General features: G+C 42.0%; 2 protein-coding genes and 1 long non-coding RNA gene across 8 annotated transcripts in view; 2 read left to right on the top strand and 1 right to left on the bottom strand.

The window, feature by feature from the left end:
• Positions 1 to 21,382, bottom strand: part of LOC113575235 (uncharacterized) — a 30,359-nt gene extending 8,977 nt beyond the window's left edge. Inside the window, exons 1-3 of the mRNA XM_027006637.2 lie at positions 21,196 to 21,382; positions 2,924 to 3,008; positions 584 to 664 (exon numbers count right to left, since the gene is read on the bottom strand). Coding sequence (XP_026862438.2) covers positions 584 to 664; positions 2,924 to 2,968 — 126 coding nt within the window. The 5' untranslated portion in view covers positions 2,969 to 3,008; positions 21,196 to 21,382. The remainder of the gene's footprint in view (positions 1 to 583; positions 665 to 2,923; positions 3,009 to 21,195) is intronic.
• Positions 21,383 to 25,278: 3,896 nt separating this feature from the next.
• plppr2a (phospholipid phosphatase related 2a) lies at positions 25,279 to 55,456 on the top strand. 6 transcript variants are annotated; one of them, XM_027006532.3, is made up of 8 exons: positions 25,281 to 25,616; positions 27,894 to 28,001; positions 38,426 to 38,614; positions 49,882 to 50,002; positions 50,682 to 50,932; positions 51,333 to 51,509; positions 51,690 to 51,817; positions 52,834 to 55,456. In XM_027006532.3, exons 2-8 carry the CDS (start codon positions 27,933 to 27,935, stop codon positions 52,940 to 52,942), a joined length of 1,044 nt encoding a protein of 347 aa, XP_026862333.2. In that variant the 5' UTR covers positions 25,281 to 25,616; positions 27,894 to 27,932; the 3' UTR covers positions 52,943 to 55,456. The 6 variants fall into 6 exon arrangements, with proteins under 6 accessions (XP_035383697.1, XP_026862333.2, XP_026862335.2 ...); XM_027006534.3 differs by having other exon boundaries at positions 51,690 to 51,833; XM_035527804.2 differs by lacking the exon at positions 38,426 to 38,614 and having other exon boundaries at positions 25,279 to 25,616.
• Positions 55,457 to 64,179: 8,723 nt separating this feature from the next.
• The window catches only part of LOC145657004 (uncharacterized), an 8,806-nt gene continuing 896 nt past the window's right edge, over positions 64,180 to 72,089 (top strand). Inside the window, exons 1-2 of the long non-coding RNA XR_014122763.1 lie at positions 64,180 to 64,438; positions 71,091 to 72,089. The exon at positions 71,091 to 72,089 is cut by the window's right edge and continues 896 nt beyond it. This is a non-coding gene — a long non-coding RNA (uncharacterized LOC145657004). The remainder of the gene's footprint in view (positions 64,439 to 71,090) is intronic.

Below are 72,089 nucleotides of genomic sequence, written 5' to 3'. Positions count from 1 at the left end.
CTGTACCATTTTGTACTAAAGAAAATTACAAAGAAATCTCCCTTTTTCTGAGCACTTTTAAAGGTATTTTAATTTTAAAAGGTATCAGTACTAAGATATTAGCCTTGGTATTTGATCAGAAAGAAAATGCATGGTTTTCCCCTCCCTTCAAAAGGCATTTAATGCAATAATTACATTTTACATGTAATAATTATAATAATTTCCACTTAATAAAATGAATAATACTATTTCTATTTCTACAATTTTGATACTATAACGTCCTTTTTTTGTAGCAGGACAGATTAATGCTGATCAGCAGCTAGACAGGGCAAAATGAGTGAAAACTCAGCTTGTCAAATGCATAGGTTTTTTGTAGTTTGATCTTTGATTTGTGGAATAAGTTGGTTAGTTGGTAGAGTTTCTCTATGTCTTTTCCCTTTCCTTTTTAAGAAAGAATTACTTTGGACAGCAGTCAGCCCTCTTTGTGTGTGTGTGTGTGTGTGTGTGTGTGTGTGTGTGTGTGTGTGTGTGTGAGTGTGTGTGTGTGTGTGTGTGTGTACGTGCGTGTGCATGCATCTGAACACAAAAAGAGATGGGAACACACCTGGTGCTGCACCACTTTCAGCCACTCTTCTTCTGTTTCTCTCCTCACTCTCTCGTCTTCTGCTTGGACTTGCCTTTTCTCCTGAGAGAGAGAGAGTGGGAGAGAGAGAGAGAGAGAGAGAGAGAGAGAGAGACAGAGAGAGATACAAATACACACTTACAAGGGAAGACTTCTTCTTCTTCTTCTTCTTCTTCTTCTTTCTTGTAAACTAAGTTTCACATCAACATCTGGGTGTTATACAGCTACAATGTAAGGACAAATACAGCAAAATAACAGTAATCACTCATTTTTTGTTCAGCACTGTGCATGGCATAAATTCACAAATGAACAGTAAGACCTGGACCCATATATGACAAACATATATGACATATAGTACTGTGCAAAGGCTACCATTAGAGTTGCTGCTTTCACAATGGTAATGACCATATATAGTTTTTTCCAGGTCTCTTTATTAAGATACAGAAAATACAATAAATATGTAAAAAATAATGGTCAGTCCGTAGGGGTCAAGTTTTCTTTAACCTCTGGGATGGTAAGCTAATCATGTGGGTATGAAACTGCTCCCAAAGGCTGATGCAAGAATAGATGACATGTTCTGTAGCATGGCTTAAATACATAATTGCAGATGAATAAACTGGAGTAAAAACTAAGTGCCCTTTGGCTGGGGCTACTACTATGGTGCTTCAAATCTGCCTTTATGTGACTGCCTAGAGAAGTCATCTATAGAATTGTATTTTAGGCTTCATAATAGCCCCTAACATAGCACCCACAAACTTCCACTTTGTATTGTTCCATAAAGACTTTGTAATGTCAACAGAATCCAGAGTACATGGACCTTTCTAGGACTTTCTAGGACTCAGAATAGCTTAATGGATTCCCTCCTATGCACCTCCCATGACTCCTACTGAATTAGCTGAACACAAGTGTCTGAATTGGGGCTGAATTGAATTTAACAGCTCTAACCCAATCCAGGGTCTCTTAGGGAACAGTGCCAATAGCGCTGCAGTTAGAAAAAAAGGCTGTAGACTTCAGAGATGATGTCTAACTGGGCTGTTTAACTTCACAAGTACCTGGAGCCTTCTTAACAAGTGTCCTGGTTATATCAGACAGTTTATATTAAGGAAATCCAACAGTCATCCTAAAACATACATATTATACGAAATGGATCTGTACATTCTGTAGATTGTGTACATATATACACAACCATATACATTGTACATTGTGTATATAATCATAATATACATATATTGTACATACATTGTTAATATATTTTGTACATACATAGAATATATATATTTATCTTGCATATATATATTTCACATATAGAGAATATCTATATTTCTCTATGCACCCCTGTTTTCTTTTCCTCAGTTTGGACAGAGCACTCTCCACCATTTCACTGCGAGTTATACTGTGTATGACTATGTATGTGACGAATAAACCAAACTTGAACTTGAACTTGAACATAGCTATTTTCTTAGTAAGAGCATACCTCCTTTGTACCAAATCTCACTGGCCACTTAACCAGGTACACTTGTGTTATAGGTATCTTTATAAGTGTATGGTTACAGACTGTAACCTCTACCCTGTTCATCATGCCGGTGTTGAGGAAAACCATGGCAGCAAAAAAACAAACAAACAAACAAACAAACAAAAACCCATTATATTTAAATGTATTAAATGTATCTTTATGGAAAACTAATATTTGATAAAGCCAAGCTTACTAACAGTTGACACGGACGCTCTCCTCCCACGAGTGACGTGGTTTGACGTGGTCTTGTTTGTGTATCTTGTTTGTAACCACGCCTGCACACACCTGCGCCGGGTTAACTCTTATTATGTATGTATTTAAACCCAGGCTGGTGTGTGCAGTATTTTCGGTCATTGTCCATGTTTGTCTTTGTTCAAGTTTGTGTTGTTTAAGTGTTATTCACAACATTAATGTTAAATGTGTTTATGATCATTTTCACCATGTTCGTGTTTATCGGTTATATTATATGTGAGTGCCATTGTCTCTCGTCTTTTCTATTAAATTTTTGTCTATGTCGACGGAGTCTGTGTGTCCTGCTCCTCGCCCTGCGGCACTCGGGCCATTACAACAGTGTTTCATTAACTGTCCTTACATAAAGCATTTCGCTGCGAAACGTTATTTTGACGACTGAATTCACTCTTTTTTTTTTCTTTTTTTTTAAATAGAATTTTTAAGGCAAGCAAAATATGGAAAAAGTCACTGTAAACCTGGCCATTGCCACTGCTTGGTAGAAACCTTTTAACTGTATGCCTGGAAGATATTTCTAATAAAGTGGTGTTAAAGTTACTGTCTAATACAGTTTTACTTACTGCAATGATCTGCAGCCTCTGCTGGTACATCTCTGCCTCATCCATTTCCACTGCACGGTGACAAATATGCAGGCTTCAGGAACATCTGGAAGATAAACATATTAGAAATATTCAGACTGCATTAGTGTCACATCTCACTGTAAAAGGGTGTCTATCCTGAGGCTGGTGTTGTGAAACTATTTTTATGTGTTTCAGTTTTGTGCATGTGTTGGTCATTGTCAAACTTAATCCAGTGCCCTTTGGATTGGCAAGAATGTCCTGAACATGCCTATACATCTTCAGATCTTGGGCTTCTACTGTGGCTGGATACATTGTACCACCATTCATGAATCCAAAATAAATACTATAAATTTAATCTTTTGGGACCATACATTTGTTTGGTGAGACAAGGGGTCATACATGTCATATATGTGTTATATGTTTGTAACTATCTCTACCTGTTAAAGAATGGTCTATGCCTAACCCTGATCTTCAGAAAATCTCAATATAAATGCCTTTGCCATTTCAATGTTATTAAAAATTAAACCATGTAGTGTTTCTTACCCTGGTCCATTTTGCTGGGTCTATCAAGGTGTTTTTCTTTTTTCAACAGTATTTTTGTGCCTTGAAAATGTACAAACACACTGAAAAACTGCAAAGATTGATGCTTTCCAATATAATAATAAGTGCTATTATATGATAGACCCTGATAAAAAGACATTACTGATTTTTGCAAGTGATCCAGCCCTATACACACATATAAACACATGCATACCACACTCATGAAAGCACAAACACTGAAAGAGAAGATAAGAGTGTCTGCTTTGTACTCAAGGTTTATTGACACAGCTGTTGCCATGGCAATTCTCTTTTCTACAGCCACATTGAAATCATAGCAGCTCGTGTGCACGCTATTTCAGAGCTCTCTGAAAATGTGTTAAAATAGTGTGGCAAATGTGTCTCAGACAAAGGAAACACAGCAGGAGGTATTTTCATGGGAGACCTTTATAGGACATAAAAGCATAGAATCAGAGAGAAAAATAGAGAGAGACAAAAAACCCAGGGTGCACCATAGAAAGAGCTGAAATAGTCTACCACACTGATATGCATAATTTAGTGTTTTCTCAGCATGATTATTGTGAGTGCTGCAGTTTTTCTTTTACAGATTCCAATTTTTTACTGTGAGGACTGAATGAAAAGTTATGATCAACATGAAGTACAAACATCTCATCTACATAATGAGTGATGTAACTTCTGGTCCATTCATATTCATAAAAAACATCAAAACTCCTAAGTCAAATATAAAGAATCAGCAACAGAATTGTTCATATTTATGTATTTAATTCAAATTTTTAGTAATGCAGTACTTGCCACTAAAGTTCATTATGTAACCTTTCGAAGCATTACTCACCAGCGAGCTTTACTAAAAAGTTTCTGATTTTGAGTGTGAATTTTGTCAAGCCACAGAACATGAAACATGCTGATGATGGAGGGCATTCTATATGGTTCATTAGCAAGACTGACACTCTGATGAAGTGCTAAAGTGCTGGCCAGGTGCTCGTAGGTGGCACAGGGATATGTTGAATGCACCAGATGAGCACCAGGAAGACACCAGGGACACACCAGGGATACTCCCCATCACTGTGATGGATCCCCTGCTGGCAGCCTGAACCCCAGTGCAAACCTCCTCCCTTCCATTCGTCTCCTCAAAGCCACAACAATCTGTGCCCTCTGCTCCCCCCTTCCTGTGCTGTGTGCTGTGCTGTGGCAAAAGCGAGCTCATGGAACTGGCAGATCCATACACAGAGACCTTCTGAACAGCCCCCAGGCATTCACACATTCTCCAACACAACATCAAACCATCATCATTCCATGGTGACCCTATTGGTGTCCTAAGGCCTGTCACCAGGCTATCAAGGAGAAAATAAAGAAAAAAAGGATAAAACCATCATACCTCAACTGGTGTAACCCCACTGTGCTCATGATGAAACCCGATGGTAGGTGGCTTCAGAAAATTCAGTCAGTTTTCCAATGTTGACTCCTACAAACTCCACTGCATCTCCCTACCAGCTAAGAAGGGCTTAGTTCATTAGCACATTAGACCTGCCCAAAGGCTACTGGCAAGTGTCACCTACCCAAAATTCCGATGCAAGACCATCTTCTCCAGGCCTGGTACTACCGGGTCCTGCTATTTGGTTGGTACAGGGATCCAGCCACCAGAAGGTGGCTGATGAACACTGATCAGTGTTCATCACAGTGTCCATGTCATATCAGAAGTAGGACTCTGCTTATCTGGATGATGTGATTGTTAATTCTGAGACGCTAAACACTTATTCCATCCTGAAAAGATTTTGGGATGCTGTCCATAGCTAGGTGCACAGGGGGATCTGTGCACCCAGCTAAACTCTCATTTCCCTCCCCTCTATTATTTTTCTTCTTTTCGCCATACATGAATTAACTTTGTCTCTGTGTGAGTGTGTTCAGCCCAGACGAATAGTTCTGTTACAGGATTTACTTACAGTAAGCAAAAATTATAGTTTTCAAAAGTAGTTGTTAATTTACCCTGATGACTGTTTACAGCTGTATCTCTTATGGGCCTAAACACCAGATAGTACTGCACATGAAGATGCATACAGTGAGAGATACTACTTAAGTGAGAGTAAAGGAGACAGAGCTGAGTAACTGGATCAGATGAATACATACAGTGGGTTTTCACATTGCCCCAGGCAGATGGCACAACTACCATTGTCAGTGATCCTGATATAATGTATGTTGGCTGTATGGGTTACTATACATCAGCTCTGTCCTTTAAGCTGTAGAGCACCAGGTACATGGAGATCAGATACATGGCAGGAGAATGAGAAGGTCTGAGCAGCTGACACAATACAGCAAGATTATGTTCTTTTTTTGTTGCTGGCTGTCCACTAATTCTGGACTTTCTTAATCATTCTGCCTCCAATGGTAATAATGTCACATCACTCCCACTGTAGGAATTCCTGACTAGCTCATCCAATGACTGATCCTGGCTCTATATTTGTGTTTTACCATAATGACTCAGTTTCATAATGAAAATCACAGGAGAACAATGTATAGCCTATTGTGAATGAATAATAATGCAGAACTGCAAAGCATGAATAAAAAAAAAAGTGTATGGCTTTTTTTTTTTTTTTTTTTTTTTGAGGCACCTATCAATTTCAGCAATGTCATAGATTAATAATTGACCTTCAGTCTGTTTTAGTCACACATGCTCACCAACTCTGTTCTCAATCTATTCTGACTACAGTGGAAAAAAAACATAAGCCAATGCCAAGCTTTAAAGTTCCTACCTGTAATTTTATTTACTGTGATATATGAAGCAGTTTAGCTAACATTACCTGGGTTCTTTAACATATCTGGTGGATATACACTCGTAATAGCTTAATATTGCAATGTTGCTCCCAGAAAGTTGAGTTTCTGCTGAAGGCAGGTCGCATTGCATTTTCTCCAATTGGGTACTGTGAGAGCCAAACAAGAGGCATAACAGTCAGCATAATGGGTTACTTGGGCAGAGCAAAAGTCTCCATGCATTCTCTTAACAGGATTGAATAACACTTCAGTAAAAGTTTTGACAACTGATTGAATGTGGGAAGGTAGGCTTAGTCAAATTTCAAATGCTTTATTAAGCAATACAGATTTTAAATATAAAACCCCCCACCAAAATCATGACAAACCAGCCTAAATTTTGGCCACCCACCAAAACACATTTGCCCCTGCCACATTTGCATGTCTTGATTGTCTTATCTGCTATTTTAGCAGAGAAAACAAAGGAAGTTGCTTCTGTACTGCATGCGCGCAACAGGAATCAACGGCTTTTAGCCGTTAGTTCTGAGTGGCAAATCATACTTTGATGTCAAAATGTGTACGTGCTACATAAATGTGTACAGGTTGACATGAACCCAAGTCATGACCAAGACAAGTCTGAAACCAGACTGAGACCATAGCTGCAAGGTGGACTCAAAGCCAGGTGATGACCCCAACAGCCTACTGGGTGAGCAACCACACTAACGGTGGGTCAGCGTGCAGAACAGTTAGATCGTGGAACAGGTAAACAAGAAAAGTAAATAACCAAAGGGGAGTTGAACCCGAGCCGCTTTGTTGCAAGAAAGACAAAGACCCGCTAGACCACAGCAGCTCTAGAACTACCTGTGTGTACATCACCCTTCAGAGGACTGGAGGATGACAAAACTAGAGGGAAAAAAAACCTAAACACCACGCCGAGCGTGGGAAAAGGGAGAACCAAGGACGCCACGGGAAGAATGGCAGCACCAATGCCCTGGGGAAAACCAAACTAAAACTTCCCCAACAAAACCAGAAAACAGAGAGGAACTGTAATGGCTAAGTGGAGCTTTGGGAGAGAGACAGATTTGAGGGGGAAAATTGGAGAGAGGAGGGGACGTGTAAAAACACAGACAGCCTCGCAGTACAGAAGTGAGGTATAGCACAAGGACTCACAGACCTCAACACCCTAAGTTACCAGCTAGGACCTTGGCTCAGAACTTTGGCAAAAACCCAGCACTGAGTGACTGGGTCATTGGGCTTATATAGGCCTAGCCCAGCTGTTGGGCGTTAAGCCTGATTAGTGGTGTGCCTGACTTGAGGCGTCCTTCTGGTGGCCAAAGGGGGCCTCAGCCTGGTATTGACCCTTGAATCTGAATTTGTTTTTTTACTGGTGGGGATAATTTTGTTTTTTTGGAAGCTAGGTAGTTAAATGCAAGATGTGTATGGTGTCTACCAAACACACTTATGGGCAAAATTAAGCTTTGCATTGCCAAGTGTCACGTCTGTTCGGCTCCCCAGCAAGAGGGACACACCCACTCCTGCTAGAGATCACAGCACCGACCCACACCGCTCCCAATCACCTGCTAATTGATTACCTCACCTGTTCCCTATCAGTTTCACCCATTTAAACCCACAGGTCCCAGAAGACAGCGATGCACATTAGCTGGCCACAGACATCTTGACACTTCATCCTGCTGCCTTCTAGGAGAGAGATTGTTTTGTTTCATCAGTGCTTATCTATATTATTCTCCTATGGATAATAAATAGCACTTTTGTGTAACTCTGCCTTTCGCTTCCTCTGTGCTGTCACCGTTACAGAATGTGCAGCCGACTGGGAGCGATGTGAGTAGCCCTGACTGGGTGCACCTGCTTGCTGGACAGAAGACGGCTCTGGAACAGCAAAAGCAGGAAATCGGAGGGACCCGCTTTCTCGTTCAGAGTCTCAGACTATGTGTGGAAAGTCTCACTACGAGACCCGATAATCGAGCCCCTCCTCCTGCAGCTCCGATGGCCTCTGAAGGGGTAAGGTGTTTAATTGCCACCCCAGAGACCTATGGAGCAGACCTGGAAAGTTGCGAGGGGTTCATCATACAATGCAAAGTTTTTTTTGGTTATCAACCCCGTCTGCTGGATCATGCCAAAGTCTCCTTTGTAATCTCTATGTTTACCAGGAAGGCTCGTACCTGGGGAACTGCTCTAGTCACCAACAACTCTGCGCTGATGAACGATTGCCTTGCTTTCATACAGGAAATGAAAGCTGTATTCTACTATCCACGTCAGGGGCGACTCTGCGGACAAGCTTTGCTGCACGTAAGATAAGGACGACGGTCGGCGGCTGAGTAAGCTATGGAGTTATGAACGCTCGCGGCAGGACCGAAATGGAACGAACCGGCGCTAGTAGACGTGTTCCTAAGCAGTTTGTGGGCAGAGCTGCAGGCAGAATTAGCCTGCCAACAGGAGGTGGCCACCCTAAATGGGGCAGTAGATTTGCCCATCACATATGACCGTCTTCTGCAGGAGAGACGAAGTCACCTAGACCGAAGGATGCCACATCAGGAGTGAACCCTGCTGAAGGGACTGGTGGAAGCTATTGGGCATGGCCGGAGTACGTCGCAAACCCAGAGAAAGGAGAAGTGGCAATTTGGTGAGTTGTTCACTGGCCCTATCTATGTTTAAAATGCCTGTTAAGGTGTCGCACCAGGGTTGTCTCCTTTCTGCCGCAGCCCTGATCGACTCTGGAGCTGCGGGCAACTTAATGGACCGGGGTTTTTCAAAAAAGTTAGGGATAAGAGCGATTTCCCCTACTCGCTCCCCTAAGCGTGCAAGTAGTTGATGGAGGAACTGTGGGTTCGGGCTACATACTCATGTCACTCCCCGTGTACTCTTAGAAACAAACGGGGAACATTCTGAGCACATCTCCTTTTATCTCCTTTCCTCTCTTGTTCACCCCCTAACATTAGGTTTGCCCTGGCTGAGACTGCACAACCCCCACCTGCAGTGGGCCGAGAATTGTATCCTCGAGTGGGCGGCCTCCTGTGAAGGAAACTGCCTCCCTACCAGCACTGTGCCTCTCCAATCAACTACGATAGAGAGCCCCGAAGCTGGGAGAGACGTTGCCGTTCCTCGGGAGTACAGCGACTTGGCACAGGTGTTTAGTCCCACGAGGGCCACTCAGCTTCCTCCTCACCATAAGTGGGATGGTGCCATCACTCTTAAGGAGGGCGCTGTGCCTCCTAGGTGTAGGATCTATCCTCTCTCACAGGAGGAGGAGCAGACAATGGGGCAATACATTTAGGAGGCTTTGCAGCAAGGATACATTCATCCCTCCACCTCCCCAGCCTCTGCAAGCATGTTTTTTGTACAGAAAAAGGATGGAGGGCTGAGACACTGTGTGGACTACAGAGGGCTTAATGAACTAATTAGTACAATATCCTTACCCTCTACCATCTTACCCTTGTGCCAGCCGTGCTTGAACAATTGAGCGAAGACAGGTTGTTTACTAAGTTGGACCTGTGCAGTGCATATAATCTAATAAGGATTAGGGAGGGCAATGAGTGGAAAACAGCCTTCAGTATGTCCACAGGGCATTATGAATATTTAGTCCTGCTGTATGGACTAGCCATGGCCCCCTTGATATTCCCAGCATATATAAATGAAGTCCTAAGGGAGTTTCTGGGTAGATCCATCGTCGCTTGTATAGACAACATCCTGATCTATTCCCCCTCCTGGGACCAACATCTGCGCGACGTTAGGGCTGTCCTCCGTGTTCTCTTGCAAAATAACCTCTACTGCAAACTAGAGAAGTGTGTGTTCCACTGCAGAGAACTGAGCTTTTTAGGTTACATCATTCGCGAGGGTAATGTGCACATGCAACCATGCAAAGTGGCGGCAGTAATGGGATGGGCAAGACCGCAGATGTGCAGGGAGCTACAACATTTTCTAGGGTTTGCTCATTTCTACCGCAGGTTTATTAGGTCATTCAGCACTCTGGCCAGGACCCTTACAGACCTACTTCGAGGACAGGCCAAGAAGGTAAAATGGACTCGAGGTGGAGAGATCTTTTGTGGAGTTAAAGACCGCCTTCTCAACTGCTCCGGTTTTTCAGTAACCGGAGCCTGAGAGGCCTTTCGTAGTAGAGGTGGATGTGTCGGACATAGGAGTTGGCGCGGTATTGTCCCAACACGGGAAAGGCTGGAAAACTACAACCTATAGCCTACTTTTCGAAGAAACTGAGTCCCACTGAGAGGAACTATGGGGTGGGAGATTGGGAACTGCTGCCAATGAAACTCGCGTTTAAAGAGTGGAGACATTGGCTAGAGGGAGCGCGACACCCCTTTTAAGGTCATCACGGAGCATACGAACCTGGAGTACCTGCAGAACTCCAAGAGATTGAATTCCAGGCAAGCCCGGTGGTCACACTTTTTTTTTTTTTTTTTTTTTTTTCTTTCTCTCCAGGTTTAAATTCCGTGTCACTTATAGACCAGGGGAGAAGAATGTAAGGGTGGACACGCTCTCCAGGCAACATCATGCAGAGGCACAGCCCACCACCTTCGAGCCAGTTCTCTCCCCCTCCTGCTTCTTGGCAACGCTAGAATGGGACATAGACCATAAGATAGAAGCAGCCAATCCACATTCGCACTGCCCGCCTCACCGTCTTTGTGTCACCCAAACACCGCAGAGTCCTTATCGCGTGGGCACACACCTCGTTGGGAACGGGCCATCCAAGGGTCTACATACATGGCACAATCACTGAGTGCTCGCTATTGGTGGCCTGCTATGAATAAAGAAATAGTAAGGTGTGTAACGTCGTGCGCAGATTGTGCCTGCAGCAAAATCACACGCACCCCACCAACAGGTAGGATGCTTCCCTTACCCACTCCTCTGTGTCCCTGGTCTCATTTAGCTATCGATTTTGTTACAGATCTGCCTGCCTCTGAGAAACACCGTAATACTGGTGATCATAGATCGGTTCTCTAAGATGGCAAGGTTTGTATCGCTAAAGGGTCTACCTACTGCCCTGGTGACGACTGACCATCGATCTTCTGCCATGTATTCCAGCACTTTGGCTTTGCCGGAGGATACTGTCTCTGAACGGGGTCCTCAGTACACGTCGAGACTCTGGAAGGAATTGCTCGGGAAACTGAACATCACTGTTAGCCTGACTTCTGGATACCACCGCCAGGTTAAGACAGATGGAAAGTGTGCATTTATATTGCCGACAGCACCCAGAGAACTGGAGTGCATTCCTTCCCTGGGCAGAGTATGCCCAGAACTTGCTGCACCATGCAGGGACCAGAGTAACACCTTTTGAATGTGTTCTAGGGTATCAGCCACAGATCTATCCCTGGAATGCACCTGCATTCGACCATCCGGCAGTGGAGGTGTGGTGTCGCCGTAGTGAGCAGGTCTGGGAGGAAACACATCAACGACTACGAAAGGCAGTTGTGAACTACAAAAGAAAGGCAGATTGGAAACGCGGGGAGACCCCTCATTTTGAACTGGGACAGAAGGTATGGGTTTCGATGAGGGATGGCCAAGCAGGTGACACGGGGAAGCTGACGGCCAAATATGAAGGCCCGTACACTGTAACGGGGCAAATTAATGACGTTGCCTACAAGAGAGATTTGCCTGGAAGCAGCCTGGCATCTCGGGCGTTCCATGTATCAGCCCTAAAACCGGTGATGGGGGGGGGGGGGTCCCCTCGCGGGGGAGGGTAACCCCTCGAAAGCTCCGCCTCTGCCCCTGGAGATTGAGGGGGGTCAGCATACACGGTGTGTGCCTTACTCGATTCCAGGCGGAGGGGTGCCTGACTGCAATACCTAGTGGACTGGGAGGTGTACAGCCCAGAAGAACGGTGTTGGATACCAGCCTACCAGATATTGAACCCTGACCTCAGTCTCCTTCCACAGGGAGCATCTGTTGAAGCCCGCTCCACGTCGTCCGGACCGACCGCGCTCCAGGAGGCTGGCGGGGTCTTCAGTGGGGGGGGGGGGGGGGTTGTTATGTCACATCTGTTTGGCTCTGTTGGGAGGGACACATCCACTCCTGCTAGGGATCACAGCACATACCCACACCACTCCCAATCACCTGCTTATTGATTATCCTCACCTGTTCCCTATTATCAGTTTTACCCATTTAAACACATCAGTGCTTATCTATATTATTCTCCTATGGATAATAAAGAGCACTTCCGTGTAACCCTGACTCTTGCTTCCTCTGTGCCGTCACCGTTACACCAAAAACCTACAACATTAACTGAAAATTAGCTTGTTACAATTTAATAGCTTGTTATAACAAAAATAATCATTAAACCATGACACTTAAAGATTTATGGGTTTAATTAGGGCAAAGTAACCAAACCTCATAACTACTGTTATCATTCTTGCTTGTTAAGTGAGAATCCTTGACGCAATATTATGAACTGGATATGCGCTCATGGGAGAGTGCACAGCATAAATGCACCTGGTAATGAAACATTGATCATATCTGATGTCTAAAGTATGGTCTCATTCTTATGGGGGAGGTTTAGTGTGCAATTAATGTGCCAAATATTTAGTGGATAAAAAGGAAGCAACTACTTAGGAAAACATCCTCTGTCCTAAATGGTAATTACTACAACGATCACAGTAGCAACATGTTTTATAACTCATGCAATTTTTTTGTCCATGGATTAGATATTCTAAGGCCTCAACTGGTTTTAGGAAGAAATTTTGAGACCAAGTCACTGCTGAATAAAAACCATAAAGTGTGACAAGACGGAGACAATTTGTATGTGGTCATGAAATCAGTCTCTATTCATGCAAATCTAAATACTGAACATGGAGCAAGGCAGTCATTTAACTAGAAAATGAGGGGACAGAGGCAGCAGAGAGAAAGAACACTGGATCCATCATCTGTATCTGTTAAAGGGCCATTAAGAGAAACTTCAGCAAGCTACACAGCACTTCACTGAGAGCAATGTTTACTGTCTGAGCTTCAGTACTGCACTGTACACCCTGTTTATTAAAGTCATACTGGACTTGGACACTGTAGGCCGAGGTGTGAAAGCTGCTGTAATTTTACAATTCCCACACCTCCCAGTACTCTTTTTTTTTTTTTTTTTTTTTTTTTTTTTTTTTAAAGGGCTGTAGCATATCAAAGGGCTATCCTTTCAATAAATTAAATTCCTAAACTTCCAGTGAGCAAGTCCACCCCCTCCCCTGCATCCCACATCCTCTACAAAGATGGCTATCACGATACAATTACGGATCAGTTGAAGTGTTCTTAAAAGATCACTTACACCAATTTTTATTCATCATTGTATTTTTTTCTGTGCTTGAAATTGTCTCACAGGAAGGTGTCTGTGTTCCACTTAAACTACAAAATATTCCTTTAGTCATTAGCAGAAATGATGGCTAAGGTGGCCTCCTGAGTGCTTTTCACAGCTTTTAGTGTTTTCTTTGTCACTTCCTTTTTCTTCTCTGCCTCCAGTTTTCCCTACTTCACAATACACACACACACACACACACATATGCACACAGGCTCAGATTAGAGATTACTCCATCATGTTGAGGTGATAGCTCACTGGGTGTGAGTGAGACAGGCAGATAAGATTAGGTGGCCCTCACAGCCCCCATGAATGACATGACAAGTAATTTTTCACCCAGAGACTTCCAATAGTGACATTTCTACCCTCTCTTTGATTTAGCACATGCATCACTGTACACTTTCACAGGGCTCTGTCTGTGTCTCTCTGTGTGTAAAACACAGCGAAAAGAGTGCACTTTATTCACAGCTTTAGTGCTTATTGGCAGCAATCTCCAAGGCACTCCTTTTTCACACTCAACACTCTTACCTACCTGAGCTACAAGTCGTCATCAGCTGAGCTAAGAATGCCTCTGCTTAAATTCAAATCCACTTCATCCATCTCCATTAGCTGCTCACCAATCCCACAGATGCTACTATTTCTAACAGTGTGTGGGTTTGCAAGCCATTATTCAACCATGAGGTTGGACCTTTATGTCTATGAATGCGCTTGTCTTGGAGCAGTAGATGTTCAACCTGTTTTCTTTAATACATAATTCAGCTGCAAAGAGATGTCTTGGGCCCTCCTCTTTGACCCCAGGCTGTGCTGTTTTTAAAGTTACTCCAGCCCTTTTTCATTTCCTGAGCATGCACTTACTCTGAAGCCAGGAGTGTAAAAGCTTATTTTAGAGCACTTTCCTCTCTGACGATGCAGCATGTTTGAGTGTGCTTGGTAAGAGTTTATGGATATAGACACACATTGGAATGGGATATCTAGATATTTACATTATTGGAAAGACATCTTTTGAACTCAGCTTGAACCTAAAACTGTTCCTGCAGCACTTCATGATGTTTATATAATTTTTACTCTTTTTATCAATAATATTGGCATACCACTAATAATATTGACATACCACTAAAACAAAAGGCAGTTTCATATATATTGTCACCTGCACCAAGAAAAAATCTTTATACATATTTTACTTGGCAGATAAAGGCTATTATATATTTAGAGGAGTAACATTTTGAACTCTAATATTTCCCTGAGGCCAGTTGTAATTATTTATTTATACGCAAGTTTGCAGAGTTTTAACAACTGCATAATTCTACAGCCTGCAAACAACCATGATGTAAAAGAAAAACCACACTTTAAAAAAGCACATCTATATTATCTATAGCACTATCCTTTACATTATGGTCTCATGGACTGCATTATGACAAATTGAAGAGGCCATTACTGACAATATCAGCTACTACAAGAAACACAATGGAAATAAGGAAGGTAGGGTAAAGGTGTTTAAAGCCGTTTCTCTCAGCTGTGCACCTAGCACTACACTCAAGTCTAATGTAGATAATGTAGATGCATTCTGCATCTTTAATGTAATTAGCAAAGGTGATCATCAAGGCATCAATGAGACTGAGGGTATACTCTTTGAGTGTGTGTGTGTGTGTGTGTGTGTGATTTTCTATGACAAATTACAACAGAGCTTTCCCAGGAAGCAAGTGTAATCACAGCTCATTGAACCTTTCACTCCACCACTATTCCAAATTATCCTCCTACTCCATCTCTCCCTCTCTTTTATTTCTTTCACATTCATTATGTGAGCCGTTCATTTTTACGGCTTCTCTCGCTATCATTCACAAGCATGACTGGGTTTCCTGGAGAGAGACAGCCCCAGAATCTTGGACTTGCTGTAGTGCAGTTGTGTTCTCCGTCAGGCAGCCACTTCCTCTTTGCTGCTTTCAGTCTCTCATTCAAACTCAACTGCATTCAGGGCATTTTCTAGAAATTTGTCTTTGGCTTCAACAGGTTTCACAGACTATACATATACAAATATACAAATACAACATACATAAACACACCTATGAACATATACCAGCTTCGAATACACCAGTTGTCAGAATGACTACAGCTAACATTAGCTATGCTTCATCCGATGAATATGTAACTTAGGATTTTTTTATTCATTAAAAGAGAGGGAACAGGTACTCGCTTTTCTGGAGCCATGAGGCACTCTGAGTGCTCTCTCAGCCTGGAGGGTCATGTCAGGCCCTTATCAGGTGTAATGTTGATCGGTAAGGAGGCGGACGCATGTCCTGAGAGGAGCGAGATTTAATATGGGCAAATCCAAAATCAGGGTCATTAAGGCAGTCCAGGGTCACAGAGCCGACACGGAGAGTACTAGGAAACATTACAAAGCAAAAACACACGAAGACTAACTAGGGAAGCAGGCTAGGAACTAAGGCTAGGGAACACTCAGGACTAGGAAACACGAAGACTAAGATAAACACAAAGACACAGAGCACAAAGAAACAACCCTCAAACATTAATTAAAACCATGAAACAATAAAACAGTGACAGGTGTATGCAATCAATGTGAGGACAAAACGAAACTATGGAACGGAACAAAACACAAGACATGGAAAACATGGAACATGGAAGAGAGTGATCGTGACATCAGGCCTGGTATCTCTGTATCTCAGCTAGTATGAGTGCCCAAGTGGTTGGAAGAATATTTCAACTTTAAAAAAAAGACATTTTGAAATCCTCTTATGTTTAAATGAGAGACATCTGATATGCCTCTCTTAACAGGATCTGAAACACCAAACGCTGTGTTTTCACACCTATTAAGCATTTAGACAGCTTTGGCAGTATTTCCTGTACACTAATTCATTACAATGTTGTTTCAACACTGTTTGAGAACCTTATTTTTAAAATATGTTTAAAGATTTGTTTCTCCATCTTTTGATGGTATTTTATGTATCTGACCTAATGTTTAGAAGACACATCACTACCAATGCTAGACAGAGTACGCCACTGTATGTCACACTGCACTAAGCACATTATTAATACTAGAAAGTTCACGTGACCAGCTGTACATCAAAGCTACGAAAGTATCAGCTTTGCAAAGATCAGCTTCACCCCCCCCCCCCCCCCCTTTGGCGTCACGGTTTACCGTGTGGTTCTGTTTGTTTTTATTTTCATTTTGTTTCTAAAGCGATAACTGCATGTAGTTTTGTTTTGGTTGTTTTCTCTAATCTTGTCTTCTCACTCTTTATTAAGTTTACCTTCTGTTCTCCTGTCTTGGTTGTCGATTCTTTGTGTCGGTAAAGGTTTGCTGTGTAAGTTTGCTCAGTGGATTTTCTCTCTCATTAAGCTCAGTTGTGTTTGAGTTCTCTCTTTTTGTTTTGTGTTAGAAATATCTTTTAATAAACTCAGCTCCTGACTGCCTTGCCTTAATCCCATAACACAGCCTGACATCCTGGAGCTTTGTACTGCATCATCAGACTAAAATTATAGTTTTAATTCCAGATCTTCAGGGTGGCTTGGTGGTTAGTGTGTTTGTCTCAGTGCTAGGTTCTTGGGTTCATGTCCCTATCTGGGGGGAGTTTCTATGTTCTCCCTGTGTCTATGTGGGTTTCCTGTGGGGTCATTGGTTTCCTCCCACAGTACCTAAACATGGCAGTTAGGTTAATTGGATACTCTAAATTGTCCTGGTGTGAGTGTTTGTGTATCTGCATGCACAGTGATGGATGGTGCTCTGTCTTGGGTGCTATCCTCTCTCTCCCCTTTCCTGATGCAGTTCCCTGAGGGGTTGTGGTTTCTGGTTGAGAGTATGCTGTAAGTTATATCCTCATCAAGGTGTGTGTGTGTTAACTGGATGTAAATACTGAGTGTAAAGTGTCCTTGGGTATGAGAAAATGCACAAAGAGGTTTGTGGTCTCCACTTCCTTGAATGGCCTTTCAGGAAGTACAAAGCACTATGGTTGTTCATTGTTAATGTTGTTACCCCTGGCCTTCACAAAGCCCTATAGTTGTTCATTAGTTTCAAAGACTTCTAAAATTCAGTTTGTAGGCATTTATCCTAAGTAAGGAACTGGGATAGTGCATGTGTTTTAATGCACAGTTTTAAATTGTGGAACAAACTAAAATTTGGTTCATCGTGACTCATCCTCATGTCTCTTTTTAAATGTGCATATATTGCTAAAAGAAATTCCTCTATGTAATTCCTCTATAAAATTAACATAATTGCACTTTGTGCTATAATATGTAGCTAGAAAGGGGTATTGGTGAACAAACACAATGCTCGTTTGATAAAACATTCTGCTGCTGCATGAAAATGATCAGTCTCCAGAACCACAAGTAACGCAAGTGCACATTAGACAGATAACATGACAGCTCGATGAATGTAGCTTAAGGAAACTGATTTTTAAAAAATGCTATGATAATAAACAGTAAGTAGATAAAGGTAGATAAAAACAAAAATTTGTGAAGAATACACATTATTTGCATAATGAAACAAATTGTTTCTCTTCTTTTAAATATCAGAAATAATTTTCTTCTCATTTATCCTACAATGATTTTTAGTAGTTTTGGTTGAATGTGTTCTGTACATTTTAACAAAAAAATTGGCACTCTTGCCACAAACATTAGTGTTTTACTGTCAAATAGATCTTGTGGAGTTGGGGTCTGTGGGGGTAAAGTTCATATGTGTTAAAATACAGCAGATAGGGGTTATAGTCTTTAATGGGTTGTTAATTATTGACCCTTTTCCATTACCCTGCAGTCCTGTGCACACAGCAAAAGAGACAGAGAGAGAGAGAGAGAGCTAAGAAGCTAAGCAATGCAACACAAATAAATAATGAATATAGAATCTAAAAGCTTAGCAAGTGACAAGGAGGAAAGAATGAAAAGTCAAAAGGCATAATTTCAGTAAGCAGCATAATTTCAGAACCAACACATAACCCTTTTTTATATATAAGCATTCAAAAGACATGTACAATGAAATGCTCTTATTTCACCATGTCATGTTGTTTTATACAAATACAGTCACATGCAGATCTTATGCTTGTGTGCAAATGCACAGTAATTTTGACATATAAGCAATGTATGTTTGCCTAAATTCACAATTCACATGGTACGACTAAATGGTAAAACGTGGTATGGCTAAACACACACACACTAGCATGCTCCACATCGAAACCTTCAATAATTATATACACTGACTTTAATTAGAATAATGCTTTTAATTTTGTCCTGATGGCTCAGGCCATATAACCTTTTTTTCACTTTGAATAAAGACTTACTTCCAGTACCACATAGTGCTCCCTAGTTTATTTATTTTTAGACCAGGTCAGTTGACTGGATTAAGCATTCATTTGCATTGTTCTGCTTTTGCCTGTGTCCACACTATGAAAACATTAAATACTGTCATCTTTATTTTAAAGATATACAACCAATTTTTAATTTTTAATTTTCATGTTATTTTGAGAAATAGTTTCTGGGTCAGAAGGCACAGCTCTCGTTATTATATTTGCAGTGAGCTGAAGATTATTAGTGATCACAGGCTCTGCTTGGACCAGTTTCTCACTATCTACTCTCACGAATGCAAGGTCTGATCATACTGCATCCCTGAATACCATAATTCGCTAAGTATGCCTACTGAATAGTCATATTAAATCATTAAGAAACCTTCTACTGTTAAATTTATCTGAAGTGGCACTGAAGGAAAATCAGAGCAAATATGTAATGTGGTGGGGAAAATATTACTTCAGCTACAGTTCAGATGAATTTTCAGGCAAATCTTATAAACAGAGCATCTCTTTCACATTTATGGTCTTTTAATGTTTTTCTCTTTTATTTTAACCTACAGTTAACTACAGAATATCTCCCCCCACCCCCGCCAAAGAATAGGAGACCTTACAAATTGCTGCTTACTCATTTTTCTACAGACACTGTATTAAAGTCAATGCAGCCACATGAACATTACTTCAGGACACTATACTAACACTCATCTTTACATTTTATTCTATCATCTTTCATATTGTGAGGACATATAACACAGACTCCAAAGTTATGAACACAAAACAAACAGAAGACAGCAAACAATAGGATATTCTGCAGGTGTGCTCTTCTGTTAGAATAATAGATGTATTATGTCAAGCACAAAAATGCAAATGCACTTTATTTATTATTTATTTTTATATAAAATTTTATATTAAATATTATTTACTATTTACATGACCAGATGCATATCTATCATCTCAGATACTCCACGTGTACCACTCAAAGATAATAGCAGTATATAACCATATCAGCTGGATATGTGGGCATTTCATTCTTCAATAAAAAATTCCTAGTTCCAGAGGTCATACTTTAGCTAGTGAACTCTCTTCCAGAGATGCTCACCTTGTGAAAATAATGGGGCAATGCATTGCAGACAATAAATAATGAATCGGCGGAAAGCAAAGTTATGACAGCCAGCAGAGGCCAGTTCGTTTAGTTTACAATCACTAATGCCTGCTGACTTTTCAGAGAAACAGTCACACCTATGCTCTTATAGACAATCATGAGTCACAGTGACACATTGTCAGCTAGTAAATTTCAATGATTCAATTTTAGAATTAGGCTTCAGCTTTAGTATTTATTTATGTGACACTGATTCTGAAGCTGCCCAGGTGCTTGTGCAGTCTCTTGTCATCTCAATGCTGTGTTACTGCAACTCACTACTTGCTGGTCTACGGGCCATCAGACCTCTACAACTTGTCCAGAATGTAGCAGCACGAATAATCTTAATTTTGCAAAGTTCACACATCACTCCACTGCTGCGTTCCCTTCATTGGCTTTCAGTAGCTGCCAGCAACAGATTTAAAACCTTGATGATCGCCTGCAAAGCCAAAAATGAACCAGCCCCTCCATATATGTCAATGGTTAAAGCCCAACCCGTACCACCAGTACTTTGAACTTCAGATTTCGAAAAGTATGGTTTGGTTTGAAACACCATGCTTCAAATCTCATGAAAGACAAGCATAAAGCCTATTATCTGTCCTGGCTCCCAGAAAGAATGTGAAACGAACTTCCACTGTCTGTCCAGACAGCCGAGTCAAACACAGTCAAATGCAGTCTGAAGACTCTATTTAGAATGACCACTGATCCGGCACCTGATGGGTAACCGAAACGCCAGCTCGTATATTTTGATATTGTTTGTTAATGCACTTATAGCTGTCTGAGACTGAGCTTATACTTGTTTCAAACTTCAAAGATGGCACGTATGTTGTGCTATAACCCTTAAAAGAGTTATCTCCTGCTTGGACTGTATTGCCTCACCTGTAGTCTCCTGACTAAACCCTTAACATCGATAAGCCAAATGCAAATGTTGTTATATTTTATTATATTTCTAGACGAATTAAGTATAATGTGCATCAACTATCTGATTTAAAAAGTTTTCAAAATCTTGCACTTCGTACTTTAAATGTCACTTAAAGGCCTAATCTCAGATTTTTAATGCCGTTCAATCAAACCTAAAAACCGAGGCTTCGTTTAATTTTCATAACTAGGATCTACAGACATTTTTTAAAGTTAGTTAAAAAGTGCGCCTCTATACCGTTACAAGCACGAAATACATAAAAACTTTCTCCCTAAAGTCGACAAAATACAAAAAACCAAAATTCAGTACAAACAACGATCTTACCTGGTGTGTGTGTGTGATTTAGGCAACAGTTCCAGTTTTGATATATCAGCTGGAAGACTTGCCGAAAAGCATTCCAAAGGACATGTTCCTCTTTATCAGTCTCTACAGTAAAAGTATTTTAAAAGTCGCTTTACTTGAAAAACCGCTAGGGACGTACAGTTCACATTACTTAGAGGGGATGTTCCGTTTCAAGCCACGTTCACGCAAATCCTACACTTCTACGCAGCGATTTGGTTTTTTTTTTCATTTGCTGTGTCTGTCTGCTTCACCTTGGGGAATACACAAATAAATACTATGGTATACCAAACAAGTATAACACAAAAATGTCAGAAACTAATGTGAAATGAAGAATACATGTTGCTTTGGAAACTCCGTCACAAAGTGAAGAGATATGGTCATAATGATAAACACAAACATACACGAGATTATAAATGTTTAAAAATAGATTGCGCTATTTTTCAGGACTTTGACGCCTGATACGAAGTTGTTATTTATCCTCTATCAGCACTAGAAAGATACAGAGTCTGGAGTTTTACAAAGTCACTGAGTACAATGTTATCAATTAGCGGTTTTCTCTAAATGATTACATTTATACCAGGTGACATTAGCTGTCAGAGTACCAGTTATTAGTTTACCACTTAACCCAATAAGCATATGTTTCTCTATCCATGATCAAGGACAAGTTTTACTCCACTCTAATTATAACCTTAATTATCAGATTATAAAATCAAAATTTCTACCAAGAAATCAAAGGACTGATATACTTAAGTCTGTAATAGTACAGTGCAATGGTACAGTGAAAATTTCTCCCCAAATATCAGTGAACTACCAGCCTCTTTGACTATCATTTGACTAGTCAGACTTTCCATTGAAATGGTTACACTATGCAATGAAAATTCAGACAATCTTTCATGTTGACCTAAACACCCAGATGATGGAAGTCACTGGTAAAATATTGAAAATTTGCTGAAAGTGATGAATCCCTGTGTGCAGGTGCACAACCTGTCCCTGCAAACTCTGGCCCGACCCTTGTAACCTTGCTGTGTCATGAATTTTAAGGAGATGCAGCCAGCATGAATTAACATTTATTAAAGTTGTAGTCCACTCACTCTGTGTTTATGCATCAGTTCCCCATCTGGTGTTCTGTGTAGAAAATAGCATGCTTCATTTCCCTTGGGTGGGAAAAAGGGGGAAAAAAGTGTAAGCTCCGCAATGAGAGGTTCTTCAAGATCTTTTGAAAAAACAAGCAGGCTATAATTAAATGAGTCGTTCTCTTTTGATTTAACATGACAAGCAATCTTCTTCCTCCATGGCTGCAGCAAACTCCCACACAACACAAATAGATATAGCTCTGATCAGGGCCCTTTTTGAGATATGTAAGTTGCAGTGGTCACACGTTCCTTGTTGAATCCAGCATGGCATACATAAATTAAATGAGATTGAATAATTTAGTATGCGTTGCAGTCATAAGAGCACAGTCAATATTTCCATTTGCACCACAGTGACCAGTGCCAACCATGTTCAGATAGGTCAGGAGCATCAGTAGGTTTTCTAGTTTGTTTTGATATCAAAAATTTGGCATTTAAAAAATCAGTAGTAGCAGTAATTATGGCAGATTGACTTTGCTGATGTTCTTAATTCAAACATTAAAAACTAGTAACAGTTCGTCATGAAAATACTGTACTTTTGAATGTATTTAGATGTTATCTATACTTCATTATTCTTTCCTATTCAGGTAAATTGACAGATTTATTCATGTGCAAAAGGGATCAGAGGAATCAAATGTCTCCCAGAGATAAAAAAAACACAAAAAGAAGAGGATCATTTCTCATGAACTCTTAGAAGCTTGGACTCAGTGTGTGTGTGTTTGAAAACATATCCATATTAATCATTTTCTTTTAATCAGCAGTAGCTACCTGTTCGGACTATCGTATATTCATGCCTCAAATGAATATGACTTGAAAGGCTTTTCTGTCTTATCATATGTAGAAAAATCTGTGTTCAGACACCATTACTGATAATGAATGAATATCACTGAAATGAACAACTGGATAAACAGAGCCAGAGAGAGCATTTGCTACATTGTCAGAAATTATGCTGAAACATAAAATAATTTTCTGATGTTGGATACATGGTGTGTTTATGTTTGCTGTTTGCACCTGATTGTGTGTTTGAGCATTTTTATGATCATTTGTAAGGTCCTAGGCTGTATTTAATTTAGGCTGTATACTTCTAAGCTTGCATCATGCTCAGAGGATGCAAGGTTGCCGTAGTAACATCCTACGGTCCTTGCCCAAAACCCCCATTCTCCCCCTACCTGTAATGATCTGTCAGTAGGCCTAGCTGACTGCAGGCAGAGTGAAGCTCAGGGGATTTCAGTCTAATATGCTGTAGAGCAGTGCTATCTAATAATATAGACAGTCCTGTGATATGGAGCCCTCGGGACACAAGAACAGTTTACACACAGTGGGGTGCCATCTTGATACATGCAGGTGTTCAGCTGGGGATATGTGGTTGTTTTTTTTAAATAGTGCTTGCAACATTTATCATATTACGTTTAGGTACCTCCAATCAGCAATCAACCTTGTACATATATACAAAAGTACTTCCAGCACAAAATGAAAGAGGTCTCGTTTTTAATTTCTCTGCTGTTTTTCTGTAGTAGTTCTTTAATCCATTTCCTGGTTGCAGTTATTAGAGTCATAATCATTGCTCTGCACAAAACAAAGGATGAAGACCTGGGTTTTGAACCCCCAGGGTTTAGTGTGTGAGCTTGTCTAGTTTCATGAACAGTGATATACCAAGAAGGTCAGGTGGGGGGAGCAAGCCTGCCTGCTCTTGTGTCACTCATATCCATATAGCCTGCCATTGCTAATGGTGACTTAATATGCACAGGCACAACAGAGGGCACCGTGGGAGAAATACTCAGAGAAGGGCTTCAATCATCTTTAACTTTGTCTCTGGATTTAATTATCTGTGATGGACTTTATTATGCTCATACCCTTGATCATCATATCAAGGTATATCATGGATGTGTATCTATGGATCAACTGGAATCCAGCATCACATTTTGGAATTACAGAGCATATTTTTATTTTGTTTGAGTGAATTAAAGACAATTTATGGTGTGCTGCAGAGAGACAAGCCTTTCGCTCTAACGCATGGTGTTTTCTGGTCCATGTAATGCCAAAGACTGCCAAACAGTCTTATGGTATTGCTGAATCTGGTATTGAAGAGCAGTAAGGTTCTAATGATTCGTCATAATTTATGAAAATTCAGTCAGTCTGTTGGTCAATATGAGGAGGTCAAATATATCTTATATCAGCACATTAAACACAGATACAAATACAGACGCATTCATAGCTGCTGTTTTTGCATCCTCTGCCTTTCCTGAAACGCCATGTGTCTGTTTATTACACATAACTGTCCCAATTGATGGAACAGAATTATCTTCACTGAGAAATGTCACACACATTCTGAATGTAGAATGGATACTTTTTAAATTTTTCATTCCCCAAGTCAATTTCCAAATGGTCATTACTGGTGCAGAAATTCACAAAATTTCTTCTTCTTTTTCTCTCTCCATCCCACTCCCACTCTCTCTCTCTCTCTCTCTCTCTCACACACACACACACACACACACACACACACACACACACACACACACACACACACACACACACACTTATAAGACTTGATCCTTGTCCTGACTGCTGAAAACTGTCCGGAAACAGATCAATACCAATATATCATTAACCCACATTCACTACAGCCCACATGGTCATAACTGAATCCCCAGAGAGTGTTGTGGTGGCAGTGGTGTGTGTGTGTGTGGCGGGCAGGGGGGAGTTAGGGAGCTCAAAAACTGGGATGAGTAGGAGAGAGAGAGAGAGAAGGGAAAGAGAGAGCCATGCCAGCTTTGAATACAAATGAGACCCTCCTTGCCCTCATCTTCTCACGCACTCAAACACACACACAACACATAACAGACACACTCCCACACGCTCTCACATTGGCACAGGCACTCCCCCTCCTCACCGCAGCTGTGCAGGATAGGTGCAGCACAGACAGCCATTTCTCTGCTCATCCATCTCTGTCTGGACAGGGTCATTAAGCAGAGACAGGGCGGCGTATGGTGCGCACGTACGTGATGTGTGGCTACTTGCCGTGAGGTGAGGGAAGGGGGGATACACACTCATCCTTCTGTCGCGGGAGCCCCTGTCTCTCAATAGCGGCTTGCGTGGGCAGAGGAGAGGAGGAGGGGAGTGAGTGAAAGAGAGGGAGAAAGAGAGAGGAGGAAAAGAAGAGCGAGTACAGATTCAGTGTGAGAGCTGGAGCCAGCGCGGGAGCTGAGCAGCGAGACCCTCCTCCACCATGGCTACTGCATAGGAATCTGTCATCACAGCATCAGGGTGTATGAGGTGAGGGGGGCTGTTAATATCCATTGTGTGTGTGTGTGTGTGTGTGTGTGTGTGTGTGTGTGTGTGTACTGCACCATTCAGCAGTTTAGTAGCCAGTGGCTTTGTGGCAGTGTTGGATGAGCATAATGAAGGTAATGCATGCACTTTAATTTGCATGCATAATGCTTGTGTGTGTGTGTGTGTGTGTGTGTGTGTGTGTGTGTGTGTATTTTTTGAACTGGCATTAAAACAGAGGTCTTTGCAGTAGGACAAGGAAAGAGACAGACTGAGAGACAGGAGAGGAGAGGGTATTCCCCATACGCTAGTTCTAATTACCCTGTATAGCAAAAATCACATTATGGGTTTTCTCTCGCTCGCTGTCTCTCTTTTTTTTCTCATTTTCTCTCTAAACCCCTATTAATAGCTGGGTTTGTCATGCTTAGGTCTGGGGAGTGTGGCCATCAGTGTGTGTGTGTTGCTAGGGCTGGAAGCATGATAAATGTAATTTTTACAGAGCTATGGCAGACAACATTCTCAGATAAAAAGGTTGAAGCGACAGTAGAGCAGAAGCCATGCACAAAGATAGCCCCCAGTCCAGGGACTTTGCAGCACAGCACCAGCAGGTTCTTTGCTCATCAGGTTTGACAGAATGAGATGTAGAAGGATGGAGGGAAAGGAGAGTGCATAGATAAACAGGAAGAGTGTGAGGGATGAAGGACTTGGTACAACAAGTCATTCTGCATCTTTGTATGTATGTGAGAAAATAGCTAGATTAATAGCAATGGAAGGGTATACCGGTTCATGGACCTAGCAAAAGCAGTTTTTCTCTCCCTCACCCTTTTTCTCTGACCCTGTTTCCCTATCTTTCTTTTTTGGAAGTAATAGATTGGTAAATGGAGGTTTATGGATGCGGCTTTGGTTGTGAGTGAATGGGCTATTCCAATACATTACTGGTCCCTTTACTTTACTAGAATGAGAACAGATACTCATCTGCATACACACACACACACACACACACACACACACACACACAGGGAGGGAGAAGAGAAAGAGACAAAGAGAAAAAAGTAAGTTTAAGTCCAGTTTGGAAAACTACTCAGTTTCTAACTGAGTTTTTATTGCTGACATTATCCTGACATTAACAGCTTTTAGAATCTCACCAAAAGCAACCTTAAATGAATTATTTCATCATGTTGTCCACATTTAAGTGCTTGTTTAATTATCTATTTATTTTGCATGTTTCTTTAAGAGTTATTCTCCAATAAGCTTGAAGATGACCCGTCAATACAAGGCTGACCCTGTGTTTGAAGCAGCCTCCTGCCCAGGTCTTGTCTTGGCCTGTGAGGTCAGAAAGGTCAACAGTGTCCTAGCTTCTACGACTCTCTTTTTCTTTCACTTTGAATGCCCGCAGCCCGCATGCCTTCTCTGTCTCTCCGTGGTTGTTCATGACCCAGGATGTTACACGGCCCTGCACAGACATGACCCAGGACATTACTCAGACCTGTGCAGACATGACCCAGGATGTTCCATGGTCCTACGCAGACATGACCCAGGATATCACACAGTCCTGTGCAGACATGACCCAGGGCGTTACACGGTCCTGCCAAATATGACCCAGGACGGTCCGCAGTCCTGCGCAGACATGACCAAGGACGTTACGCAGTTCTATGCAGACATGACCCAGGACATTGCGCAGTCCTGCGCAGATATGACCCACGGCGTTATATGTTCCTGCGCAGACATTACCTAGGACGTTATGCAGTCCTACGCATGCAGCCACCTCGCACTCAAGGGGTGCATGTTCAAAAAGTGATGGGCAGGCTAACACCTTCCGCTGCTTTATGTGTTATTTATTTACTGTATTTACCTTTCCTGTACTACCAACTTTGTACTGGTAAAACCAAGATTAGAACACATGTTAAATTAAGACAATTTTGAAAATACAACAAAAGACAGTAGGGCTAAGATAATAAAAGCAATTGTTTGACTTTACTTTGGCTTTATGGTTTGGTATTATGATGTTTAAAGTTTGTTAGTATACCAAAATGACATCAGTGCAAGTTTTAATGGTCAGTTCAGTTCAGAGAATTTAAGTAAAATGCTCTGAAGATTCAAATTCCCCTAAACACTTCACTATAGATTTTCATATAATATGGAAATAGGCCTGTAATTTCATAAGTAATTGTAGAGCGGTGGAGGTGGTGAATAAGAGAGGCACATGCTTATTTAGTGCAAGAGTTGGTGCTTGGTGCTTGGGAGTTTAGTCTCAGACTAAGCCTTCTAACCTCTTTCCCTCAGGTGTAAGAAGTAGGAGGCGACAGTGAAGGCAGATCAAACATGGCGGTCGAGGAGAAGGCTGGCGTGAAGAGCAGTACCTCCATTCTGCCCTGCTTCTTGTTTGTGGAGGTGAGTAAGCACACACTAGGCTGAGGCTTGCCACACATTCTCCAGTTCTCTTGCCTGGTCCTCGCTCTGGGACAAAGATGCACCAAGATGCTTCAAGGCCAGCCGTGAGTTTTCAGCCAGAGGTGGTTATAGGAAGACATTTAATCGATCATAACGGTCTCCATCTGGAACCGGTCTTTAGTGCTGTCCTTATCTGAGCCTACCAGCTCCTTAACATTTGCTGTTTCTTGACACAGCTTCCTGTGAGTCTCAGCAGGTGTTCCTGTGAGTTTCAGCAGGTGTTCCTGTGTTCTTATGGACTGTACTGTAGTACCTTGTTTTGTGCATTTCAAGGCACCTTCAATCTTCTCTGAAATTATGCAGAAACAGGTGAAGAGTCTGTTAGTTTTGTAAGCAGAAAGAGGCAAAATATCGTCCATCCAATGAGAGATGGTGAGACCTTTACGGCCTCCAGCATGGATGACCCATACATGCTAAATCATAGTGTTACAGTTTTTTAGGGGTCACACCAACAAATGGCCACTATTTGCAAACTGTGGTAGCCTTATTATTTTGGTCTGGAAGTGCTGTGAAACACAAATAAGCAGATGCTGTGTTATTACACAGTAAAGTGTTAATTAAACAAGGCAGGAGGGGGGGTAGCTTGATCGCATATCTTGTATATCTCACCCTTTATTTACTTAATAGGCAATGCAGAGCCATTTACATCATTTAATTATCAGCGCAAGGTCACATTTCCCTTGAATGTTATCTATCTTGGTGTTAGTAAGGATTTCAGCTTGGGGCAGTATTCATGTGCATGCGGGGGCCTCCTGGGCTGGCGTGCAGCTGTTAGAGCATGAGCAGGCGTTTCAGCAAGGGCTTCGCAGTTGGGATCCAGCCTGGTTACACAAGTGTGAAAAGCAGCCATTTCCAGACGTGTGTCTCAGCATCAATGGACATGGGGTTAGAGCATTAGGCAGGTCTGCAGGTGGCAGGGCTGAAAGAGGGACAAAATCAATACGCACAACAGGCATAGTCAGAAATAGTCACCAAGCAGTTTCACAGAAAGCCAGACCGTAAGCCCAAATGGCTCTGACTGCGGCCAGGAAGAAATCTTCTGAGATGGCAGAAACCGTGACTGGAGCCAAGTCTCAGAAGGGAAATTCACCCTCGTCAGGTTGACACTACATAGTGAGGTTATCAGTGAAATAAGTCTAATAAAGGATTAGAATAGAAGCACTTGAATTATACAGGAAAGATCCATGAAATAAACCCATGACCAGTTTTAAAACTCTATTTAGTTTTGCTGGACTAAGTGGTTGAATGGGACATATACATGATGTGGAAGATATGAGAACATAGCACGTTAGTACAGTACGAGCACTTGACCAATTTAAGAGCAGGTTTGATGTTCATTTGGCAGGTGGGAATTCAAGAGGATAATTGGGGTTAGGAGTTTATGCAAAATGCAGCACATGGTATTGCGTTGAAATGAGAGTTAAGAGTCTGTAAAAGTGAATGCATGCCAGTGGACCTTATGGGACCTGTACACTGTTCATGTGCAGAAGGCAATAATGAAAATCTTTTTAACAAGATGCACAAAAATGTACATAAGGCTTGCTCACTCCCTTTCTTTCTTTTCTCTCTTTCACTCTCTCTCTCTCTTTCACTCCCTCTCTTTCAATTCTCTCTCTTTTTCTCTTTTCACTCACATAAACATACAACGCACTCACTCTCACACACACTATCCCACTATCCCACTCTACTGCTGTTACTATGGAGACAAATCAACTGGATTTTTCATCGTCCTTCTGTTTGCGCACCCTCTCATCTTTCTCTCCATCACTCTCATCTTTCTGTCATTCTCGCTCTCCTCTGAGTCTCTCCTCTTAGTCTCTATCTGTCTCTCTTTCCATGCATTTTACACACACACATGCACACACACACACATGCAAACACACACCTATAAATGCATACACGCATGCGCGTGCACGCACAAGTACAAATGCATGCACGAATGCACACAAGCACAAATGCTCACATGCATGTGCATGCACACACACACACACACACACACACACACACACACACACATACACACACACCTACACATACATGCACACACACACACACACACACACACAAATGCATCTGTTCTTTCTTGGTTTCATACAAACCTAATGGGTTGATTCTGTGCATTTGTCCCATAACTAAGCACCATCTTTGCTGTTGTGACCGTGTGGCAGACAGGAGAAGGAACAGTGGAGCACAGCAGCCGCAGCTGGAAAGGAATCATATTACCAGTGTGCTCAGACCGTGTGCTCTAAAATCCTTTTCTCAGTTATCTTTTACTAGAAACACTCCCTGTGACTTGCATTGATTTTAGGGTTTGAAATAAGATCCTGCTTTGTGCCAAGATGTATTCACAGAGAGAAAGAGACAGACAGAGAGAGAAAGAGAGAGAGAGAGAGAGAGAGAGAGAGAGAGAGAGAGAGAGAGAGAGAGAGAGAGAGAGGATTTACAATTATTTGTGAAAATTATTTATAGTAGTGTGTTATTTTGCAGAAGAAAATGGATCATTACATCGCCTGCATGTTTCAGTGGGGGGGCACTGTTGGAGTAGTTTGCCTGCATGTTTCACTAGGGGGCACTATTGGAGTAGTCTGTTTTTTATGTATTTTATGGGTGCAGTACCTCTTACATCCACTGTGGTGTGATGGAATTCTACCTGAGTATTTCATTTGAAAAAGAAAATCCGCATTTTATCTTCCATGAATTTTTCATGTTTTAAAATGTTATGAAGTAACCTACACTGTCAGAACTGCTTGTATCTATGTATAGATATATATAGTTTATATAGTTATGTACATATAGACAGACAGGCCCACAGACAAAACACACACACACACGCATAGACTCCTTAGCGCCATACTGTGGAATCACACACATTCCATGGTGTGTTTTTGGCTGGAACTCTTGACTCTAAAACTATAAGATGTCTGACAGCACATAACACTTGCTCACCTGCACCTGTTGCAAACAGTAAGTCTTTCAACTAGCACCACACACACATGCTCACACATGCAAACACACACATACACTTGCACTCTGTGCTTTGATCAGATGGGCAATCCTGAATAATAGTTTCTTTGGTTTCCATCTGTTTAAAGTGCTCTACTTGTATACAGGTTGCAGGAGGAGGATGCACAGTTGAACTAGATTAGACTGAACCTCTACAGAAAGATAAGAAGCACACTCAGCCACACTTAATGTGTTTGATTACATGCATGTTGTTACATACATTGTATAAATGGGCCAAGAAATGGAGTTGGATAAAACCATTTCTGTTTTTGGCTCATTCTTTTTCAAGCCCATTGCTCACAGACACACACATGTACACACACACACACACACACACACACACACACACACACACACACACACACACACACACACACACACACACACACACACAAAAAGAGCCTCAAGTTAAATTCAATATATTCCACTTCTAGCAAAATAAAAGCCTTCATGTGCCAGCATCCCACTCTTTCTCTCTCCCTTCTCTCTCTCTCTCTCTCTCTCTCTCTCTCTCTCTCTCAAACATGCTCTCTTTTTCACTCACTCTCACGGTCTCTCTCCCTTACACACACACTCTATCTCCCTCTCTTGCTCTATGTTCTGGCACTCTTTACTGCTTTTTCACTCTTTCCTCTGGAGCCACACTCCTCCTCCTCCCCCATCCTCTCCTTTTCTTCCTCCCACAGAACAGGCCCTATCCAGCCTTCACAGCACAGTGGAACACAGCACTCCCTGGCCCATCACCCTTTCACTACCTGACTTGCGCCCTCTCCTGCATGCCAGCACTAATACCTGCTCTAACTCTTGCTCTCTCTCTCTCTCTCTCTCTCTCTCTCTCTCTCTCTCTCTCTCTCTCTCTCTCATGCTGTCACTGTTCTTCGTTCTCTTTTCACAATTCTCCTCCACACAGTTAGTCACCTTGAACTGCAAGTTATTACGCATGCGTGCACACAGACCTCTGAACTCGCACACACAAATGCACATGCAGAGACCCGAGCGTGCATGCTGACACACACATACACACACACATATGCACACCTATTCACTCACGATTTCCCTCCTCTCTGAATTGCTTCTGCTTGGTCCTTTCTGCTCTGCTGAATTCAGAGATGCTGCCTTGAGCTGCCTGCAAAGGCAAAAAGTTATTTTCCAAACATCTTCTCCTGAAGGGGAGAGAGAGAGAGAGAGAGAGAGAGAGAGAGAGAGAGAGAGAGAGAGAGAGAGAGAGAGAGAGAGAGCGAGCAAAGGATGTAGAGAGAGAAAGCAAGAGAAAAAGTAGCGATGATGGAAGCTCCTGCAGCAGTAATGATCATTCTAATGTCAACTCCAGGCAAAAACAAAAACAACATTATTGATCAGGAATGCTAAAAAGTTCTACATTGTTTGGTGTTGTCTGTTTAAAATGTTTAACCTGTGTTAATTTCTCATTTTTGTTGTAGTGTTGGTAATAACATCTATCTCAAAGTTGATTTGAAAATTAGTCTTGATTTCAATTAGTCTATCTTTCTGGAGAAATATAAATATGACTATGGAATTCACTCACCTAGGGAATATCTTTCATACACAAGACAATTTGTTCTTGTGAGTTAAATCTAACCACAGAGTCAGGATAATGGAAGATACAGTGGACAGCAAAGTATGTAATTAGTGTGTGTGTGTGTGTGTGTGTGTGTGTGTGTGTGTGTGTGTGTGTGTGTGTGTGTGTGTGTGTGTGTGTGTGCTGAAAGTACTGCAAAATCTTGTTCGCTATCCTAAATAATCTATCCTCGCTATCCTCAGAGTTTGTTGATTCAATTTAAAGTAATATTTGATATGTTGCTTATATTTGAATCCCATATGAATCCCATGTCCCTCACTCATACAGCATTTTCAACCTCACATCTTTGCCTTCTGTTTGCCTTAATATTATTCACACTAAAACACTGGCCCATGACCTAATTAACTCTTGATTACTGTTATTCACTTTATATTGATCTTTCTTTAAAGGGCTTTAGCAGTTCTTTTAAAAACTCAACTGCTGGACATCACAAACCTGAGCCATTTTTGCATATCACCCCAATTACTTATCAGCAACACTGGTTACCAGTCACTCTTCATATTAGGTTCAAACCTCTGCTTACTACTTTCAAAACCCTGTACAATTGTCCCTGCTTGTCTCTCTGAAGTCCTTCATTCTCTCAGCTCTCCTCTGCCCTCAGGGTCTTCTGGCTGTGGACTGCTTGCAGTCCGCTACCACACACCAGGCTCTCCTCCTGTTCATTTTATTTTTGGCAAGTGTCCTTTCAGATGGACATCTTAAACATAGGACACCATCCTTCAGCTATAAAGCCAGATCTGGCTGGACATGATTTTCTTACTTTAAAATCAGTCCAGGTCAAGTTACTACTCCATGCACTGAATTTGCACTTGATTTCAAAGGGGAATAGTTTTGTAAAAGACGAAGAAGAAGAAGAAGAAGAAGAAGAAGAAGAAGAAGAAGAAGAAGAAGAAGAAGAAGAAGAAGAATAGATTATACTATAGTAAATACTGCTTATGTGCCAAGGAAGCCCACAACTCTGATTTAATATGTTTGGAGGCTTATCACCTTGAGCAATGTAAAAATGTATTACAAGACACTATTTAAAAGTATCTTACTTGAGAATTATAATATAAAGCAGGCAGTTTTATACTATCAGATACAGATGTTCTTTTGCTTTTAGTCAAGTTCATTAATCAAAGTAATGTCCTCAAATAGATTATTCCTGACATGCAACAGTAGCACTAGGCTAATTAGATTTGATGGGCTAGCATTATTGTAAGCTCTGTGAAAGGCTAGCCAGAAAGAAGTCGTAATGATCATTCTTTCTCATGTTTTGTATCATTAGTGCTAACATAAAGCTAGTCACTTTACTAGGTTTGCTAGTGCTAGGGGTCAGGAAGGGCAACAATTCTTCCATCATTCAGTCTATCTGGTGGATTCAGTCTGTCTTGTTGGGGTGGCGGTGTGTGGGTATGATGGCGATGATCATGATGTTGATGATGATGGTGATGATGATGATGATGATAAGATGATAAGATGATGAGATCTCTCTCATATCCAATCTATGTTACACTGCTTAACTTTAAAATGTTTTTGTTGTTGTTAATTCTTTTTGTTTTATGCTCCCAAAGATATTTGTCCATTCATCCATGTCCAGATATCTGTCCCAGTCAAACCCAGATCTGCCTTGCTCCTAGCCTTTAAAGCACTGTAATAAACTTGGCTTGTCACTCAAAATTAAATCTTCAATGAGCTCTATATCAATAAAGAAACCCAGCAGTCAAATTATTGCATGACCTGCTGTGCCTGTAGGACATGTGGGATTAGTCCCACGTGTGAAAGTATGGCCCAGAATATATCTTGAAATTAATTAACTTTGTTTGTATTGCACTTATTTAACCTAATTTAGCCATAATTTCTGTTGCATTCTAGTTGCTAAATAAAGTAGTACTGTAATTGTTTCAGGCATAAAGATATAATGTATTCATATGCTTTAAACACAGCAAGCTCCATATTGAGGAAATTCAACTGTAAATTTAAAATGCGTTCCTTTTTTCCCTGAATGCACTGTGTACATAAAATCGGCATTGGTGAGGTAAAGAACAGCAACCTACTACAACCCAAATTCTGGCTTCTGGCAGACTTTCATGAAAAAAAAAAAACAGGACAGACAAATCATATGGCCTATCTTCTATCTATCTAACATAATATATCAGTGATGTCTGATACTGATAATTGATGGTTGTGCTTATAGTAACTTTTCTTGAGGAAGTAAATTAATTAAGATGAATTAAGCATTTTAGGGATAATGTTGCCCACAGAGATTCAAATGAACCTGTAACAAGTCAGCAGTACATTCTGGAAATCTTGGAATTAAATCTAAGCCTAGCAGTTGGCTAGTAAGCCCTGAGTTTCGGCCATGGGAAGTGAAGAGAGATCAACACCCAGTACAAATGAAAGCAGCTGTGTGCTTCAAAGCATTCTGGATTGATCCACTTCCATCATAACTGAAAATGGAAAACATTTTTGACAAATTTTCAACTGAATAAGTGATAACTGCTTACTGTTAAAGGCCTCCCTTTACTAGTTTATGTAGCAAAAAGAAAGATTTTCATGACGACGCTCACCTTTGTGTAACTGAATGTGGCCAATTAAAGGTTGAATCTCACTCCACTTCAAATAACAAAAATGGACAGTAAGAAAGCATAACTATCCCAGTGGTACGCTTGTGAGACAGACAAGATTAGATTTTAGCACAGAACCACAGATGCTAAACAGGCCCATAAATAGATAGATACATACCCAAGAAAGCTAACTAACATAAACACCTGGGGAAAAAAATCTGCCTTTTTACTCTAAATTTGTATGAGTAGAAAATAGTGCCATATGGAAATCTCCCCCTCCCTCTCTCTCAGGGTGAGCAGTCTACAGTGCTCTCCGAGAGAGCAGAGACCCAAACTGTGATTCTGGCATCAGGGCTTAGAGGGCCATTTGGGCTCTGTGCACTTGCCAAATTTAACCCGCGTTGCTCAAGTGCTTCCACAGTAATAGAAGTCTGTCAGCGCTGAACCTTCCACAATAATAACAACAGAAATATGTGCAAGTTCCTAAGCCTCATCACTGTACCAAATCAATATTGTTCATACTGGACCTGAAGCAGGAAATGTCAATAGAATATCCTGTATCTTGTGAAATAGCATTACAATGATACATCGCCTGATCTGTATCAAAATTTAATAAAATAGCTATATATATATATATATATATATATATATATATATATATATATATATATGTTTGTACTAGACAAGCTAGAGTATTTTAGAAACTGAAAAGCATGGATCAACATGAAAGCAAGGATCCACCCTGCTTTGTATCAATAGATCAGGCTGGTGATGGTGGTGTGGGTGATATTTTATTGACACACTTTGGGCCCTTTAAAACAAATTGAGCATCCTTTAAATGCGTCAGCCTTCCTGGGTATTGGTGCTGACCATGTCCATCCCTATATGACCCCAGTGTATCAGTCTTCTGAGCAGCAGGATAATGCACCATGTCATAATGCTCAAATAATCTCAAACTTTCTTGAACATGACATTGAGTTCACTGTACTCAAATGGGTTGTGGTGGAACGTGAGATTCAGATCATGGATGTGCAGCCAACAAATATGAAGCAACTGCATGATGCTATCATATCAATATAGACCAAAATCTCTGAGGAATGTTTCCAGCACCTTGTTGAATCTATGCCATGAAGAATTAGGGCAGTTTCGAAGGCAAAATGGGGTCCAAACTGGTGCTAGCCAGGTGTACTTAATAAAGTGGCTGGTGTGTGTGTGTGTGTGTGTGTGTGTGTGTGTGTGTGTGTGTGTGTGTGTGTGTGTGTGTGTGTGTGTGTGTGTGAATTTTCTCCAGAGATAATTCCAATATACTGTAGTAAAAGATGTAGAGATGTTAAAAATATTCCAGAGCAACAGTACATTATGGACAGAGGTCCTTTTAGTTCTAGGAGGAGGAACTAGTTTATATTAGACAAAGTAGATAAGTAAATCATAGTAAATCATAACATTCATTCCATGGGGATGAATGAGGATTTGAAAGTATATGATTGAATATGGCATATTTCATTCAGTAGCTAGCTAGTGTACACCTCAGAGGAAAGGCATTGTCAAACCCAGTGTTAATGTGAGTCATGTCCTGCTTTTTAAGCCCTCCAGAGACAGAGGCATGTCCTCTTTAGGGCTAGCTCGTGTCTTCAGCAAGCAGCAGAGTAGCTTATATGCCAAAACAAAGAAAAATGTGTAAAATGTGCCCACCCATGAATAATTTGGCCCAATGAGAGATGCACTTAATGCTTGGCTTGACAATGGAAGGATAGTGCTATGACTAGAGCACATATCTGTTCATGTGCCCAAAACAGTGCTTATACCAAATTATGAAATTGATATACTATTTGAATTGTTATAATCTTAATGGAGTGATTTTCCAGACTTAGTGTAAGACTTGTAAGACCAGTCTTGTACTAAATTAATAACACTGGTATGTCACATTTGACTGTAGAATTTTCAAAATGTTAATCCTGGATTCAATGGTGATTAAGTGTGATGTTCGATTAGTTTTTCAGATCCACATTAAATTTAAGTCTAGATTCGAAACATTTCCAATGTTGAAATTTCCACCACTCATACATCAGCTTAGTTAAAGACAATGATCCGTGCCTGGGAAACAAGCCCCTAATATCTCCATTTCATCCTTGCCGGCAGTGCAATAGATTAGTGAATTCTTCCCAAAACTCTTCCTGGATTGATGAACTGTAGAATAGTAGAGGTGCACTGATTTGGTTATATAAGAAAGAGTCTAAAAGTAACGGCTGGCATTTTACCTTATGTACTGCTTGACAAATTTGTGTTTTAAATGCATTCAGTTCTCTACCTTAGTGAGAGTAGCAGAAGAATCCAGCAGTTATGATTGTCTACATAATGACATATCAAAAATAATATTTTCTCGCTAGTGAAAGGTGGATAGGAAGGGTAAAAAGATTGCCTGAAACAAGATGTATAAAAACCCAGTCTCTGTGTGTGTGTGTGTGTGTATGTGTGTGTGTGTGTGTGTGTGTGTGTGTGTGTGTGTGTGTGTGTGTGTGTGTGTGTGTGTGTGTGTTTGTGGGAGTGTGTGAGTATGAAAAGAAACCCCTCAGGGTGTCCCTCATCTATACCACACACACACACACACACACACACACACACACACACACACACACACACACACACACACACACACACACACACACAGAGAGAGAGTCCCAGATGCCCTTTGCACTGCTCTATACAAAAGCTGAGAGAATTTGATAATCTCAGAAAGGAAAAGCAGGCGCAATTAAAATGTGTTAATTATCATGTTCACATGACATCCACTTGTGCTGCCCATCAAGTGCATCCAAAAATACACACACACACACACACACACACACACACACACACACACACACACACACAGATGGAGAGGGATCCACACATGACACACTCTTCCAGACTCATTTGTGCTGGCTTACACTCACTCTAGCTGCCCTCCTCCTCCCTCTCTGTGGCTCTGCCTTCCCACTCTTCCCCCTCAGTTTATTCCCACCTTTTACTCTCTCATCACTCTCACTTCCATCTCTTTGCATATACTAGAAACCTTTCTTCTCAGTAGGAGTTCTGTCCTCTTTCTCGCTCTCTCTCTCTATCTCTATCCCTCCCTCCCGCCCTCTCTCCTATGCCGGCTCGCATGGTAGTAGGAGTACAGGGCTGGAGTGTGCCTCCTCCTTCTCCATTCTAAAGCGAGGACCATGTTCTATTTCCAGCTGGTGATCATGGCAGGCACGGTTCTCCTTGCGTACTACTTTGAGTACACGGACACCTTCCCCGTGCACATGCAGGGCTTCTTCTGCTTCGATAAGGCATTCTCCAAGCCCTACCCGGGGCCGGATGAGAGCAGCAAAGTGCCACCCGTCCTCGTCTACTCTCTGGTAACTGCCATCCCTACCGTGATGGTGAGTACACAGAAGACTATGCTTTCTTCCTCTCTGTTTCTCTCTCTCTCTACTCCATAGTGTACTGGTGGGTTGGGAAAGCAAACTTGTGCGTGGGTGCTCGTGGTTGAGCATGGATAAAAGGAGAGGCTTGAATGTGCGAGCGGCTGGCTTGTTGCTGCATGCAGGTGTCTGTGTGCATGAGAGAGGGAGACTGTATTCTCTTTGTGACACGTGTATGGAACGTGTCGAACTGCATGTGTTTGGTGTGTGCCTTTAGTTCAATGGGTATGAATGGGCTTGATGAGTGGTAGGTTGCAGGGCACAGTTCTCTTGTTCTACAGTAAACTAACAGATTGTAACAGATTGTAGAACCACATGGATTTACCTCCCTCTTAATGCAGGGTGTGTGGGTGTGTGGGTGTGTGTGTGTGTGTGGGTGTGTGTGCCTGCACACGCACACACATGTGTATGTAGGGGTGTGTGCTTGTGAATGAATTGGCAAATGTAAAGTTGAAGCATAAAGAGAGGTGTGTGTGTGTGTGTGTGTGTGTGTGTGTGTGTGTGTGTGTGTGTGTGTGTGTGTGTGTGTGAGCGCGTGCATGTATATGTGTGTATACGTGAGCATGTGCTAGAATGTGTGAACACTCAAGCAACCAAAGTGACAACAAACTAGCAGACACAGCACTTCTGATAATAAGCAGAGAGATATGAGATATGATAGGGGGAAGAACAAGGGGTACAAGAAAGCATGTGATATGCAGATGTCTTCAGGGCGTGGGTAAGAGAAATCAAAATAAAAAAGCATGAGAAATGTGTGAGTGCACGGTGTGTGAGTGCACGGTGTGTGAGTGCACGGTGTGTGAGCTGTGCTGATGGAGAAATGGAGACATGGAGAGAAAAAGAGAAAGGGTAAGTGTGAAATATGCGGCACCTGTTGCTGGTTCTCTGTCTGCTAGGGCACAGACACAGCCTGAGTAAGTCAATCACAGAGCACACAGACAAGCTCTGCAAGACTCTTTTCATCAAATGCTAATTACCTAGACAAAAATTCTAAGCACATTTGGTGATCTGTTGGAATCTTCTATAAAAAACATGACCTTTGTTTCAGACACATGGCTTGTTTGATTCTGATCCTGATACGACCAAGAACAGGTTTTGATCAGACTAAGTGAATATTTCCACTGAAGTTTAAAAATAAATCACATTTGTAAATAAGTGAGGAAACCACAAAAAAACGTTACTCCATGAATGATTTGTTTAAGGCAAATTTCCATTTACAGTTTTGATCCTAAATCTGACCTAGACACAACCAATCACGCACAAAGCATGTGTACAGCTTCACCAAGACCAAATGCATGGAAGACCAAATGCTTTAAAAAAAAAAAAAAAAAACATGACCCAAAGTAAACTAAAGGTACAACATGACAAAATCCCAACACTGAAACACTGAAAACAAACACCAACTTACCCTTAACCAGACTCACACTCAACTAAATCGAACAAAGAGCACAGATAGAACCTAAGCCCAAACCAGTCCATTAAGCACAGAACAAAATCATAAGCTGCCCCAGACTCAACCACTCACACATGAGGTTCATCCTGTCACAAATCCACAGCTTAATCGGGGTTCTTAGATCAGGACACTTCAAAAAGTCTGTAAAAATTTAATTGGCAAAAAACTGTCAGTCTTTGCCAGCACTGATGGCACTGTTAATAACTGCTGCATTAATGAGATGCAGTGATGCTACATATCGCTGACACCAGCTCTCACCACCTTAATGCACAGACTAAGGCAGGTCCACGAGAGGGCGGTGTGGCACCCAGCTCAGCCTCAAGGGCATCTCTGGTTCACTAAATAATTGCTTAATGCATTAAGTCTCTTTAAAGAGATATTTCTCATCTGCTAGGAGACCAAACAGAGGGCAGCCTATGAAGCAAGATGAAGACGTTTTCAGCACTGACCACACTCTCTTTCATTATTCTTTTCTCCACTTCAGCAATGGCCATGTTCCCTCTCATCCATTGCTCTCTTCACGTAGGACCTCTTCAGTGTGTGTACTAGAACAATTGACTACTCAGTTCATCTGTTATGTAAATGGATCCTTTCCTGTGGCTTCGCTAGGTATAGTACCAAGGTTCACTGGCCTACTCTCTCTCTCTCTCTCTCTCTCTCTCTCTCTCTCTCTCTCTCTCTCTCTCTCTCTGTATCTTTTTTTTCAATTTCATTCAATTCAATTCAGTGTGCTTTACTGGCATGACAAATAATGCTGCATTTGTATTGCTGAGCTTAAGAGTATAAAGGAATAATAGAAAAAGAAACTGAACATTATTTAGTTTGTGATAAAGAAAATTATGATTATGAACTCTTTAGTGCATTAAGCATTGCAATATGACAGTTGGAGGGGAAGTATAAGACATCAATAATATAATAATAATAATAATAATATAATGACATCAATCTTCAAAAGCTCTTTCTCCCTCTCTCTGCTCCTCTAAGATGTCAGAGGTTATAGTGAACCTTCTCTACCTCCAGGTGTCATCTCTCCAGTCATCTCTCCATCTCTTCAGTAGGTCTCCAGCCATGTGCTCAGAGCAGAGAGATCCTGCTGGCTGTAAACAGTGACTGGCTCTATGGCTTGAACACATTTCTTTATAAAACCTGTTTCTTTGTTGAGCTTCAATAGCAGAAGCTATTTTCTCTATGAGCTGTTTTCTCTATTACTATGGAACAATGAATATTGGTTCATATAATAGAATCGCAGCTCTTCCCTTTATTTTAGGTAATCTGCAGCTTCTAGAGCTGGCCTGATCAGGAGAGAAGGGGAGTAAGCTAATACAGTGTGAGAGTACATAATGGATTAAAGTTCAGCCCAGTCAGAGAAAACGCATTACACATGAACTGAGTCCCCCAGACGCATGATACCTGCCACCTCATCTTTTGATCCAGCAGTGGTGCAGCACACTGGAGAATGCTAGCTAATTACTATACATAAGGATCCTATATAAACAACTGAATATACAAAAAATCCTATACTGTTTCTATTATATGAAACATCCAGCCTTTTTTACAATATGTGTAATAGACAGTTTTACAGCCCTTTAAGGTCATGGCCAGCAGAATTAAGATGATAGAAGCTGATCAGCTTGAAGACTGCTAGGCAAGAAGAGTATTAAGATGAGCCAGATGACGGACAAGCGCTCAGGACCTTCAGCAGCCTCCCATGGGGTGATCAAAAGCTCTCAACTGAATAAAAAAAAAAGTAAAAATGGTTCAAAAGAATTGATTAACAATTAATAGATATACATAGTGTTCTTTTTATTCTAGCTTACACATTAGCTATCAATGTAGGAGGGTGAGTTCTGACAAGTGTGTAAAGTGTAATTAGCCATCTGTCTTTTAGAGTGGCAGTATTATGAAACAATGTATGAAAGATTGCTAACTGTCAAGTTTTGTGACCTAACAGATGCCCACAATTGGCCTGCATTGCTTTGAAATGACTTTGAATAAGCCATCCTGTGGATGTGGCCTGTTGTGCTTTCATGGCACTAGAGCCTCAAATGGCATGGGCATCACCCAGAACTGGACTCCAGATGGCTGGGTCACCACCCAGAACTGGACTCCGGATGGCTGGGTCAAAACCCAGAACTGGACTCTGGATAGGTGGTGCATGACCTAGAATCTCATCTGTGTGCACAAATATGGAAGCAAATGCAATACATAATATGGATGGGTTTCTGTATCTCAGCTGGACAGTGGTTGTCAGATGCCCTATTAAATCCAATCCTTCCTTACCACTTTATAACATCAGTCTGACATCTTTCCATCTCCCAATAACAAATCTCATGAATTACTATGGAGTCCGTAGCCATTAAAAGATTGAATCTACTCCTTCTCTTTCAAAGGCTGCAGTGCCACTACATTTCTCCTGAATGGTTGACTGAAAATTTACTCAGTCCTCACTACTCACTTGTAAGGATTCATAGCCACTAGTGAGGAATCTAGTGAGGATGGAGTAGATTTTCCTGTGGCTTTAAAAATATCCAAACGATCCATTTCTGTTGCCATTTGTTTACTACAGGCTAAATTTAGTAGATACAGTGCTGTGTGCTTTTTATAATTTGTGCGTCTTGCTCAAAACACCATTTCTCCAACCATTTACCATCCCAAACAGAATGCAATGCTGAAAGATTTCTAATGTTGAAAATTTTGCCTTTATATAATAATTCTCACTGGTATTGAAATTGGCTAAGAATTTTTAATACCACAGTTTGCTCTTAGCTTATTGTATAACATGGCATTGCTTTTGTGGTTTCATTTTAAACTATATGGGCAACTGAAGGAGTTGATGCAGTGTAACCATTTGTGATCGTAATAGCTGGACCTTGCTGGTCTCTAAACCGTACAGCTAACTCTACAATTCAGTTAGCTGTGGAAACAAACACTGACAGGCCTTCAGCAATTGCTGTAGGCTTATTTACAATCATTAAATGGTGAACCAGTGGAAAAGCATCCTACACACACTAATAACACTTTATGTTATGGTGGAAATGTTCAATGTCAGTAAGAATATTTAAGACATGCCATGTATGTGGCACATAAGCACAAAATGCACCAGAAGTTTTAATAACAGGGGAAGAGTGTAGGTAAACGGAACAATGTCCATGTGATGGAGGACAGGCTTAAATAGGCTTAAACTTACTCTTGCAGACATATTCAAAACACAATACCCAACCCCCCTTTTTAGCCCAGATCTGTATGCTTGAGTTAAGCTGTGGAGATAAACGCTGCAGGTGCACTTTGCTTCTGTGACTCTCTGGGTCATTCTTGTCTTTCCCCATGCCTGTAGCGCAGTGTATGTGTGTGCACGTGTTCATGGGCATGGATGTGAATTTGTTTGTGTGCATAACTGTGTGTGTGTGTGTGGTTATGTGTGTGTGTGTGTGTGTGTGTGTGTGTGTGTGGTTATGTGTGTGTGTGTGTGTGTGTGTGTGTGTGTGTGGTTATGTGTGTGTGTGTGTGTGTGTGTGTGTGTGTGTGGTTATGTGTGTGTGTGTGTGTGTGTGTGTGTGGTTATGTGTGTGTGTGTGTGTGTGTGTGTGTGTGTGTGGTTATGTGTGTGTGTGTGTGTGTGTGTGTGTGTGTGTGTGTGGTTATGTGTGTGTGTGTGTGTGTGTGTGTGTGTGTGTGGTTATGTGTGTGTGTGTGTGTGTGTGTGTGTGTGTGTGTGTGTGTGTGTGTGGTTATGTGTGTGTGTGTGTGTGTGTGTGTGTGTGTGTGTATGTGTGTGCACGTGTTCATGGGCATGGATGTGAATTTGTTTGTGTGCATAACTGTGTGTGTGTGTGTGGTTATGTGTGTGTGTGTGTGTGTGTGTGTGTGTGTGTGTGTGGTTATGTGTGTGTGTGTGTGTGTGTGTGTGTGTGTGTGTGTGTGTGTGTGTGTGTGTGTGTGTGTTTGAGTCTATATGTGTGTTTGTGTGTATATTTTGTAAGTTGTCTTTGCACATATGTGAGCTTTTTGGGTGATAAGAATACATGACAGATATTAACACTTATTCAAAAACATGAACACACGTACACACACATGCACTCACACACACAGTTAATGAAATTAAAGTCATTATGTACTCTTACAATCCAGTGAAAGCATAAATGTATCATAAAATAAGTATATGCTTTTGATGGACACCCACAAATGGCAAAAATCAGGAAGCAATGTCACAATAACAGTTCTTCTTATGTCCCGTGTATGTGTCAACATACTGTTGTTACACCCTTGCTATGTCTCTTTCTTTTGTGCTCTCTCTTTCACTGTCTCTCCACTTTGTTCTCTTACAAATTCTGAACCCCTGATCTTGTTCTCACAGTCTGCCTTCATGGTTTACGAACAGGATTTCCATAGAGAGATTTTTGTACATGGTTTGGGATGACTCACTCTTACTGTGGTGCTATCCCACCAAACAAGGAGTTTGAGATCTAACAAAGCGAGTAACCCAAACGGCGAAGGCAAGGAACAAAGAAGAGCAGAGCTGAAAATGGCTCGATCCCCTCAGCAGCTACGGCTGCTCGGCTAGCCGCACAGGAGCCGTGATGTTTGAAGGGGGTTTAATGGGTACGGAGAAGAGACAGTGTGTGAATTGAAATAGGACAAGAAAGAAGGGGAGAGAGAGTAGGGAGGTGAGAGGTGCTAACCTGCTTATCCAGACTTTTCCAGCCTGGGCTTTTTGAACCATGACTGAACTGAAGGAACACTCATGGAGGGATAAACTGAAAACAATACCAAAGAACAGATAATACTGAGCATTTGAATGGAATCAAGTGTAATTCATACAATGGTGAAAAACAGGTTTTGCCCTGCTGAGCTGTGTGCTGTGCATGGGATGCCTGGCCCACATTCCCATGTTTTCTGTGCAGGCCACACAGGGTGATCACATATGTGTGCATTATGTCAAGTGGAACCCTCCATGACCACAGAATCAAAGATGAAAACAGAATTTGGTTGATCTTCTTACTATTGATTTTTCAAAACCATAGCTCTCCATCTGGTCATGTTTGAACAGCTTCATTTAATTACTTAACTAAAAACACATTTGCATTATGTGATATTTTTTGGAATATGAAATCATGTGAAATCATGCAAACACTAACACTGAAGACAATTAATATAGAGGGGTTTGAGTACTGTTGAGTACTGTTTAAATCAGTGGCATTGTTATTTTTCACAAATGTCTCCATTTCTTCCATGTCTTTGTCTTTCCCCCTCTGGCACCGCTTTGATTTCTTATCACTCCCTCCACTTAATGCTGCATGTCTTTCACAAGCTGTTCACTAGCCAAACGTACTTTCAGAAGCAGCTCCCAGAAATGTGGAGATAAGACAGAAACACACACACGCACACACACACACACATACGTATGCATGCACGCACGCACACACAGACAAACATACATACACACACACACACACACACACACACACACACACACACAGACACACACACATATTTATATCATGAACCTCACAGGTGAACAGTTGATTGTGTTTATTTTACCAGAGGGAGAAAGAGACGGAGTGAGTGGAAGGGAGAGGGAGATTTTGATGTATTCTGATGAAATACAGCACCAATCCTCAAAACACAGAACCTGATCAAAATGAAAACAGTATCAATATATCATTTAAGATAATAAATAAATAAATAGATAGTTTGTTGTTTTAATAGTTTTAGTCTGTTGGAGACTGAAAAGTAGATTCTAAAAAAAAGTAGATCTTATTTTGCTGTGATTTCAGCAAACATTCTCAGAACTAAACTCAGTATGATGATTCCTGTGAACAAGAACAAGAATCCTGCTTTTTTGACCAAGATGGCGCTAAAATTAAGTACATCAACATGAAGGCAGTGGATTAGAATACTATGACCAAATACTATGGGATTAGTGTGCTACAAGGACAGGGGATTAGTCTGTTATGGGGACATGGGATTTGTGGGATATGGGGGAAGGGGTTAGTGTGGGATGATGTTTAGGGATTTGTGTGCTTTCAGTGCAAGGGATTATTGTGTTTTGAAGACTGGAGATTAGTATGCTATGAGGGCTGAGGATTGGAGGGCTCTGTAGGCTGGGGCAATGAGATACTGCCCTGAGTCAGAAGTGAGGGGCCAGATTTGATCAGGCTTTATTTGGTCTTGCATCTATAATGGAGTCTAGACTCTGAAGATCCATTAGCCTGATATAGGCCTGGTGTAGGGGATCTACTCATCATATTCTACATCACCATCATACTCATACTGACACACACTCACACACACCTGCACCCATGTGTACACACCTTTAGAAAATTATGTTAAGAACACATCAAAGAAAAGAACACACGTTCATGCAATCATCAAAATGTAGTACTAGCAATATTTCTACAGCGATGGGCAGCAACTTTGTTAATCCTTTTGAGAACATAAGTGGTGCCAAGACACCCGCAGGAAAGCTGGCAGTAATGTACCAGACAGTACAGATCCTGACAGTAAAGGCACCAGAGCACAGCACTGTAGGACAGCCCAGAAGACACTGTATTACCTCTTCTTTGCTTATGCAGCATTGCTGTCGGGAATGAGCTGTGCGCTTTGGTTTGGCTCGTCCCCCTGTGTCCCCCCTCTGTCCCCCCTCTGTTCTTTCCTGTTCTCTCTGTCCCCCTCTATCTCCCCTCTGTCCCCCCTCTGTCCCCCCTCTGTTCTTTCCTGTTCTCTCTGTCCCCCTCTATCCCCCCTCTGTCCCCCCTCTGTTCTTTCCTGTTCTCTCTGTCCCCCTCTATCCCCCCTCTGTCCCCCCTCTGTCCCCCCTCTGTTCTTTCCTGTTCTCTCTGTCCCCCTCTATCCCCCCTCTGTCCCCCCTCTGTTCTTTCCTGTTCTCTCTGTCCCCCTCTATCCCCCCTCTGTCCCCCCTCTGTTCTTTCCTGTTCTCTCTGTCCCCCTCTATCCCCCCTCTGTCCCCCCTCTTTTCTTTCCTGTTCTCTCTGTCCCCCTCTATCCCCCCTCTGTCCCCCCTCTGTTCTTTTCTGTTCTCTCTGTCCCCCTCTATCCCCCCTCTGTCCCCCCTCTTTTCTTTCCTGTTCTCCCTGTCCCCCTATATCCCCCCTCTGTCCCCCCTCTGTTCTTTCCTGTTCTCTCTGTCCCCCTCTATCCCCCCTCTATCCCCCCTCTGTGCCCCCTCTGTGCCCCCTCTGTTCTTTCCTGTTCTCTCTGTCCCCCTCTATCCCCCCTCTGTCCCCCTGTGCCCCTATGTCCCCCTCTGTCCCTCTCTGTCCCCTCTGTCACCTTCTGTTCTTCCCTGTCCTTTCTGTCCCCCTCTATCCCTCCTCTGTTCTTCCCTGTCCCCCTATGTCCCCCTCTGGACAGGGCATACATGCTTTTCCCAGTTGCATGTATAAATCATATGTGGCATTTCCCAATCTGAGCGTGATTATCTGCAGTGGCAGGGGCAGTGATGACACATGTCAGGTAGTGTCTCTCATTTAAATTGTACAGCTGACCTATAGTAGAATTTCCTTTATTCGCATTCATTTACAAGTTCAAGTTCAAGTTCAAGTTATTTGTCACATACATAGTCATACACAGTACAACACGCAGTGAAATGGTGGAGAGTGCTCTGTCCAAACTGAGGAAGAGAACCAGGGGTGCATAGAGAAAAAAATATATATACAGATAAATATATATTCTATGTATGTACAAAAATATATTAACAATGTATGTACAATATATGTATATTATGATTATATACACAATGTACAATGTATATGGTTGAGTATATATGTACACAATCTACAGAATGTACAGATCCATTGTATAGTACCATATCTACAGTTGTTGTAACAGGTTAATTGAGTATAATTGAGTATAATTGAGTATACATGTAAAATCCTTAAACGCAGATGGCCAAAAATGACAGGCCATGCTTTTGTTTGGGGTAGAATGATGGGGACCACAATATCTCACTTACAGTCAAGATGGAGACCACAACACCTCACTTACAGAGTCAAGATGGAGACCACAGCGCCTCACTTACAGTCAAGATGGAGACAGTACCTCCTCACTTACAGGAACAAGATAGGGACTATAAAACCTCACTTAGGACAAGATGGGGACTGCAACACCCTACTTTCAGGGACTGCAGATTTTTTTTTGCTCTGTCTGAAGATGTATGTAAACCTACAAACCAAATTCAGAGCAATTTGGTTGCAAATTCCTTACTACTTCTGTATTAAGGGAATGGCAGTTTAATAGCAAAATTAAGAAATAAGGCAAAATTATACTTACAAATGAGGTAATGGACAAAACAACACATTCACGTGAAATGGCACAATTATTTATAACCTAAATAACCATTTCAGGAGTAAGTTGGCTGACTGACACATTCATTACTAGGTAAGGGTAAATTGTGAGCCTCTCTCTCTCTCTCTCTCTCTCTCTCTCTCTCTCTCTCTCTCTCTCTTCTCTCTCTAACTCTCTCTCTCCTTGGGATCCTTTTCACCTATCTCCCTACATCTCTGTTACTGTGCAACAGTGATGTCACTGTTTGTCAGCCTAGATTAGTGGACAGGCTCTATCCCAGGATTTGTGTAAGTGTGTATGTGCATGTGATTGTAAACTGAACACACTGTCTCTGTCTCTTGATGTCTTGTCACTGACATCTGGCCTTGCTTGTGCATTTGATGTTGGGGCAGGTTTACACCCCATTCTGGCACTGTTGCTATGATAAGGGGTCCAATCAAATTCTGATGATGAAAAGCAATGTTTTTATCCTACAGTTTTAGCCCACAATTTATCCTGACAATTTCAGAGTGCAGTCAGACACATACACGTTCAAACGGGTTTGCATGTTTTGTGAAAGTTTGTGCATGTGTATTCCAGTAGGGGTTCCTTATTCTTTCAAATGACAGATTATCATGCTGGTTCCTTTTATGATCATGCACATGACCTTTTATCTCCCATGCATCTCCCCCTCTGCCCTTCTCTCAGCTCAGATAACATTGCTAGTCCCAGATTCCACCCTATAGATTCACACACAGAATTAAACAACCCTTTCTTTCTAATGGTGAATGTCAGGCCATGTTCATGCTCTTCTCCAGAGAATACCCTCGAGACACACCAAATAATACTTGTGTCTCAACACATCTAGTAACCTAAATAACTCCATTCAGTCAGTGAAAACACCCTGAATGTCCTTTGTGCTACCCATGCGAAAAAAGATGCTAGTAACACAAAGAAATGATCCAGCCAAGTGAAAACATATCCCCAAGCGCCTCCCCGCCATTTACAAGGTGTGAACCCTGTCTACCACCACAGCAAATCATGCAGACATACTCTCTGAGTAGTCCCAAGAATCCTAGAGGCCCTTGGGATAAAAGGTAACTGACAGGATGTCTTTAGCCCAAACACATTTTGTTATACTGTACACAAGTATAATGACAATACAAAAACAAACCTGAATTGAATTGAATTGAATTAGCATGTAGTGCACGTTGTTGTTAGCAATTCAGTGTTATTGTTCTTGATCAAGTTGATGATATCTGCTTTGTACCTTTTGCGCTGTCAGTATTTGTCAGTATTTTATTGCATCATTAAATGGGAACTGAAGTCCACAAAGAATTGTTTCAAAAATGTATCAAAGCTGCAGCATTTGTGACCACTAAGCTAAGTGGTATTATGGACATTTCAGAGAACATGGAGAAGTATCTCGTTATACTGAGGTAATTCTCCACAGGATTCATGTTAATGTGTTTCTTTGTCTACCTCACAGATTCTGGCTGGAGAGCTGATGGCATTCTTCATGAGGTCAGAGGGCACTCAAGAGAAGACCATTGTCACTGCAGACTGCTGCTACTTCAACCCTTTGCTGAGACGTATCATACGTTTCTTAGGTAATAGGGCAGAAGCAAAGGGGAGGACAGTGATGTTTGGGGGGGTGGGGTGGTCATAATTGTTTGCATAGGCCTTGATGTTTGATATAAAGAGCTTCTAATTAAAATTCTTAGAAGAAAATATTTTCAAACACCCTAACTAACTTTGCTAGATTCTTTTCTCAAAGGCCATTTTTGGGTTTTTTGGTGCCTAAACAATCCTTTAGATTTGATACTGTTTGCACATTATCCCTGGTAGCTGTACCCCTTTAGTTATGAATTTTACACCTGCAATACTCCTGAAATACTTTCACAATTCCCTGAATACTACCATTGCTACTTTCAGTATATAAAGAACCATAGGATATAATACAGTAAGTGAAATTGTCTTTTATGTTGAAATATCTGCATCCAGAATCCCGAACGCACCCTGAAGGGTTCAGAACCTCAGGGTTCCTGGATCAAATGAAAGCCAGCGGACGGGCTAGTGTATGCACGCCCTTCACCTAACTACTGCCTATAATGCTGTATTGCTCCAGGGGACGGTCCACTCTCATACCACATCACTCCATACCATAACCCTCAGCCTAACAAAGTCCAACCCTGAACAATACTAAAACCCTGAACAGTACTCCAGCCCTGAGCCTATTATGCTCAAAGTTAAAAATTACTTCTGAGTCCAGCTGGTCTTTTCTGTCAGGTGTCTACTCCTTTGGCCTCTTCACCACCACCATCTTCGCCAATGCCGGGCAAGTGGTCACAGGAAATCAAACACCTCACTTCCTGTCGGCATGCCGGCCAAACTACACGGCACTGGGCTGCCAGTCAAGTCTTCAGTACATCACGGAACGGCGAGCCTGCACAGGGAACCCCCTCATCGTGGCATCTGCTCGCAAATCCTTCCCCTCCAAGGATGCAGCATTGAGCGTCTACTCAGCAGTATACACAGTGGTGAGTGTCTACTCAGTGGTGTTCACAGTGGTTAGTGTCCACTTAGTGGTGTTCACGGTGGTGAGTACAAGGAGTGTGATCCACGATGACACAGCCATGCAGTGCCACCCGCTGTCAATGCGCTGTCAGTGCAAAGCAGTTCAAGTTCAGAGCGATTTAAAGTGCTCCAAATTACCTGCTAAGTCACTGAAAATGTCCTTTGCCCCATTCAGTTGGGCACAGTCCTGTTTAACACCTTTGGACAGTTTTGCTGCTGGAAGATGAAACAGATATTTGTAAGCCTAGAGTTTAATTAGGGTAAGATACATTTCCTCTTCTGACAAGCTCTTGCTGGGAGATGAAGGGCCAGCAGTGCTCAACTGAGCTGCACATGTCCGACACCATGTGTCCATGTCCTCAGATGTATGTGACGCTGGTGTTCAGGACGAAGGGCACGCGTCTGACAAAGCCAACCGTCAGCCTGACCCTGCTGTGCCTGGCTGTTCTGGTGGGGGTGGTGAGGGTGGCTGAGTACCGCAACCACTGGTCAGACGTCCTGGCTGGATACTTCACTGGAGGAGCCATCGCCGTGTTTCTGGTGAGAGCCCCTGGCGTTGCAGTTAGGTTGGAGAGGAACAGCCAGTGCCTGGTGTGGGTCTAGTGGAGGCAGAAAATACATTTGTTTGGTTTCTTGGATATTACATTAACATGTGCTTTTTTTCTCTCTTCTTTCTGTCTCTCTCTCTTTCTCTCCTTTTCTCTCCTTTTCTCTCGCAAGGTAACTTGCGTAATCAACAACTTCCAGCAGGCCAAACCCCCTCCGCCACCTGCAAGACCCCAGCGTCCTGAGTCAGTGCTGGGCATGCCTATGGTGGCGCTGCCCTGTGTGGAGAGTCCACTCGAAAAGTTAAGTGGCACTCAGGTAAGGGGCGGGGCTGGGTGAGCGGCAGAGCTGCACACACAGGGTGGCCAATCATGACCCCCTGCCCCCTCCGTTCTTGATCCAGAGGACCCCCAAAAAAGATCCACTAAACCCCTCCTGCACCTATGCCCCCACCTGGCCACCACCACCCTACAGTGCCCCAACGCCGATCCCAGCACCCTGTTGTACTGCTTGGACCAGCGTTTGCTCTTCACTGGCAAAGGGAGACTATGCTTTCCAGACCTCAAGTAACATGACCCTTAAATGACTGCAAAAGGCTGTCTGTAGGGGAGGGTCTTTCAGAAGCAGCTGAGACCATGGTAGTGCGCCATTCAGCCTTGAATGGGAATACCACTGCATGTGACTACATTGCCCTACAGACTGCCGCCCAGCCCCTAGTGTCAGAGCTGCAAGTTAAAAGTCATCGGAGCCGATGCCCTTACACTGCACAGGCTTGAGAAATAATACTTGAATGAATGCTCACAGTGGACCTTTGAGGATGGAGACTTGATTCATTTCTTCTGTCAAATACTGTGAAATCTGCATTTTTTTTTTTGCTGACTATGGTTGGGGCTTGGTCAGTCTGCATCAGCATTTTCCCCTGATCTTTATGCAAAGCCCTGTGGGGCTGGAGTAGTGAGTGTTTGGAGGAGATCCACTTTAATTAAAATGATATGGGAAGATGGGTGTCTCCCACAGTCTACCACCACCATCTTTCCTTCTGTTCCATCTTTGTCTTGGGCTTCTTACCAGTCTGGCCATATAGCCATCTCTGCTGAACACCATCACACTCATTCTTTTCTCACCGTTCACATTTTTGTTTCCCCTGTTATTCACCACAGTCACTTCTCTCTGTTTTTCTCTCTTTGTGTATCTGCCGCTCTCTGTCTTTGTCTCTCTCTCACTCTCTCCCCTGTTCTCTAACTGTTTCTGTCTTTCTGCCTTGCTCTTCCTCTCTCTTCCTCGTTCTTTCTCACACTCTCTCTCTCCACCCTTGCAGACTCCACGGGGATCTCCATTCACTGAGATCACATGACCATCAGCCCTATCGGTTCCCCGCCACCCCCGATGTCCTCATACCGTCTCGCTCCATTTCCAGCGAAGTCTAGATGGGCCGCCTGAGCGTGCTGGCCAGTGCGCCTCCCACACCGCTGGACGCAGCGCCACCCTCTACCGCTCCTACTCCACGCAGGTCTAGACCCGCTTCCTCATCAATCCCCACCCCTCTGTGACTCCCCACCCACCCCACCACAATCCCCTCGGGGCTCCCGTTCTCTGCTCATGCAAACAAGGTGCGACAGGACATGCCACCGGCGTGCTGTGCTTCGGGAACGCGCGGCCAGAGAGCCCGGACAGAGGGGGATCTCTAAAGCCATTAGGGGTTTGTTTGAGCAGTGTGCAGAAGCCTTTACATCATCGTAAACACCTCTGGCCCGATCTGCAACTACCCAAACCAGTTCCCAAGGGAACCGATAGAGCCCTGTACAACACATCACCTGAGTGCAGGACTCCTGAGAAAAACAACTAGTAGCACACTATCTCCTGAGCTTATTTTGTTTCTTTAGAGCGTCTTTGAAGAGACGCATTCAATATGTGTGTACTTATCCATATGCTTATTAGATATAATGTGGTTTTTCTTTGGATTTTAACAAGTGTGCCAGCAAATCTGGACACAAATGGACTAGAGGTTTGGAGGGTGCTTCTCAGTGCTCAGAGCATCCAGAGAAACTGAATTATCCTCAGCTGAACAGTGCTGTTGTTGATGTACCTCCACGTTTGAGAATGGAGTAAAGAGAAAACGCCTGTATGATTGTGCCGAGTACTCGCTGCTGGCTGTCGACTCATCGCCCATGTCCTTTTCGCACATCAAAAGCAGGCAGCTTAAGGGCACATGCTTACAGAGAACATCAGCCTACGAGCAAATGTTCCATCTGTTCCAGTGAATGAGTAACATGGGCTCAGCTTCTCTCCAAGGACTTGTCCATTACCCCCCCAGGCCTTGGTGGATTTGGCTCATTAGCATCAATGACAGCATTCTGACGCAGTGGCACCCACCTCAACACACACACACACACACACACACACACACACACACACACACACACACACACACACACACACATCAGCATGCTGTCAGACTGAACACCCATTTACATGCTACAGAGATCAAAAGCAAATATTGCTTTGCTTCTCAGGAGAATACATCAAACTCAAGACCATCAAGGGATTTTTACATGTCATCTCATTTTAACTTCTCATTTGCTACAACTACAAACACCATGAGCTGTCTGTCATGTGTTATAATTGAAATATGTTGTTTAGGGGAAAGATTTTCATGTCTATTACTGCTGACCCTTTGGCTGGTATGACTTACCATGGTCCTATACTCATAGTTTGTACTAAATGATTGTTCTGGATTGTCAGTAACACCAGCTTTCCTTCTCCAGGAGGATGTTTATGCTGGCTTTTTTCACTTATTCATTGGATTCAAGATTTTATATGATTTGTGTGGGAAAAAAAAGTATTCTGCAAAGCGCATTGTCTATCATAAGAGATTTGGTACTTTTAATTTGCACATTTATTTGCACAGTTCTTACTTCCTCCAGCTGCTTTACATTTCCAACACCTTCTGATGACTTCTGTCCTTGGCTGTACTCATGTTCTTCACTGCACTGTGTAAGGGCTCCCAGTCTTCTGGAGCAGCACCCTCACACCACAAGTACATTTGCTCATATATAGACATGCATAAATATATGCAGACACAAACACCCACACGCATACACACCCACATGCACGTGTGCACCTGCCACAAACACATTCTTACATAAAGACTTCCCACTTTCTTATATAAAACATGTTTGTACATGTTGTTTTGTAAATACATGTTTTTTGGTTAAAAAAGAAAGAAAAAGAAGAAAAATGTAACAATGCATATTACACTGACACCTGTGTGCACCCACCATTGTTATGTTACCATAGTGACTGCTGCTTATTTTAACCATGGAAGTAATGATTGCATCTCTGCTTTGGGAAACAAAAATGGAAGGGACCATTTAGAGCATTTGGTTCAGGAACATTTTCCAATGTATTAGTATATTCACATGGTAGCATCTGACCCACAAGCCTGTGATCAATACAATTCTCACAGTCAGATACATTTATCATTAGATCTTGGGTCATCTGTCCTTGCAGAGATATAACTGTTGTGTAGTTTTAAAGTGGGCATAACTGACACTGAATGGTTGTATCTGCTAATGGGATTTGCTATAAAATCAATGAAAATGAAAACAACTTTTCATTTATAAAATGATATCAACCAGACTGCACAAGCACTAACCCTCCACTCTACAGATACTCTGAGCTGTGAAGTATTTCTCTTTGGACAGTTTTGGTAGAAAGAGCATTCATTTTTGTGGGCAAGTTAAGACTGTTTTGTACTTTTTTCCTGGACCTTCTTCTCATGGGAAGCTCTAAACATTGGAGACCAGGTGTGGTAGAAAGGATGTGGGTGTTAAGGTGTTCTGAAGTTGTTTTTCTTTCATGTTGTTGCGATTTGTGTGTTGTTTTGTAAAGATCTGTCTGATATGTCTGAGTAAAAAACAATAAACTGGCATTGCAGTACACTGGCCGTGGTCCGTGATTTCTCTCTCATTTTCATTCTTGCTGCAGTCTAATGCAGTGGTAATAGATCTCACTTAGAAATTGAGTAATGTGTACTTCAAGGGTTTTTTAAGATACTGTAATTAAATTTTTGTCAGATGGTTTGTGATCAGCATTTAATACATTTTCACCCTTAAATTTGTAACAGCACAGCCAAATTAAGCAACCACTGTGAATTAATTTACTTACATATACTGACTTATTGTACTCACTGTATTTTTATGATAAATATGTAAATTGTGTGATCTTCATATTAATATGTTTTATAGTAGTAGTAAATGGGACAGGACACTTTTCTTTTGGAGATACAGCTCCCTCACGTGGTGATCAACAGATGATTTTCCACACATCAAAATGAACATGTGTTATTTGTGTTATAATGGTAGTGAATGACCTTTAAAACCTTTCACATTGACATACTGCCTATAACTATCTTGTATTATTTGTAGATTAATTAATCTAGTTTAATAGAAATTAATCTAGAGAAAACTCATTTTGTTTCTCCTTCGGCTCAGTGATTTGCACCTTTGAGAACAGAGCCTCGAATGTAACACTTATGTACATCTATGAACAAATGAAGTAACATTGAATTGGGAAAGCATTTCCGCAGCGAATCACATTCATTCTGAGAGTGATTCTCAAACCCCGTAGAAAACGTGTATACTGCAGTAACTGTGAAGAGCCAGTAGGGGGTAAAATTGCATAAGTGCAGTTGATCTCTTAGTCATAGAACTTACTACGGTGAGTCATGTTATTTGGAAGCCTGAAGTTACCACTAGAGGGACCTAAACCTTTAGCCCATTTTTGGTGACATACAGGATGCTTTTGGGACTGTAGACTCAACAAACCTGCCCTTTCTTTTGTTGCTGGAGTAAACCCGGCACAGTGCCCCAGTGTTCCATATCTGTTTGGTACAGAAATTATGTTTTGATTGATAGCTTTATATCAAAAAGCCTACATAGGAGAACTTGGTATTTTTGGCAGGTGGCTATTTGGTATGTTTGTTTGTTTGCTTGTTTGTTTGTTTTACTTTTTTTTTGGTGTCAAAGGAATCAAACCTAAATGCATTCAGAACTTCAATAAGTAGTTTCCAATTTTGTCTGATCTTTAGTTTGCAGCAGTATCATAGCCTGAACACCAAGCTGTTAGGCAGTTTAAATGCCTAGCCAAGCACAGCTGTTGAAGCTGCTTGATACATCCAATTCTGGCACAAACACAGTGACAGATACATCTAATAAAGACAATATTTTGTAAGAATGACAATGGCTGAGTACATGTGGTCAGCTTGACCGTGACCCCAGTTAACAGAGATGAGCTCATGGCTAATTAATCTAAAGTGGGTTTTGAGGGGTGAAGCCAGGAGTGAACAGGGAGTGAGTCATCGACATTGACAAGGTGTCTTTCTCTATGCTAGTCCACTCTGCCTTCCAAGCACAGCTCCCCCTCCTCTACCACTACACACTTCAGCACTACATGTGCACACACACATCAGCACTATGCTGGAGACTATGTCTAGTCATCATTAGAGGTAGCAGGTGACATTTGGTTAAATACTGGAGTAATGGTGAAAAACACTGATTGTAAAAGGGAATGGTATTGTTACATCTTCTTATTCAAAATTTTTTTTTTAATCTGCACATGCTCTGTAAATGATCTCAAGTAATAGCAGTTAAGAATGTTAAAGGTAGGTGATGGAAAGAAAAATTAATCAGGTTTGATCACCACTGAGATTGGACACCTGTAGCACCTTCTGTGTTGGTAACAGAGAACAGACTCAGATATGGAAGACTATAGATTTCAATTTGAATAGAAAAATAAATACAGCGAGCTCAAAATAAATATCTTTGGCAGAAGTCTTTGATTGGCTCTTTCTCTCTTTTTTTCCCCTCTTTCAGCAACAAGAAGCATGTTCTTCATTATAAATGACAGAAACTAAAACTCTTTCCCAAAAGGCGATTTGATATAAGTGATTGCATCAGCGGCTCTTAAAAATGGATGAAAAATGTAATCATGTTGCGACTGAGCCAAGCATTGGGGGAAGGATAATTACTGTGAGTACCACAGAGGTGCTGAGACATTGTTTGGACATTTAGGTGCAGGGGCCAAAGATAATATGTAATTAATTATTAATACTGAAAACCTCAATGGCCTCTGCTCAGCTTCTCCGCTATCACCTCAACAAATCTGTTTACTTTCACTAGTCTATCTATCTATCTATCTATCTATCTATCTATCTATCTATCTATCTATCTATCTATCTATCTATCTATCTATCTATCTATCTATCTATCTTCAGTAAATCTCCTCCATCCATCCTCTCTCTTACTTTGTCTTTCCCCCCAGCCCTCCCCAAGTACTCAGGGCCCCCCTCTCACTCCAACATTATCTTTCCCGGAAATTGCATTTCCAGCGCAGCCAGGGCCCCATTATGAGAGCAGAGAGACATGCTGTAACCTTTTTAAAAAGCCATTAGAGCTGCACCTGCCCCTCCCCCATTGCCCAACAACCCCCACTCCTTCCCCCCCAATGCTCCTCCCTCCCCCTTTCTTTAAAGCCTTCGTAATGTTATTAGCCCTCGTCGACACTGACCATTACCCTGCTCTCCAGCAGGCCCTGATTTCACACTGTTCCCTTATTCACGAGAGGAGAGGAGAGGAGCTGTAGGAGAGGAGAGGGAAGTGGAGAGGAGAGGATGTGTGGGGAATGGAGAGAGGAGAGGAGAGGAGAGAAGTTATTGTAGTGAAAAAAGAGGAATAATGTTGCTCCCACAGAATCAATAAGAGTAAACAGTCTCACACACACACACACACACACACACACACAAGTAAACAAAAGACACAAAAACATCAGTATCTCAGATGAGATCATTGCAAACAGACAGTCATGCAGTCCTGTGTACGGGAAGGCACACTGCACACACATATACAGAGAGAGGGAATGAGAGAATCTAGAATGAAAGAGGCTAAATTGGATAGACATAGTAAATCCTAGTGCTTGGGCCAGTACACAGAGTGAGATGGGTGAGCACAAAGGGTACCAAAGGAGAGACAGAGAGTGGGAGACAGACAGAGAGTGAGAAAGAGACAGAGAGTGAGGGACAGACAGAGAGTGAGAGACAGACACAGAGCGAAGGAGACACAGAGAGTGAGAAAGAGAGTACTGCACACTTTAACAATACATACCTACCTTCTTTTTTCTCACCTATTCTCCCTTGTGTCAAATTTGGACTGATGCAAAGCATCACCTGCTCATGCAATATCCCCACTCTCTCTCTCTCTCTCTCTCTCTCTCTCTCTCTCTCTCTCTCTCCCTCTCACTCCATCGCTCTCTCTCACTCTGTGTCTAACTCTGTCTTTCTTTCTATCTCTCTCTCTCCTTTACTCTGTTTCTTTCTTTCTGTCTAACCTCTATCCTTCTCTTCTTCTCCCTTTTCTTCCTTCCAATCCCATGACACCTCCCAGAACAGCAAACCTTCTGCAGATCAATAGCATGACATCGTCATCACTATGTGTCACAAGACAATTTGAGAGCAATCAGCCATTGTCATTCTCTCTAAGTATTCACCCTGCCCCTGTCAACATACACACACACATACACAAAAACACATTCGAAGGAAAGGACAGAAGAAAGGAGAAGAGAGGGTCTTCACCCCCCATCAATCACACATTCTTGGTCATACCTTACAGTAAGCTATCTTGAATACACAGAGGCACCTTTGTTGTACTCCATCATGGATTCACTCTCTCAGTTTAAGAAGTGTGGAACTTCACAGAGTAATGGCAAGAAAGTAGCTCAAGACATTCATTTCTTAAGAGTCTTGATTAAAACATTGATTATTTCTCTCTCACTCCCTCTCTTTCCATCTCTGTCTCTGTCTCTGTCTCTGTCTCTGTCTCTCTCTCTCACTCTGTTACAGTATGTGAAGCCTGGCTTGCATCATGCTCTCACTGAGGGAGAGGTTGGTAGTCAGTTTGGCAGGCTCTGACGTGAAATGTCACCAGTGTCATGTCATGTTCATAGAGGAATTATCCCACTTCATGCAGTGAGAACTCAGAGCTATTCAGCTGTTGAGTGATTATGTAGCAACAGAGAAAAAAGAGTCTTAATAAATGGCCAAGGCTTGTCCTGAAGGGGAAATGAAAGAATTGAAATGACAAACCAGCTGAGATGTTTTCTTCTTGCACTTCATCCCAGCCTGCTTTGACATTAGAGCAGAAAGCTGAGCAAATGACCTTGCTTGAGTGTTGACAATTACCCATCATTTGGCTGACACAGCAGTGATGACTGGATTACCAGTATATTCTCAAGTATTTCACAATTTGAATTCATGACAAGATACTGCAGATATTTAGATGTAATACTGGACTTGCACTATCACCATGCCATACACACCATGGCACCAATCCTTTCCTAAAAGGGATTCCAGTTTCATTTCCATCTGGGAGACTGCAAAAGGACAATTGGCTACATTCCAGTTGGGAGGAGAAGATCCCCTGCCTCCTCAACTCTTCTCCATACAGCATGTTAGCAGTTCATTGAGGTTAATCACATCTGCACCACAAGCACTGCTGTCCTCCACACACATTCACCTGGGCACTGTCAGTTGGAGAGAATGTGGATGGCATTGTGCACACATGCTAGCTTCATACTTGGTTTGCAGTTGAGGTGAGAACTGATTAAGACTGATATGTGTAAAAATAAAGAAATACATTTTAAAATGTGAAAGGGGCACTAAGATAGTTCTTAGCTGCCTAGTGTGGCTGAAATGATGAACCACACATTTCTTATCTTACAGATAAGGCTGCTGGATATGAATCTCATCTGGCCATAGGTATCAGCTAAGTGAAATAAATAATATTAGCTTTTCTTGCCAACTAAAATATCACCATGTAGTCACTGGCATCATTCTTGGTAACTTTACCCAACACAGGCCCGTGCATTTGTTGGCTAGTCTGGCAGCAGAGGTCACGTTTGCATTATTTTGAGCCAGGTGGCACTGGTAAATACAGTGTTTGGAAAATGCACTGTGAAAGGTCTTTACTGATTAAGTGGGTGAGCAAAAATAAGTGTTGATCCAAATCTGCAGGTTGTGGTCATTGGAATTTAGAATGCTCTTTAGTGTTTCTGCGTCAGCATAGCAATGAGAAACAAGGCTGAGTTGTTTTAGGACACAGCAGCAAATCAAAATGCTTTTTGTAGTTAAATTCCATCAATGTAAATGTATCAGAGTTAGCTACAAGCTCATTTTCATCTGGTCCCTCTAGGAATGTTCAACATTCAAACTGTTTCCTGGTACAGTGAAAGAATCCATTACATCAGAGACCAACAGATACTAATATCCATGAGTTTTAGCCCTGCAGTGATAAATAAGGCACTAATGCCCATGTATGCTGTGGAGATATTACAACAGATCTAACTTCAGAGTTAGGAATTAATGAACCTTTGTGCAAGGTGGTAGCTATGAGTTCAACCTGGTGCTCAGCAAAGCATCCTCTTAGGATCAAGCTTAAGAAGCTCAAGGCATTTCTCCATTTTTCAAACGATATATTCCTATAACATAATATAATTGTGCTGGGTGCGACAAGCACATTGGGCCCCAGTCTCATATCTGAACACCAAATGCACTGTACATTTTGATGTCTTTTGCAAACTCTAACAGACCTGATTCAGCTAATCAGGTAATTATCAAAGATGAGTTGTGTCAGTTGTGCAGAAGAAGGTTGAGGGCAGCAGGGGGGCCTGGCGGAGCCGGTCAAGTGACTGACAGCCCCTTGACATCAGGGAGTGGGACACTGATTCTTATGTTTAGTGTTTTGCCCCTTTTTCTGAAACTCCGGCATTAAAAAAATTTTAATTAGTATAAATACACATTTGTATCACACATACTTAAAGAAACAAGCAGAAATATCACAAAAACTGCACTCCTTGTACATATTTAGCGATGGAATATTATTTAGCATTCAGCTCATTATCTGAAAATCAAACACAATTTCTGAAAATTGTGTGCATTTCAGCTGACATTCTGCCAGATGTCTTGCAAATCAAACACTGCTTAGAGCTGACATACAAATGCAGAATTTCCCCCCAGTGAGAGTGTAATTAATCAAAGTTTACTTCGTTTCTTTGATGAACCCCTGCTGTGAATCTAGCTGAAGATTCTAACAGTTGGAAACGTTAACACACGAGGTCTTGTGTCCCAGTGATTTTCCTACACCAAATCTCCATAAGTCCCCCCCTCTGTCTCTCTCTCTTCCTCCATTAGCAGGTGGCAGTAGAGAGTGTGTGTGTGTTTGGGGGCGGGGGGGGGTGAGCGGGGGGAACAGGATGGCGATTCTCTGAGCTTTCAGAGCGGTACATATTCAAACGGTTCCTTTTGTTCGGACCTGCTGCACCCTCAGACACTGAACCATGCCAGGAATACAAATCAGACCTCTGACAGGGCAGTTAACCTGCCACTAAATATAGCCACAGAGAGAGAGAGAGAGAGAGAGAGAGAGAGAGAGAGAGAGAGAGAGAGAGAGAGAGAGAGACTCTTGGTGTGCATGTCAGAGCATGGGGGGAGGGATGAAAGAGTGTTATGTGTGATGAACACACATTAATCATAGTTGCAAAAATGCAACGAATGTGGGCTGCTCTACTGTTTGCTGCAGTATCACGACTCGACAAAAATGAAAAGAGATAGAGGCTGATGACACCCCCATGCACCGTGGGCTTGAGGGGGAGGGATGTTGCGCTTCCCGAAGTTTTAAAATATCTTGGATTTTCCACAGATCACCATAAAAACTGGTTTGGCTTGGCTTGGTTCATGCCAATTGGCTTTCACACTTAGTAGAAAAGAGACTTTTTGAGAGTTAAAGATGAGGTGGTTTTTGGCCCACGATCTCTTCAAGCAGTTGTGTAATGCACAAGTAAAGTACAGTACATACGGATGGAAAGAGAGACAGAGAACTAAGGGAGGAATACAACAGAACAGACATGGTCATGATGTGGGAAAAACCTTTCCTCAGCTGAATTGTGGACTATTTGCTTCCTATACATCCATGTTACTAAAGATTAATTTAAATTAGATGAATTTATTATATTTATCTTATATAATTTGGTCTGGTATATTAAACAGTGCCTCATTGCTTTAATGATAAATGATAGTATTGTAAAGATACTATATACTTTTAAACGTCTGTTTAATGAGACATAAGTGTGGATGGGGACAGAGAGACAGAGACAGAGACAGAGAGACAGAGACAGAGATGGGCGCACATCACGCATTTCTTTTGACTGAGTGTAAGATAAGCTAGCTGTAGGCAATAGGGAGTGGCATTTAACTTCTACTGTATACCATCTAAAGATCGTCTGTGATACAGTGCCATGCTGGGGTTTCCTGCCACAGTCACACACGTGCACTCACAAGACCTAAAGCATACTACACGAGCACAGTGTGTGTTCAGTTTACTCCAGTGGAGCTCAATTTAGTCTCCTCTAACACTGCAGGGATTATGTGAGTGACAACACTATCTTTGCATTCTGAAAATAGGCTGCAGTTTAGGCTACAACGTTTGTACATTAGTAATAAACTAGTGAATAATATGCAGTTAATTTAAATATGCTGACCAGCAATTTACTGCAATTATTATTGCTATTCCTATTTTACATTTTACTGTGACACTTTTTGTAATCTCTTTGGTACGAAACTGAGTGACAAACTCCTCCTGGTATTAGTCTTGAAAGAAGTTACATGGGAGATTTATTCGTTTAGATTTAGTTTAATAGTACTTTCAGAAATTAGTTAAAGACCTTATAAAACCTAAGGTATATAAATGAGCCATGGACATTTAGACTGCTCTATCAGAATTTATCTTATTTTTTTCAAACAGTCTGGTCATGATGCCGATTCTTTGAAAAATCAGCAAATGTGTTAGAAACAAGAAAGGGGTACAAACCAAATGGATAAAATCATGCAAGCTGGAGTACTTGTTTTATCAACAGAATGGCCAAAGCCCTATTGCTTTAATCTTACATATAGCTCCTTTAATAGTCAAATAGGCAGCTTGGCTCTTAATCTATTTTTGGAAATATGATGATGAGAAAATTAATTAATCATACCACTATCTTGTCAAGGGCCATCTGCTTTAAGGAGGGGGCCTCTTGGCAATTTTACTCCAGTTTAATTACTTTTCATTCCTCTGAATCTGACCCCTTTACCCTGCTTTGAATTCAATTATCTTTGTTTTCCACTGTGAATGTAAAATTCGATGATTATTGACAGCTACTACAAATCTCATTGTTTTTATATTATTATTATTATCATTGTTGTTGTTGTTGTATTTTTATTGTTATTTTTATTGCTATTATTATTAGCGTTGTTGTTACTACTGTTGTTTGGTCTCGACATTCTTCCTTCTGCAAAGTGTAAAAGCGCTGGATAAATTGAGAACGGTTTGAATTACACCTTTTGCTCATGGAATCGAATTTGTGCCAACACTAAATCGCCTCTTTCTCTACCGCACCCCTTTGGACCACGTTTGGCTCAACAATGAGAAGATACCGAAATCGAGAGAGAGAGAGAGAGAGAGAGAGAGAGAGAGAGAGAGAGAGAGAGAGAGAGAGAGAGATAGAGAGAGAGAGAGAGAGAGAGATCTAACGAAGGATAAAGGGTTTGAGCGCTAGGCTCGTGCCACTCCGATCTCTCCCCACTCCTTTTCATTTTCTTCAGGATGTGTGTGTGTGTGTGTGTGTGTGTGTGTGTGTGTGTGTGTGTGTGTGTGTGTGTGTGTGTGTGTGTGTATGAGAGAGAGAGAGACAGAGACAGAGACAGAGAGACAGAGAATGTAGTTGGTTGGAGGGGGCGTTTCCCCCGTATGGCTATTATGTGGGTTTTCTGTAGTCTTCTTCCAGATTTCTGTCGTCTCCTCCGGTGTTTTACCCTTTGGCAGGATTTAAAACAAGCGGTGAGTAGTTGTCTGTTCCTTAAATGTTGTACAGTGACAGATGCTTTCAGTCGTGACATCTTTTTTTTAAAGACCCTGTCAAAGAAGCGCTGTCGTGTAAAACGGCTATTTGAAATTGCGTTTATCAGTGGATCTTCATACTCAGTCTCTACGGATTCAGATGTGTCGAAAACCATCAATTGGTGTGTTTGTGTTTTGTTTTTTCTCCGGGTGTAGTTTTCTTTGTCGTTTAAAACACTTTATTTATCACGATAAGGCGTCCATCAAGTGGAAAGCGCGCGCTGTGTGCCAAGCGCATCACAAAGCCCAAGATGTTTTTCCCCTTACGGTGTCGCGGCTTCCGTTATACTCCTAATCTGCATTCGCGATGAATGTCTTACTGCTCGTTTCCCGTTAAACTGCTGGAGCCCACGCTCACTAGAGCTGTCGGTAGTATTAACGCTTCCGCTGATCTATGTTATTTCCAAGTCACTTTTTAAGAACATTCTGGATGCCCATAGGTTACGAATTTGCGCGGCAGCCTATATGGCCTTGTAGAACTCCTGCAGGTGAAATGGAAGTTTTATCTATTAAAGTAAACAAAAAATACCGAAGTTAAAGCAGCGTTATTTAACACAGGAAACACTCTAATATTTAGGATTTTTGATCAATTATAGAGCTTTGTCTTGGATATTCTAAAGGGCATATATGTGGAAATTCAAAAATAAAGATGTGTTAATTAGGCTGTTACTAAATTTAATGATCATTTAGTCATTCAAAAATTAGCTCATTCTTGCCTTTGCTGCATGGCGGACGTGCTGTTAAGTATACAAGACTTTACATCTAGATAATGTCATTCAGATGGGCTGTGACCAGTGGCCTGTTCATGAAATCCAGCAAAGCAAGTGTGTCATTTGCACAAAGGAAAATTCTGTCAGTGGAGCTTGGAATCATCTAGAAGGATTCATGGGATCATATTACGTGTTCCTATGACATGAGATCATATTACGTGTGCCCTATGACATGGATATGTGGCAGATGGTCAAACATGTATTTGGAAGACCGAATAGTATTGAATTAGTCTGGTCTCCTTTGCTATAGCCCATGACCATACTCCAGTTTAGGGGTAAACAGTAGTATGGAGAGGTAGAGGCAGAAAAGGGAATGAAAGAATGGGTGAGAGGGAGAGAGAGAGGGAGAGGGTGGCGTGGTGTGAACAGTGTGTGGTGGTGTGTGTGCCTGCAGGCATGGCAGGGTGAAGATGAACTCTCTGAACTCTTTCCCTGCTCTATTAGATTCATATTGATCGGGCGGGGGGTGGGGGGGTGGGGGGTGATGAGAGACGGAGGGAGGGAGAGAGAAGAAGGGAGGGATCAACAAACACTCCTCCATTCCAGCTGCTAGCAGTCCCCTTCCTGCTCGTATGCTTTCGGATTGTTCCCTGCATGGATCACTGCTGTGTGCTATAGCGCAACAGATACAGGAGGAGAAAAGCAGGAGCTGGATGATCTGCACTAAATTAATTCAATAGAGATGCTATGAGTCCCTCTTAGCATGGCATTCCTGCAATGGGTGCAGTGAAAAACACAAGGCGCGAGAGTTAAAGAGCGCCTCAGCTGAAGTGAGGTCACACAGAGCCACGCGAGTATTCCTGGGTATTGTGTTCAGTGTGAATGGGTGTGGAGGGAGTCTGATTGCTGGCGTTCACCATGATTCAGACATGACTCTTCTAGCTGTAGAAAGTCTGCTCTTCCTGGCTCTGTGATATCTGGGATGGAGGAAAATGGGTACTCCTACTGCTCCAACATGGAAGGACACAGGTGGAGAGATACAACACAGCCATGTCATAGAAGCACCTTGAAACATGAATGGAGAGGAGTACTTGTATTGCGTTAAGCCATAAAGAATTGTTTCATTCCATTCTTATATCAAAGGGAATAAGGCACCATTTAATATATTGCATCAGATCATATACATTAATTTTAATAAATTAATTTCTAAGAGTTAGGTCAATTCTCTCTCTGTTAGTGAAACAGTGTATGTGTAGGACACTTTTAAAACTAAGAATGCTTGGAACTACTGTTCCATTTAGTAAATTCCATTTAGTAAATACAATGGACATTGTACAGTAGTAATGCTGCAGTAATCTGGAGAAAAAGAAAGATTACCAAAAAAAACCCTGACAGGGACAAAGGAAAAAAGAGGGGAAATTAGCTTAGCCATCTACAAAATAGTACCAAATGAGAACAAATCCTTTTCAAAGCATGAAAGAAAGAGAGACAGGGAGAGAGAGTGAGAAAGTGAGAGTAGGTGGAAAGGCGAAGTTGTGTGTTGGGGGGGGGGGGGGGGTGCGTGCTCCTGCATTAATGTGTACTTATATATGCCTGTGCACGTGTGTGTATCAAAGCACTAGAGCCTCCTGTTAAGCAACCAGCAAACCAGTAGAGAGAGAGAGATAGAGAGAGAGAGAGAGAGCGCTCCTTTGGGAGCTGTCCTTGGTTCTGATATATGTACCCCCCTGAGCCCCTTCCTCTCCCAGTGTCTCTCAGCCGTCTCTCTTGCATTTCAGCATGGAGACTGACATCCTCAGTCTTTCTGTTTACCAAGCAGCAGGGGTGGGGTTGGGGGTGAGGGTGGGGTGGGTCACAGTGATCCTCAAAGGGGCAGCACCAGAGAGAGGGAGGGGGGAGAGAGAGAGAGAGAGAGAGAGAGAGAGAGAGAGAGAGATGAGTAACAAGATAGGGAAGGAGGGAGGGCATGAGAGAGGGAGTAAAAAGGGGAGAGTGACGGGGAGATGTTGGTAGAGGGAGAGAGGGAGAAGAAGAGGGTAGGAAAAACATAACAGCTGTGTGGTAATTGGACTCCCTTTAGTATCGTAGCGCATACATTGACATCTGTCTGGTAATTGGCTTCCCTGTATCCACTCTCAGCCTGTGTTCTGCTAAATGCCAGCTTTGGTGCACAAAAAAGAGGAAATCTGTAGAGAGAGGTGTGCATTTGTGCATGTGTGTGTGTGTGTGTGTGTGTGTGTGTGTGTGTGTGTGTGTGTGTGTGTGTCTGTATGAAACAAAAAAGCATTTTCCTCTTTCTGACATTCCACATGAGACATCATGAGTTGCCAGAGAATCTCGCTATTCTGTTTTCACAGTTTAGCTTCCGCCACTTCACCTGTTCGAGGTGTCTATTGGCTGCCCCATTAATTAGCACCCGCATCCATTCAGCGGCTGTGATCGGAACGGTCCATGCAGGCTCAATTGTGCCTGATGTTATGGAACACAACGGCTACAGTCTAGAGGCAGAATGGCTTTGTTACCCTGCTGCTTTCACTAATTGGTGCCTTCCTGAGTCAGTCCAGTCACCACAGACCGAGAGACTGGGGGAAAGCTTACCAGCAGAGCTGAATACTAGCAGGTCTGGCGCAATACGACAGGTCTCGCGATATTGTTGCAGTCTGGTTAAGTGCAAATAAAATCTAAATCTAAATGTGCACTGTAAAGAAGAAAAAAATGAATTGTGTCACACCAGCCAAAGAAAATATATACTACTCAAAAAATTCTAAAATATACAATATTTATGTATGTGCATATTGATGCAGCAACAGTTTGAATGCTTATAGCTGGTGCATTATAAGGGTAGCAAGTTGCCGTGTGTTTTGTCATCAGATAGCATGTGTGATTTTACTGCTTTGTGGCATTTGACTGGAACAGTATGAGTTGCAGACAGTAGTGGCGTTATTATCTTGAACAATAACTGCAGAAGATGGAGCAGAGCAACCACATCTCATGCAGGTCTCAACCACATCTCATGCAGGTCACAACCATGTCTCATGTAGGTCTCAACCACATCTCATGCAGGTCTCAACCATGTCTCATGCAGGTCTTTCGGAGGGAACTCAGCCTCTAGCTGTGGCGCTAGCCGTTTTGTGAAGAGCTTTGCTTTGCAGCAGCCGTCAAATTGCATAGATAAACATGGTAAATAATTGATGCAGAGCAGGGAGTGGGGGAGAGTTTGGGCTGCAAAACTGGCATCTATGATCTGGGTGTTCTGTGCGGCCTTGAAGCACGCACACACACACACACACACACACACACACACACACACACACACACACACACACACACACACACACACAAACACAAGTACACCTATAGTCATGTTTGTATTTATACTCAGAGGCACCTGTTCTTTTACCCTGTGAGGTTTTGGGAGTATTTTTGCTTAGGTACAATGAAATAATAAACACCATCTTCTATGTACATGATGGGTAGTTTTATTCAGACTCAGACGAACCAATATACAGCATCTATTCTAGGCTAATGCTTTTCTTTCACATTAAAGCATAAAAATGTCTATAAAAAGGGATGAAACTTGTTCTGATGCTTTGCAGTGACAAACATGGATGTCCTTGTTACAGTCTGCCTCAGGTTTAACTGATGGGGGGAAATGGTTTTCTGTGCAAAGCTGCAATTGTGTGTTCACCAATGCCTCAGAATAATTACTGCATTTTCATTTTAGATTTAAAATAATAGGATTTAAATCCTTGTGTCCTAAGCTGATAGCAATATGGAAATATTAAACAATGATCTCCTAGTATCAGTAGGCTACTATCATGAGCTAAATGACATCAGAGGTATGTTTTATCTGCTGACTTCTCCGGCTAAATCTCTGCATGTCTGTTTATCTGCTCATTTCAGCTTGGTTCCCTTCCAGTATAACCTCCCTGTTTGTTAATATCAGTGAACATATGCAAATTAATATTGGGCTAGCAATACACGATGACGTATGGCCTTATAACTATCTAGTTATTTAGTCGGATAGATGAAAAGCAGTAGAGCCTTATTTGGCTAAATACAGCTTTAGGATCACAAAACCAGCAGCATTGCTTAGATCAGATCTAAAATCCTGCTTTACTAACAGGCAGAGAGGGAGAGAAAGAAAGAGAAAGAGAGAGGGTTAGTTAATAAGTAAGATAGTAAAAGGATCTAGTGCTCAGAATTACAAAGAACTTGACAGAGTGTTTTGTTCTGCCATCGATGTGACTTTTTGTTATTTGCTAGCAGGTCTCTTGTAGTAATGCTGCCTTTGTAAAAGGTGTTCTTTCTTTGCTGTGGCTCAGAGCGTATGTGAGTTGGCACCTTTTCAAGTCGAATCAGGTTTGAAATTTTAACTTTGAAGAAAGCAGGAAAAGCCCTCTTTTTTATATTCAGTACATTTATTTTCATATGATTTGAGGAGACCTACACAAATTCTTCAGAAAATAAGATAGGCCAATCAGAATGGGCATGGCTTCTGGGTGAACATACCAGCCTCTCTTATCCAATCAAAATGAGCATGATGGCTTGGTCAATATTTCAGTCTCTCTTATCCAATAAGAATGAGCCTGATGTCTGAATCAATACTCTAGTCTCTCCTATCCAGTCTCTTTCATCTAGCAATCTCTCTATTTCACCTCGATAATGCGTTGTCTATGTGTCCAACTCCCAGATCTGTTGGCCTGTGTAGTGTGTGTGTGTGTGTGTGTGTGTGTGTGTGTGTGTGTGTGTGTGTGTGTGTGTGTGTGTGTGTGTGTGTGTGCATGTGTGTGATGAGTGGGTCATGTGTGAGTTTGTGTGTGATCCACACTTACAACTAAATGCCAAAATAGTTGTTGACAGAGCCTGGGGTTATGATAGCCACAAACACTGAATTCTGGATGGCACAACTTTACTTGCACAGTAGTTAAATATGCAGTAGAATTTAGCTCTTGCCTGAAGCTTCTCTCTACCTCCATTCCTCAATCTCTCCTTCCCTCTCTCCATCCCTCCTTTTCCCTCCTCCCACCCACAAGAAGCAGCTCTGTTGCCCATGTGTGCCAGCCTGGCGTCCTGATGGCTGGGGGAGGCTTCTCCTCCTTGGCCCTGCCGCTTGTAGGTGGCCTTCTCCCAATCCCCATCCCAACTCCTCCCCTGTGTTCCTCTCCACAATCAGAGAAGAAGGGTGAAAATTCACTTGCCGTGGCCATGCCTGGCCAAACGGCCACGCTCCGACACTTATCCACGCTCCCCACTGCCCTGCTCACTAATCACCCAACATCACAGCTCAGGCTTTATGTGGAAATGACTGTTTTCACACTTTTATTGTTTGACTAAAGGAATATGTTTCGGTCTTCACCCACAAACATTCCCACATCGTACTGATTGTGCCAGTATGGGCAAATATAAACTGACCTGTGTGGCCTTAGTGATTGGCTAATAAAGTTGGGTTCCAGTAGTCTCTTGTTCTAATCCATTGTGTTCTGCTTAGAAGCCCTTTCCCTGAGGATAATCCTTCCTCTTTTCATCTGTGGTCTTTGAGGGTCATGCAGCTCACACTGGATGGTTGTGGTTTATAGGAGAATAAATATGCTTCAACCAACTGTGGGTTTTTAGCCTTCCTTGTAGGGCAGTCTTTTTGAGATTAAAGATTTTACTGGGCGCTTCAACCTCAGAAATCTGTAAGGAGCTTTTAACATGAGTATAACATAGTTGCTTCACAATATTAATTTCCAAGCTATATGTAAGAAGCATAGTTTTTACATCTTTTCACATGTTGATGTAAAAAGACAGGTGACATTATCTAGATATTAATTTGTTTGTAAATTGGATTGGTTCCTTTGTTGCAAACATGATCTTTCTTGTTTGTCTTTTCTTTTCAGGCCTTGGATTTGTCTGACGAATCCTTCATTCTCTCCACCTTCCCGCCATCTATAAGAGCTGCAAGTGCAAACAGAAATGAAACAAAAGCAGTGGATAAGAGAGAAAAAACAGAAAGAGGGAGGGAGAGAGAGAGACAAAGAGAGAAATCGAGAGAGAGTGAGAGAGAAGGAGAGAGAAGGTGGAGGGAGGGCAGAAGCCCCACCTTGTGCTCCTGTCTCAACCACGGGTATTCTTGGGTTGATAATACGGATGTCGATGTTATTGCTTGAGAATACGCGTAGCTGAGTGGAAGCCATATTCTCCGGCTGCTTGCTACGGAATACGTACTGTCTGAAGAAAAAGTGGAGGACATTAAAGAGATGAAAAGCATTGAGGTCTTTCTTCTTTGCCTGTTTGGAGATTGGTGAGTTCCATCTAAAGCAAGACAAAATTCCTTCTTTCTTTCTTTCTTTCTTTCTTTCTTTCTTTCTTTCTTTCTTTCTTTCTTTCTTTTCTGTCTCTCTGACAGGCACACACACACTCTCTCTCTCTCTCTCTCTCTCTCTCTCTCTCTCTCTCTCTCTCTCTCTCTCTCTCTCTAGTGAGAGTCGGGAATGCTCCAGTGTGACATCATGTGTTTTATTGTTGTTTGGTGATTGGGCTTGAAGCAGACAGGTGCCCTTATCAAAGCTCATGGACCACAGAGGAAATCCAATAAGTGTGTTTGTGTGTGTGCATGTGTGTGTATGTGTATGTTCATGTGTGAGTGTACGTGTGTGTGTGTGTGTGTGTGTGTGTGTGTGTGTGTGTGTGTGTGTGTGTGTGTGTGTGTGTGTGTGTGTGTGTGTGTGTGTGTGTGCATGCATGCAAGCATGTGTGCGGGCATATGTAAGGAGACTAGGGTTTATCCAGCTTTGGCTCCGGGGGCTGGGGTAAATAAGGTCAGAGAGAAAGAGCAGCCTCTCCAGGGGCACCTGCCTCTGAGCTCTGAGATCCATCACAATGGCAGAATCCCTCAT

Source organism: Electrophorus electricus, chromosome 3 (genome assembly GCF_041902795.1).
Source record: "Electrophorus electricus isolate QZ-2024a chromosome 3, ASM4190279v1, whole genome shotgun sequence".
Lineage (NCBI taxonomy): Eukaryota > Metazoa > Chordata > Actinopteri > Gymnotiformes > Gymnotidae > Electrophorus > Electrophorus electricus.
The sequence above is the reverse complement of the archived record's forward strand: the minus strand, read 5'-3'. Positions and strand labels throughout refer to the sequence as shown.

Bases quoted from the DNA above. Each gene is read 5' to 3' on its own strand.
- plppr2a (XM_027006532.3), top strand. From the start codon at position 27,933: ATGGCGGTCGAGGAGAAGGCTGGCGTGAAGAGCAGTACCTCCATTCTG. The intron at 28,002-38,425 runs GTGAGTAAGCAC...TTCTATTTCCAG, and splicing joins CCTGCTTCTTGTTTGTGGAG to CTGGTGATCATGGCAGGCAC. The intron at 51,818-52,833 runs GTTAAGTGGCAC...CCACCCTTGCAG, and splicing joins GTGGAGAGTCCACTCGAAAA to ACTCCACGGGGATCTCCATT.